We start from the raw sequence: 69,769 nt of genomic DNA, 5'->3' as shown, positions 1-69,769 counted from the left end.
ATGGTGGTGACAAGAAATAACTATAATCGTAGGACATGTCGTTTGGACTTCTTTTGTTTCTTGAGCTTAAGGTTGATATTAGTTTATTTATTTATTTTATTTTTTTTTATGACTCTAGTATTAGAATAATTTGGCATGGTTTGTAACCGTACATTATTTAAGTTATTTTGGACTATTTATTATTACTTTAATGTTGGAGGTATTGGTTAGTTATGAAATTATGGTTGATGGTTTGGTTGGCGTTTAGTTTTTTTGTTTCACCCCTAGGATTTGGATGATGGAATATTAATTGGGGTTTAGTCCTAATGCAATATTTAATTGTCCGAATTTTGGGGCGTGACAAGATCCCTCCCATAGTCTTGGCTACCCTACTATTACCTGAGAGAGCCCCAGTTGTCACTTCTTCAGTGGTTGCTGGTACTTCCAAGGATGACACTGGTGGCTCACCAAATTCTTTCCCACCATTCAGCTCTAGTCTCTATTCTCTTGACTTAATGGTGGCCAGGACAATAGACACTGTTGGGGAATCCTTAACTGTTTCTCCTATCCCCAAGTTTCCATCTTTTCCTTCAACCAGTGACTCCTTTGTACTGCTAATGTCAGAGGAAGAGATAGATATCTTTGAGGCTCAACTGGCTAGCTTATTTGGCATATCTTCACCAGTTCGAGCACCAAGCAGTGAGACTGAGCCATTGGTCCTTGTTGACTCCCTCTTGGAGATTATTGAGAGCTCTTTTACTATTACTGAAGCCTCTCTACCTCAGGTGGACTTGGGAACCTACTTGGATCTGCTGCAATCATTCTCAAGAATTTCATTTAAAGCCTTACAAAAGCCTATCATTAAAAATAGTTTCCTTAAGCGCTGCAAAGTTTTCAAGTAATCCAACATGGCCTTCTCAAGCCACTTATCCCAAGCAACAATCACTATAGATTTCTATATCAATAACTACCACATGGCTAAAGCTGCAAAAGAGGGGCTGCTGAAGGACACAGAGTTTGTCTCTTATATACATACTGAGGTGTTTGAATTAAAGAGACAACATTCTTATGCCTCTCAGTTTCAAACCCAACTCTTGGAAAAGAAAGCCTAACTGGAAGAGAAGTTAGTAGCAGTCAACCTAACCTTGGATCGAAATGCTAAAAAATTGCAAATTACTAACCAAGGGCTAGTTGACAGAAGACAGGACATGGCTACAACCATTCAGTTGTTCCCATCCCTGAGGAGTAAAGAATCAATTGTAAGGGGACAACTGAAACATTGTACTGATTTTTGGGCTAATTTATGGCTACATGTACTCAAATCTATATGAAGTGAAAACTCTTGCTATCTATCCAAGTGTTTTATGCTCTTTTTACTATTTTGACTTAGCATTTCTTACACTTCTTGTGTTTCCCACACAGTTGGATAATAAGACTTAAATTATTTGCCATTAATTTTCTTGGAATGCACATAACCATTTAGATTTCTCAGATGGTAGGCTCCCCCAGGCAGGACTCTATGAACTTGATATGGTTCTTCCCAATTAGGTGACCATTTGCCAAATTTATGGCTCTTAATGCCTACTAGAAGTATTGTCTTCCATACCAAGTCACCTTCATCAAAGCTAATGTGCTTGACTCTTTTTATTATAACTCTTGGATGCCTTCTTCTTTTGGAAGATGATATTATTTAATGCCAAAATTCTCGCCTCATCTACATCCTTTAATTCCAAGAACATGTATCAATGGTATTGCTCAGTAGTTAACTGGTCTTGGCATTTTACCCTCAATGACTTAATTTTTACATACAACATGGCATCATATCCATATACTAAGGTATAAGGAGTGATCCATGTACTTGACCTTAGAGAAGTCCTATAAGCCCATAGCACATCTAACAAGAAGTTATGTCAATCCTTGAGATTGTCTTCCATAACTCTTTGTATTCCTTTTTCAAGGATTTGTTAGATGATTCAGCTTGACCATTTGCTTGTGCATAATAGATGGTGGAATTGATAAGACTAATCTCAAATTCTGTTGCAAAAAACTTCACCATCTTTCCATCAAACACAGTCCCATTATCTACAGTTATGGTCTGTGAGATGCCCAACCTATAGATTAACTCTTTGATAAACCTAATAACTTCAGTATAATCCGTAGCCTTATAAGGCTTAGCTTCGACCCATTTGGTGAAGTAATCTGTGACCACTAAAATAAAGCAATGACACTTCGAAGAGGGTGGATATATTTTTCTTATCATATCCATTACCCATCCTCTAAATAGCCATGGCTTTATCACTACGTGCAAATAAGTTATTGGCACATGTCTTATTACGCCATGCTTTTGGCATGTTTGACATCCCTTTGTATACTCTATGCAATCCTTAAGGATGGTTGGCCAATAATATGAATGCTTTCGAAGTACCTATCTCATCATCACACCAGGCTGATAGGCACCACAAATACCTTCATGCACCTCAGCCATAGCAGTCAATGCCTCTTTTGGCCCTAAACATTCCAACAACAATCTATATGCTCTCTTTTTATAAAGAGCATTGTCAAATACTATATATTGTATGGACTGTAATTTAATCTTTCTGCTGGCCTTCGAAAAAGGGCCAATCAAATATTGAATAATTGGATGTCTCCAATCATGTTCTTCTAAGTTATTCTGGTTAATTTCTACCATGATACCCCTTTTGGCCAAAGGTGGTATTAACTTTTGATATGTTGCTTGACTTATGTCCACTTGGGTGTCATTATTTCTTCTGAAATTTGAGACTTTCTGAGCTACATCATTGACCTTGTGATTCATGAATCTTGGGATATAAGTCGCATTGGCTATCTAAAACTGAGAAAGCAAATGCAATACAACAACATAATATGGTAACATGCTTGTATTTTGACATTTGAAAATTCCTTTTATTTGGTTGATTACCAATTGGGAATCCCCAAATATATCAACTGCATGAGCCTATAATCCAATCAGTATCTCAAGTCCCATTACTAAAGTTTCATATTCAGCTTGATTATTGGAACAAGTAGTTTTATCAACTCTAAAACCATGCGTGGTTTCTATCCCCTGTGGTGACTTAATCACAACACCAATTCCAATTAGACCATTGGCTTTTGATCTATTGAACCACATTTGCCATGGCTCAACGTTGACCATACCAAGATCCATTATCTCTTGGCTTTTTGTTTGACATGGATGATCTGCTAAAAAATTAGCCAAAACCTGCCATTTTACTACTTTTTGGATAACATATTCTAGATGAAACTCTGATAGAGCTAATACCCATTTGCAAATTCTTCCTCTTAGCATAGGTCTAGATAACATATATTTGACCAAATCTATGGTTACAATTACCAAGACAACAGTAGGCAAAAGATAATATCTTAATTTCATTGCAGCAAAGTACAATGCTAGGCACAGCTTTTCTACAGCTAAGTATTTACATTCACAATAATTTAAAAATCTACTAAGGTAATAAACTGCTTGTTCCTTACCTTCTTCATTGTCCTGAGCCAAAAAAACTCCTAATGAATCTTCTGCTGCAGCAATGTATAACTTCAAGGGTTTATCCCTCCGTGATGGTATCAACACTGGAGGCTAGGCCAAGTAGGCTTTAATTCCTTCGAAAGCAGCTTGATGCTTAGCTGTCCACACAAACTCTTCTTCATTTTTTAGCTTTAGTAAGGAAGAAAATACTTTAGTTTTTCCTACAGTGTTAGAAATAAATCTTCGAAAGAAATTAACTTGACCAAGGAATTTTTGTAATTCTTTTTTACTTAATAGAGGTTTGGCCTCAATGATGGCTTTGGCTTTATTCTGATCAATCTGTATTTCCTTCTTATGTACTACATACCCCAAGAAGTTTCCAACTAATACACCAAAAACACATTTGAAATAGTTGAGTTTCAACTTGAACTCTCTCATCCTGTTGAAGGCTGTTGTCAAATGAACCAAGTGCTCCTTTATAGACTGAGATTTCACAACAATATCATCAATGTAACACCTAAGTACCCTCCAATGAGATCATGGAAGATAGTGTTCATTGCCCTCTGATATGTTGCTCCAGTATTCTTCAACCCAAATGGTATCTTGACCCATTCAAAGGTGTTAATGTTTCCAGGACACCTGAAAGCTGTCTTGTAGACATCTTCCTTTGCTATACAGATTTGGTTATAGCCAGAATGCCCATCCATCATGGACAGAATCTTGTGTCCTGCTGAGCTATCCACCAACAAGTCAACTATAAGCATAGGGTACTCATCTTTTGGAGTTGTCAAATTTAGGTTTCTGAAATCGATGCATACCCTCATTTTGCCATTCTTTTTACTATAGGCACAATATTAGACAACCACTCAACATACCTGGTTGTTCTAATGAAGCCTGCTTTAAGGAGCCTAACAATCTCCTCTTTCACCTTTTGAACCACCTCAGGATTTATCCGTCTTGGCTTTTGCTTATGTGGCCTAAAATTAGGCTTCATTGGGAGCTTATGTTCCACCAATGATCTGTCCAATCCAGGTAGTTCATTATAGGATCAAGCAAAGCAATCTTTATATTATTTCAGGATAACCAATAACTGGTCCCTATCTTTAGGATCTAACGAAGCACTGATATAGGTAGGTTATTGTGTTGAATCTTCACCTAGGTTGACTTTTTCTAAGGGGTCTTGCACTTGGGTACTCACTGATGCTTTTTCTATCTTCAAAGCAACCTCTTCGTTTGGTTCTACCTTTCTCCTTTCTAGTTCCATATCTTTACTCTTTTCTTTGTAGACAAAATCTATCCACAAAGCCTCTTCTTTCTGTATCTCTTGGACTTTTGTTTCAATATCCAATGCACAGTACTTACCAATAGTAAAAAATTTGGCCTTTTGTTGCTCCTGATTACAGTTAATCACCATGGCTGCGCTCTCTTATTCCTGTACTTTCTAGACTATTGATTTTACGTCCAATGCTGAAAAATTGATTAAAGCCAAGGGTCTGGCTTCTTGATCTTGATTTACTTGCCTACGACTTGGCATCATTGTCATATTTGGTGATGAACTCTTCATCAACACTCTCCTGCACTAAGTGTTTCAGGTGTGCTACTTCCTCATTAGCCGTCACTTCAGCTGTTCCATCAGGCTTCCTCAATACACTGAGTGGTACAACCCCTTCAGTGTATAGCTTGGCCTCAACAAAATCAGCACAAGCAATAAAATACTGTGGATCCGCATTGATTTCCTTTGTTTTCCCATTGCATAGAGCTATCATCATCTTCTGATGTAGAGAGGAAGGCAAACACTTGTTGGTGTGGATCCAATCTCTACTAAGCAAAGCATTATACTTGGCATTACTGTCTATAACAAAGAATGCTGCCATGTAATCTCTAGTTCCTACACTCAAGTTGATGGGTAGAATACCCTGAGCCATTTGCTTGTCCCTACCAAAACCATCAATAGTTGTGTTGGTTGGGATCAACCTAGGGTTTTTTTTCCCAACTTCTTCAAAGAGGACCTTGGAAACAGGTTTACTGCTGCCCCATTGTCTACTAACACCCTGTTCATTTGCATCCTATCAAAGTAAGACTTGATATACAGAGGCTTAACATGTTGTGTCATAGATATTGCAGGGTACTCGAAGGGGCACCAGAGCTAGCCTATGAATTATCACTGGACACTAGAATAGGGTCATCTTCTAGACCTTCTTAGTTTCCCTCTTCAGCTTGGAATTCATATGGCAGCATATATACCATATTTACTCGCACCGGAGGGGATGAGCCAAACTGTACCATTGGCTGCGATTGTTCTCCTTCCATATGAGTCTGTTATGAAACTTGAGAGGCATCCTCCATACTGCACTCTGGTACCTTAGTGCTGGTGGTTTCCTTCGAAATAACTCGTTTGTGATCTGCTCCATTGGCTTTTCGACCAAGAAGGTCTATTCAGCTATGAAGGCTTCAAACATTTCATCTTCAGCCAATTCCTTCTCTTGGCCTAGTTCAGCTTCTCTTTCTGTCTCATGATCACTTTCCATCAAGACCTTTTCAAGACCTGCTAGGCTGAATCTTTTATTGACTTTCAGTTAAATATGCACATTAGCCAACTGCTTTCTACTGGCACCCTATTTGATTTTAGGAGCAGGCCTTGAACCTTCTCCTTATTTTATTTACCCATTTGACTGTGCTAAAGAAGTACTCTCTCCACTTTCTTTCAAGTCCCTTTGATATTTAGTGTACCTTCACTGGATCTTTCTTCTTTGGGACCTGGAAATCACTGGAACCATGTCTGGCTCCCTTGTTTTTGGATTTTTGAGCAGAACCTAATTATTTGGAGCCACCAAAGGAGGCTTGATCATCATTCCCTTTTCTTTGAAAGTCTTGCTTTGTGCCGGTATGACTTTAGGTTTGCTCTGCATGACAAACCAATCTAGAATCCCAGAAACCCATAAGCCCACTGCTCTAACTGCTAAGCCACTACTCTTGTTTTTGTAACTGTCTTCGAAGCAGTTCTTGGAGGCCAATCACTAGGCCTGGTTCGCTGTCTTGAGCCAAATTTAGGCCTCCCTTCCGGCTGATTGCCCGCTTTGTAATAGTTAGGTGGCCTGGTTTCATACATGGGCCTCTTTTCCTTTGACTGCATCCTGGTGTCTGGTAAACCAACCAAAGATGAATGCTGTCTAGGACTAGTTGGATGCTGTCATGGCCCTTTCAGGTCCCTTGTTGTAGGTGTTGGCTGGATTTCGATCCCTCTACACATTTTATAATACTGTTTCCCATCAACTGGGAGCCCCTTCTGTCACGACCCAAACCCGGCCCTATGAATTTAGCACCGTAACCGGCCAGTAATCCGAGATTACCGAAGGCCTGCTTAACAGTAGTACAGTAAAACAGAGTACAGGGCCTGGCGGAAGCCAATACAGTAATTAAACAATGCCCAATGAGCTGTGACAGTCTGTATGCAAAAAGACTTTCCATACATATACATATATACGTAAACAGTACAGAACAGTATGCACAATATTTACAATCATTCAGACTAGGGACTCAATCCCTGTATAACAGTACAGTAAACATTCAGTCTATACAGAACAGTAAGACAGTACAGAAGGGGGAAATCTAAAACACCCCTAAGCCTTGGCAAAAAAGGCTTGGAATCTCGCAGTGAGACACATAGGCTGGCTTGACAAAACTGGAGTAACCCTAACGCCTCTAGCCGCGGTCTGGTGCCTGTACACCTACATATATATATGAGCAGTAAGCTAAAGCCTAGTAAATAACATAATGCGTAAAGAGGTTAAGAATGAATGTCCTTACAGTATGAAAACAGTTCATTTAAACAGTATTTCAGTCGTTCAGTCAGTACAGTCATATGTGGTACATCCATTAGCATAACAGTACAGTAAACAGTAGGTCTTAAAAGATCGAGCAGTAATTGATGATGGCCATCAGTCAGTAACAGTAGTGGTTCCAACAAGGGAACCGACAGAGATCTCTGTAACAGTAACAGTAAACAGTAGGTGCTAAGGATGCCACAATACAGTTCAGAATATAGGACATACATTCATTCAATTAATAGTAATCAGTTCAGAAATCAGTACAGTTCAGTTGTTCAGAAGATAATCATTTGTGAACATATCTTTACACAATCGTTACTCACAGAGTTCTGGGCTACAGTATGCTAGAGCGTGCCTCCCCAGTCGCCAACCCTACACAGTTAACAGATTGAACACACACTAAGCTACATAGTTGGGAAAGATAATAACTTAATCCCTAATTTGCCTAGGTGTGTTCTACATCTAAGCCCTCAATGAGATGCCTTAAACTAGGCCTAAGAATGCCTAGGATGGGATGAGGATGCAAAGATGTACTCGAAAAGCAGTTTCAGAAGTTTCAGAAAGACAGAGTCCCGCTCGAGCGGACATGCAACAAAGGTACACGCTCGAGCGTCAAATCTCCCGCTCGAGCGTACTGTAAAAGTACTGGATGGGTGAAATCTCCGCTCAACGGACGCTCGACTCCCGCTCGAGCTTGAGACACATGACTCCGCTCGAGCGCCCAATCCTCCGCTCGAGCGGACTGTAAAACAGTGCAGAGATACTGGATGCTCGGATTCCACGCTCGAGCGGCACTTTCCCCGCTCGAGCGGAAGTGCAAAATCTGGGAATTCCATATTGCACCTCCAAGCCAAAACCAGGTTCAAATGCATCAAAACCAATCCTCTTGGGCCCATTTTTCTGGAAAACCTTTATAAACACATAGAATAACATGGTTCAAAGCTCAATTTTGAGAAATCAAAGCCCAAGGGTGTTTAATTCAAACCCAATTTCAAACCAATTTCATGAACAATATGAACATGCAAACATGCATGAATTCAAATCAATTCAAAGCTTCAATTTGATGCTCTAAGGAGCCAATTGATCCAAAAACAAGTTGAAAACATGGACTATTACAAAATTATGGACATGCATGTACCATTTTACCATGAAATCAACTCACAACTCAACAATTCAAACATGCAAGCATGAATTATGCTCTATATCAACATGTATGAACTAAAACATGGCTTAGCTCTACAATTTAACATGGACCATGCAAGAATTAGTTCAAACACAAGAATGAGAAGATGAAATCCTTACCTAGGTTCCTTGAATGCAAGTCTAGAGGTTCAAATATGCAATCTATACTTCAATCCAAGCAAGATCAAGCAAAAGAGATGAAGACACTCTCACTCCCCAATCTCTCTCTCTCTAGTCGGTGGTGTGCTCAAAATGAGCTGAAGAAACGTGTATGTATGAGTGTGTACAAGGCTTAACATGTGTATAGATAGTGGCCACAAGTGGTCTAATCGTAATTAAATCAAACTTGCAATCCATCAATATTTAACCAAATTTAATCATACCTAATCAGTTTTCAGATAAATATACTACAAAATCACATTAATTATGAGGGTCGTGGAACATCAATCAATTCCCGGTTCGGCCGCCGATAAGGCCTTCAATTAGCAGTTTAAACATAAAACACGAACAGATCAAATAGTCAATCAAACAGATAGAATACAAATTAACATACACACTCAGTCAATTCAGTTCCAGTTTTCAGTCAATCAGTTCAGTACTTTAATCAGTTCAATTATCGGTCATAATCAGTTCAGTTCTCAGTCATGATCAGTTCAGTTTAACGGTAATCAGTGTTTATCGGTAAGCAGTGGTGAGGGTTATTACACCTTCAGCCATTTATAATTCATCTTGCATCTAGGACTCATTCTCTGCACTACAACTGCTTCAAAGGAGTCATCATCTAGTATCTCTTCACTAGACCCACTCTTTTGGTCTACAGAGTTTTGTCCACTGACTGGTGAACTGTTGGTGTCCTTTTTGAAGGCAGCCTGGCTAGCCACATACATCTACATAATGGCTTCCTCCAATTTCTTCAAGGATAGGCTTTAGAAATCTGGCATGCCAACATTGGCTGTAGCCTCCTCAATCTCTGGAAACTGGTTGGTGTTAATTCTTATGGCTTTCTCAGTCTTGGTTGGAAACTTTAGCCTCCCTTTCCAAATCTGTTCTTGGATCCTATCTTAGAAAACAATACAGTTTTTAGTTAAATGAGACCAATAATTGTGCCATTTATAGTACAGTTTTCCTTTAAGTTCTTCAAGGGTAGGGATCTTAACTCCCTTTGGTAATGTTAGAAAATTACTTCAAATGAGTCATCATCTAGTATCTCTTCACTAGACCCACTCTTTTGGCCTACAGAGTTTTGTCCACTAATTGGTGAACTTCTGGTGTCCTTCTTAAAGGTAGCCTAGCTAGCCACATACATCTACATAATGACTCCCTCCAATTTCTTCAAGGATAGGCTTTGGAAATCTGGCATGCCAACATTGGCTACAGCCTCCTCAATCTCTGGAAACGGGTTAGTGTTAATTCTCATGGCTTTCTCAGTCTTGGTTGGAAACTTTAGCCTTCCTTTCCAAATCTGTTCTTGGATCCTATCTCAGAAAACAATACAGTTTTTAGTTAAATGAGCCAATAATTGTGCCATTTATAATACAGTTTTCCTTTAAGTTCTTCAAGGGTAGGGATCTTAACTCCCTTTGGTAACTTTAGAAAATTTGTTGCAAGCAAATGATCAAAAATGTCATCTGCTTTTGTTAAATCAAAAGAATACTTCCTACGAAGGTCTTTCTTTTTAAACTACTGGTCTGTTGTACTGTCTTTCTAAATTAATGCCTCATAGGTCATAGGTTTTTTTTCTACGATCTCTGCTGCATCAATTTTATAGTTAGGGTCCCTAAAGTAGGTCTTATATGATGCATTACTTCGATCTTGTTCTTCTTCAAGTAAAGTTTCATATCTAAACACTTTATAGGTTAATTCTACTGAGTCTCGAAACTCAGTTGAATCAAACTTCTTTTAAAACCTAAACTCCAACTTATTTTGAGTCAATCTTACAAATTCAGGCTCGAGTAGCATAACCTTACATTTATTTCGTGTCCTTTTAAATCTGGTAATAAACTAAGCAACCTTCTCATCAGGCCTTTGGCTTAATTTTGCCAAGTTTGCCATGGAAACCTCAAGTTTTGTTTGGAAAAATTGGGCATGAAAAACGTCCTCCATTTGCTACCAAGTTTGGATAGAGCTATGTGTAAGTTTTATATACCATATAAAGACTACTTCAGTTGAAGAGTTTGGAAAGAGTCTCAGTTTCATGTAATCATTATTGGCGAACTCACCACACTGGCCTATAAACCTAGCAACGTGTTCTATTATTGACTGGTTTTAATTCCCATAAAAGAGGGCAAAATCTGGTATTCTAAACCCCCTTAGATATTCATGTACCCTATCCACCCACTCTAGGTAAGGTTTTCTGTACACCGGAGTCTGGACCCCCCGAGCCATAGGTCCACACATTTCTCTAACAACATCAGCAATTTGGTCCCTTTGAACCATATTTTGTGTTGGTTGAACCACTACTAGAGAAACAAACACAGGGTTTGGAGGAACTCCATGTGCTTGAGGGTCTCTTGGTCCATATATCAGTACATTCAAGACTGGTTGTCCTTGTTGTACTGGTTGTTGTTGAAGGTATGGCTGACCTCTCGGAATCTGTCTTGGGAAAGGTTCTACGAAATGTGCTACAGGAAGAGGAACATGTTTTGTTTCTCTTCCAACTGCAAGAAATCCTGCCAACCTCCCCGGTGTAAATTCAAACACAGGATTAATGAAACCCCGCGTGCTAGGTATGACTTCGAACATAGGATTTGAAAACATCCTTATACCATTCCCTCATGCTGGCCCAGATCCACCAATTTGTATGGTTTCACTGGTGAGCAATGGTACATTTTGGTTTGCTAGTGGTCTCGAAGGAGCTTCGTACCATGATTGAGGCACAGGTGACATTCTCTCATGGTTTTGGTTACTAGTCTGACCATTAGTTTGTCCATTATTTTGCATAGGCTGTTTGTCTCGAGCCAATTTATACTGAAGGGAATTCTCATTTTCTTCAGCTTGCCTTGCAACAGTTGGTTGATGAGAGTTCCTTCGATCTAAAAATCCAAAAAGGATGTTGCCCATCTTTCCATTGTAGACATTAGTTCCTACCCCATAGCATCTACTAACCTTCCCATGGATTTATTGGATTGATAGAAGGGAGAGTTTCAGGTCCAGTTTCATGGCCCTTTCTAGTATGTTGGACATGTGTTGTATATTCTGAAGTGCTAGTCTGCTCGACCATTTGCAGAGGATCTGATGGGATAAGTGCATCCATTACATTATCCTATGGGTTAGGTATTTCTACCTCTCCTTCCACACCCTCTTCCAAGCATTCATTTTCTCCTCTTGCTCTATGTCTAGCCATTTTTAACAGTCCCACTGGGCGTGCCAAAAATATATATTGACTTTTTTGGCTTTCGAGGGTTAATAGTGTAAATTTAAGCGTGCCAACAAGGATCAATCAGTCCTTACAGAATTTTAATTGTCAACCAATTATCAGATGATTATATTTGAAGTTCTCTCAGCCTCAATGAAGAGGACTTTTACTAGTGGCTTGTTTTAGAAGAAAGTGATAAGAAATAACAAGTACAGGACAATTCAGAAGCTGAATTTCATTAAGTAAATAGGAACTTACAATGAAATGACTCAGCCTTGAAAATGTTTATATTACTTGAAACTATTCCTAAGAAATGAAGTGCAGTACAGGAGTTGAAGTGCTGGAAATGTAAAGAATTGAAAATATAAAACTAGAAAGAAATATGAAGTAAATAAACTGGTTTATAGATCTGAGTCTGGGTCCTTCATCTTGGGGCATCCTCTTCTATTTATACTTCCTAAAGGTAATCGTCGAAGTGGGCTTCCAACCGTCGAAATGTACTTCTACCATATAGCGATCCCAGTTGTCCCTTTACTGTTCTGTTGTATTCCGGACTTGGTTCCGTGGAGTTGGTAGTTGTATCTATCTTGTTGTCATCCTTTAATTCCATTTGTGTGAGTTTTAGGATGTGTTGGGCATGTTTCGAATAGGTGGGTTGAACCTTGGTCTAAAATCTTGTTGCTAGGTTTTTGGTCGTTCCGCTCGAGCAGGCCTTGTTGCGCTCAAGCGGAGATTGCACACTCCCAGTATTTCGTGTCCCTGCAAAACTTCTGCAGGTGTGATTTTTATGCTCGAGCGGGTTTCTTTATGCTCGAACGGTCGCGCTCGAGCGGGTACTCTGGCACTCGAGCGGGTAGTACTTTTTTGTATAAGTTCTGGGAAGGGGAAATCCACGCTCGAGCAGACTGGTTTTCGCGCTCTAGCGGATGTACTTTATTCTTGTGTCTTGGTGCTCGAGCGGGCTTTCTTGCGCTCGAGCGTACCTAGTTTTTTGTTCTTGACGCTCGAGCGTTGTGTTCTCCGCTCGAGCGGGAATGTCGTATATCAGTTGGCAGCTGAACATTTTAAAATCACTTTTTACATTCTCTCTCTCTTACTTTCTAAAAAGATATTTTGAGAGCTCCTCTCTCTAGAAACTCCATTCTCTCTAGGGTTTGATCTAGTTAGAGTGTCTTACTATCCTCCGGCCTTTGTAAAAAGTGTGTTGATCGTCAAGGGCTTCGTTTTGATCCGAGAATCGTGGTGTTTGGAGCATTTTCACTTTCTTCTCCTTCTCCGTTAGAGCTCTAACTTCGAGGTAGGGATACCCTACTCCTCTTTATGAGCTTTGTCTTTGAATTTTAGCATTTTGATATGTTGGGGGTTGCTGGGTAATTTTGAGAAAGTTTTGGTCTTTGTGTAATTTTACAAAAGATGGGATTTCATTTATAATTAAACCTATATGCATGTTTGGCATAGAGAAATGATATAGATGATGAACTATGGATGAAAGTGGAACCTTAGGGTTGTTATCTTAATTATGGGAAAATGTCCTAATTAGTTGGATAAATTAATTTGTATAATTAATTTTGAGAAATGAAGAATTGAATTGATAGTATTCAAATTGAAAAGATTATGAGATTAACGGGTGTGGTTGGATTCATTTAATCGCTCACCCAGGTTGAATGTTGATGATATATCCATTTGGTGCATTTATTTTCAGTTTAGAAATAATTGCTTTGGGCTATCGGTGGAGGATAGTCTTGATTGTTGTAGACAATGCATGATGATTAGGCAAACTAAAACTAATCAATTAAGTAAGCCATTGAATATGGTGGTCAGTACAATACAGCACTAAAATGTGTATTGATAGATTGAATTTGTATATGATAATTGTTTATATACATTGTATTGTGTGGGAGGAGAAAGGGGTTGTACTCCACGGTTTATTGGAAGAAAGGGGCTGGACCTCTAAACCGAATTTTGTGTGATAGTGATACAGCACTACAATGTGTATCAGGCTGCGAATTAGAAGTATTTTTGTTTCATTAATACAACACTACAATGTGTATTATTTGAGACTTATGGAAGTGTTTGTTTTGATTTGATATAGCACTAAAATGTATATAATTATCATTCTTGAAATATGGAATTGTTTGTTTGATTTGATATAGCACCAAAATGTATATCGTTGAGAAATATGGAAATGTTTTGTTTGACTTAGATATGACACTAACATGTATATCCATCAGGAATTTTGAAAGTGTTCTAGTAGGGAATTATGATCTCATCAAATGATTTGGCCAGGGCACTGAGCCTTGTTTTCAAACTCTAAGTTGAATAAGTAATGGAAAGTGAATTGTAACACGGACACGAATGTCATGGAACAGTAATGTGAGGTAAACGGGTATACAAGTGTTGACCATCTATCAACTGCTAATCTTTTAGTCATTGTTCATAGCTAGTTTAGCGTATTTCTGCTGGGCTGTGGCTCACCCTTTATGGGACATCATTTTCAGGTACAGGTAGCATGCCACCTCCAAGGACATAACTTGGGAGGCTAGAGGCAGACAGACTGCTTTTGTTGTTTGCTTTCCTTTTGATGTATTACATGTAAATTCAAGCCAAGGGCTTAATATGTATTGAGTTAGTACTCTTTTTTATAACCAAGTGTTAACTTGGAAAGCTGTAAGCCCGTAGGGCACTTGCTTTTGTTATTAACATGTAATACTTTTGTAAAAACTACTCTGATTAATGGAAAGATGGTTGATTTCTTTTATATCAATGCATGTCTAAAGTGATGGGATTAATGTTATTATTTTGAGGGCGTTACACACCATCTCTGGTTATGGCCTTGAACAATATGTTCCCACAACGCCTTCTTTGCAGTTGGGCTTCCCTATTAAATTTGAATTTGAATTTGAATTTGAATTTGAATTTGAATTGTGAGCAATCGTTGGGTCACATTACTTGCACGCCTTCTAAATGCTTCTATGCGACGCAGGCCCACCATTACCAATATGAGTTGCTACGTGTCCGTCGTTGGTTGGAGACTTGCATTAGCTCTCTAAATTATCATTTACGTGTCATGTGTTAAGCTGCGATTGACCTATACGAAATATATATCCAACAATAATAGAAGATACTTGTTGTAAATATTAAAAATATAATATTTTGGAAGGGAAAAAAAAAAAATTGATGTCAAACAAGCTAATTATAATTGAATTTGCTCAACCATTATAATAAATAACATAAATTAATATGATCTAGCATTGCTTTTTATACCTATACATGTATTTACGTGCACGCTTGTGTGTGCATTTGTCCATTTATGACACTGCATGCTTGTGTATGCATGTGTCTATTTATGACATATCAACATTTGTTTTAACTATATTATTGCTATAAAAAAAAAAAAAAAAAGTGAAACATCTCTCTAATTTTATGTAGTAGGAGAAATTAATTTTTTTTTTTTATTAGTTAAGGTCTTTTAGCGAAATTTTTCTATGCCGGGTCCGAAATTGTTTTGAGTTGAATTTTTTCTGTAAAAATTTTGAAAGACCTTAACTATTATAAAAATATTGTATATTTTTCTTATAAAATCTTAATATTAAAAATTAAAAAAAAAAATTCCCAAAAAAAACTGAATATACATTTGAGCAAATTTAGAGTTGAATGGTTTGGGATTAAAATTTGAGATGTTGTAGGCTGAGACAAATATGCAAAGTTTAAAAATTATATAATTTGTTAGTTGTAAACCTAAAACACTACCCCTTCCCCCAACCAACCAAAAGAAAAATTAAAAAATGAAGGTGGTAAGGGCACAATTGCACGATAAAAAATATTAAAAAAATGTATATGCTGGATCCACTCCAACGAAAAATAATGAGAATACTTTTTAATGTTAAAATCCCTTCAAAAAGGATTTGGGGTCACTGCTGTGGCTAATGCACAGCAGTGACTGTTGTGTTACATTTTGTAATGTATTATGAGATTATTTTTATGATCTGAACCGTTCATTTTGTAGGGTTTGTTGAGTACTTCAAGCCTACCAAAAATCATATTAATCAGATACCAATAACTATATGATTGATAACCAAAAAAACAAACAAGAAGTTTTTCTTTTGAAAAATAGTGTAAAAATATGCAATTTGATCATATAGTTGTTGATATCCGATTGATATGATTTTCGGTAGGCTTGAAGTACTCAACAAATCCTACAAAATGAACGTTTCAGATTATAAAAATAAACCCATAATACATCACAAAATATAACACAACAGTTACTACCGTGCATTAGCCACAGCAGGACCCCAAATCCCTTCAAAAAGCATCGTACCTATATTGTGGGTGTTTAGTGGGGCCATGGAAGTTGTTTATAATTTATTTTAGAATTAATTATTTAAAAATTTTATTTATAAATATTATGGTAATTCAAATCTTATTTAAGATTTTTTGAACTAATAAGTTCTATTTAATAAAATTGATTTCAGTTTTTCCTAATTCATAAAATTAAGTACATTATCAATTTTGCATAATAATGTTTCAGATAATTATTTCACTAACTGATGAAAATAAGAGTATGAAATTAAATATTTTTGTCTTTCTACTTATTAATTTGATTCAATTATCAAATAAAATCGAAAATATTATCAGTTTTTTGCAGTTTTCAAACTGTGAATATTATAAATTTTTTCATTTCTATTTTTTTTTCCAGTTTTGCACATTAATATTCCATCATCATACTCTCTTATAAACACAAAAATTTTAGTTTTGCACAAATTTTTTTTTTTAATTTTTTCAAAAAAAATATTATTTTTTTTAGTTTGTTCAATTTGAAAGTTGTTGTTTAAAGTTTTGAAAATCAAAATAAATGTCAAATCATTCTTTTATAGATAATCATAAATGATGAACAATCATTGTTTGAAGGATAATTCAAATTATTAAAAATTGAATGAGACTCAAAGGTTTAAAAAATCTTAATCAAGATTAATGGAGTATAAGTTCATAAATTAGAATTTGTGTGTAAATGCCCTTTATTTTAATATGAAACTTTGTTTCAAAGTATTTAGTATAAGCTTTTGCTTATAATTTATTAATCATAAATAGTTTAAATAAGCTATATTTTCAGAGAGTAGTGATAGAGGCCTCGAATTTGGCTCGACTGCTTTGTTTTTTTTTTTTTTTTTTTGGGGGGTGTGGTGCTGTGTTAGTTTTTTTTTTTTTTTGTAAGTCTAATATAAAATATTATATATTTCCCACCAACTCATCATATAAAATTATATGAAATTAACAAAATTTAACCAACAGTTTAACTAATCAGTCAATTTTATCACTTAATCAATCCAATTTAATTGACTGATCAGTTAGACTGTTGGTTAAAATTCGTTAGTTCTATATAATTTTGTACGATGAGTTAGAATAGGATGTATAGTTTTTTGGCACACCCCTACATATAACCACTTTTTTTAAAAAAAAAAAAAAAAAAAACCAACACAACCTAACAAATAAAATAAAATAAAATTAAATTAAAAAAAAAATTGATCAGTCAATTTTATTACCCAACCAGTCCAACTCAACTCACTTACAAAATGTCTAATTTTTTAGTACACCCTTATACATAATCACCCCTATAAAGAAAAGAGAGAAAAAAAAATTAAAAAAAAAAAACAAACTAAAACAGCTTTGGAAGAAAAGAAAAGAAAAGAAAAAAAAAATTGATTTCGAGGCAAATTCGAGCCTCAAATTCGAGGCCTGAATCATTTTTGATTTTCAGAAACAGAAAAGATTGGTAGCTTGAATACCGTGGCTCGAAAATGGCCTGACCTTCTACACACACGCACATATCTTTGTACACCTTTGATTGAGAGAGAAAGACCAAAAATAGAGGCAATTCCTCCTTCCCCCTCTCTCTTCCTTTGCAAATCAAATGATATGAATTTGCACGATTCGGACAGCATCGGCGAGCTCGCAAACAAATGATTGGTGGCTGGATCGCTCCCGGCAGTCAACCATCCACCGCCGCCTCCTCTTGTGGAGATTCCCTATATACGCTTTAAGTAGAGGACAAGGGGATTTGAACTGAATGAGAAGGTGGTGGCTGTGATGGTGATGTTTGAGAGTGGTGGGTTTTCATACAAATTTATTTCTGGGTTTGATTTTAGTGCTCTCTTTTTATGAGTTCAAGATCTGTGGGGTTTGTAATTGATGAATAAAACAAGAACAACAAAAATGGGTGATTTTGGTGCTCTCTCTCAGAAAAAGTGCAGCTCTTTTTGGTTTGATTATGGTGCTCTCTCTTTATGAATTCAAGATCTGTGGGGTTTGTAATTGATAAATAAAATAAGAATAAGAAAAATGGGTGATTTTGGTGCTCTCTCTCAGAAAAAGTGCAGCTCTTTCTGGTTTGATTATGGTGCTCTCTCTTTATGAATTCAAGATCTGTGGGGTTTGTAATTGATGAATAAAATAAGAATAAGAAAAATGGGTGATTTTGGTGTTCTCTCTCTCAGAAAAAGTGCAACTCTTTCTGGGTTTATAATTGATTTTGGTGCTCTTTGTGGGGTTTGTAATTGATGAATAAAACAAGAACAAGAAAAATGGGTGATTTTGGTGCTCTCTCTCTTAGAAAAACTGTAGCTTTTTATGGGTTTGATTTTGGTGCTCTCTCTCTCAGTCACTCACACACACACTCTCTCTCTAGAAAGGTGAGAGAGAGCTGATAGAAAAAAAAGAAAAAGAGAGGTAATTTGATGTTGATGAAGATGTTGTTGTTGTTGATGAGATGCTATGTTGATGAAAGAGGTTGTTGTTGATGATGACCAGCTTCTTCTTCTTCCTTCTTCTTCTTCTTCAGATCTTCAGAAAACGAGAAAAGAAAAAAATAAAATAAATAAATAAAATCAAAATGACATCATTTTGATTTTCGGGGCGATCGAGCCACGCGGATTTCGAGCTACATAGCTGAATTATTTCAGAAATAAAGTGATACTTTCTCCACCAAGCACCCCCATTATGTCCAATTATTTTTTAAAAAATACACATGATTAATTATGTACTAGATTGTTATTCACCTTTCATTATTTTTTTATCATATTTTCTCAAGACAAACTATTTTGAGAACCACTTAAAATAGTTTTTTTAAAAAAAAACCACTACAAAAAAAAATAATTCTTCTATTTATTTTTTAAAAAAAAATTAAAAAATCAACTAAAATAGTCATTTTCAAAAACAATTAACATGAAATACAATGTAAATAATAATTCCCTTAATTATTATGCCAAGCATACACTAATAATTCCCATTATTTATTTATTTTTTTGAGAGCTTGAATTACATTAACTTTCCTAAGGTTTAAAAAATACAATTAGTCCTACATTTTTTTACATAATCAAACTTGACTTCTCTTTTAGTAAAGGCTAAATCAATTGAAACCATTGCATGTGATGGATAAATACTGAAATAATTAAAGATAAATATACATTTTATTATAAATGTGACAACCCTCACCTCTGATTACTGCTAAACTGTGACCGGATATGATAAGTAACTGATTAGGAGGAAATCCTAAACTGATTGCATGAGTGTATTGTCTGTAAATGCATTTCTATTTGTTTGACTACTAAATGATATGTTCATGTTTTAACTTTGAATTGCGAATTGAAGGCCTTATCAGCGGTCGAATCTGAAATTAATTGGTGTTTTATATTAATTAGAATTTATGTGATTTTATAGTAGATTTAATTTAAATTCGATTTGGAATGATTAAATTAGATTGTACAATGTTAAATTACATCAACTTGAGTTATTACCCTTTTGCCACCTAGTGGGCCACTTTACAAATCTTGTTTAGAGCTTAGTCTTGCATCATTTCTTCATTTATCTTCTTGCCCCAAAATCGTAGGAGAGAGAGAGGTAGGAGAAAATAGAATTCACCAAAGAATTGACTTGAATTTTAGTAGAATTGAAGAGCATTTGCAAAATTGAGCTTCCTTACTTGGAATTCAAGACCTAAGGTAGAGATTTCATCCTCTCATTTGTACATTTGAGTTGATCTTGCATGGTTCGTGGGATTATTGGAGGTTAGAGTCAAATTATGGTTTAAAGTGTTGAATTGAGGCTTAATCCATGCATGCATGTACATATTCTTGAATTTTGAGGTTGTTCTTCATGAATTTCCACATGCATGTCCACATTTTTGTCATAGTCCATGAATTCATCATGTTCTTGAGCTAAAACTTGCATTTGGTCATGTGTTAGTAGCTTTAAATTCAATTGAACACATGCATGTTAAATGTACATCTTGTTCTTGAAGTTTATTTGAAATTGGTGTTCAATTGGTTTACCTTTGGGCTTGATTTTACAAAATTGATCTTTAAAACATGTTGTATTATGAGTTTTTAAGTGTTTTTCAGAAAATTAGCCCAAAAGGATCGAGTTTAAGGCTTAAATGCTTGAGTTTTGTGCTTGGGGATGAATATGAAAATTCCAGATTTTGGACCCACGCTCGAGCGTAGGACTTCACGCTCGAGCGTACCCTCTGTGTTGTGCACTTCCGCTGGAGCGTGGAAAGTTGCGCTGGAGCGTGAAATGCATGTACCCAGAAGTTTTTGTGTTTTACAGTCCGCTCGAGTGAGAGAGTTTACGCTCGAGCGAGAGAGTTTACGCTCGAGCGAGGACCTAAGTCTCACGCTCGAGCGAAGGCCGAGCGTCCGTCGAGTGTGAATTGCATGCATCCAGTACTTTTCATGAACTTTATAGTCCGCTCGAGCGAAAGAAGTCACGCTCGAGCGGAGATCCTTTGTCTGCATGTCCGCTCGAGCGTAGAAAGCCACGCTCGAGCGAGACCCCTGTTTTCTGAAAATTTTGAAAAGTGTTTTAAAGTGCATCTTTGCATCATCTTTCTATCCTAGGCATTCCTAGGCCATGTTTAAGGCATCTTAATGAGGATATTGATGTAGAACCACACCGAGTCAAGATAGGGACTAAGTTGTTGATTTCCGCGTGTGTAACTTAGTGTGTGTTCGTTCTGTAACTGTGTAAGGCTGGCATCCGAGGACGCTCATTAGCTGCTTATAGCCCAGTGCTCTGTGAGTAACAATGTTGTAAAGATATGTTCAATTATGAATATTTTCTGAGTGATCAACTGTTCTGTTTACTGAAACGTTATTGTTTAATGAACGAATGTTTGTCCTATTTGTAAACTGTATTTGTGGCATCCTTAGCAACTTACTATTACTGTACTATTACTGCTACTGTTACAGAGATCTCTGTCGGTTCCCAAGTTTGGAACCACTACTGTTACTGTTATGATGGCTATCAACTGACTATTCGGTTTGTTAAGACCTACTGTACTGTTTTGCTATGGGATGTACCACATATGACTGCTATGGTTTCTAAACGACTGATATGACTGTTTAATTACTAAAATGACATTCATTCTTAACCTCTTTACATAATTGTTATTCACTGGGTTTTAACTCATTGTTTATATATATATATATATATATGTAGGTGTCCAGGCACCGGACCGATGCTAGGAGCGTCAGGCTAAGCTCCCGTTTTGTCAAAGCCAACCTTTGTGCCTCATTTCGAGGTTCCGAGTGCGTCTAAGCCAAGGCTGGTTTGGAGTGTTTTAGATTTCCCCTTTTGCCTCTGTTCTGTAATAAATGTTGAGACTTGCACTATACTGTTATGTTAGGGATTTGGTCCCTAACCTGAATGTCTGTATATGATGTATGTATATACTGTTTTGGTTTTGAATGTGAATATGTTCAAGAAAGTCTTTTTGCATTCAGAATGTCACAGCTCATTGGACACCTTTTATTTACTGTTTTGGCTTCCGCCAGCCCCTTACTCTGTATTACTGTCTCTACTGTTAAGCAGGCCTTTGGTAATCACGGAGTACTGGCCGGTTACGGTGTTAAACCCATAGGGACGGATTTGGGTCGTGACAATAAAATAGATGTCAACATAATTTTTTCATTTATATAACAAATAAATTATTGATGAAAAATGGCCTGACAGTCATGTGAATTAAAATTTCAAGATAGATTAATATAATCATATTAAAAGTATAAGATTAATTGCATTTCTCTCAAATCTAAAAGTAGTAGTGTTATTTATTTTCTTTTTTTTTTAACAGTAAATTACACTCGCTTTTTATGAGGTTTAGAAAAAATACAGTTAATCATACACTCTTAACATAATTATATTAGTCTCTCTTGAAGTTTTAATCCATATAACAATTGGGTCATTTTTAAAAAATAATTCTTTAGTCGTATAAATGAAAAAATAATATTGTTATATATTTTTTACTAAAGTATATATTTATTTATTTTTGATATTTTAGTATACTCCGTTAGAATAATTTTTTGTGTAAAATAAATAAATTGAAACAAATCAAACAAATAAAATAAATTACTTACCGAATTTATTTTACCGAAATGTAAAAGTATAAAAAAATCAAGTCGAGTGTATAACACTTCATCCTTCAGACAGATTCGCCTCGCTGCGGTACTTACGAATAAAAAGCGTCTATCTCCCAAGATACAATAATCTTCACAAATTGTAGTAGCACTCCAAACAATTTGTACGGTGAATAAAACCTGTATTCTATACTCTCTAAATTTTTCCTAAAATTATATGAAAAATATATATGCAACAGAGCAAAACCTGGACAACAAAAATGAATTTTTTCCAGTATCAAAGACTGTTGGAAATGACTGTATTTATAGACAAACCAAGGCTGTCCAAACAAGTTCAATTTGAACCGAGCAGATACAGATTTGAATTAACAGATACAACTTGAATTCAAACAGATTTTTGTAGATTCAAATAGATAACTGCACGGCAGTTTCAATCTGTTTGGGCAGTAGAAATGGACTGGAAAAAGGGATTGTTTGGACTACAAAAAATTTTAATTTTGTTTAGAAATTCAAATGATTTTCTCGCAAGAATTGAAAAAAAATTCAAATAAATTTTGTCACAAAAATTAATATTAGAATCGACTCGACCCATAACCCTCACCCGCACCCGGCTCAACCGGCCGGTCGGACGAACGGTGGCACGCGTGTGCGTGTGTGGTAGTTCGAGCTAAGGTTCACTTTGTCCATAACTCCTCACTTCTACAAACTTGGGGTGTCCCTTGGAGACCAACCCAAGTGTTACCACCTAGAACTTATATATACACATAAGTTCTCTTAAGTTTCCAATATGGGACAAGCCTTATAAGGAAACCCACATTTTATTCTTTTATTTGTCCATTCCATGAACTCGAAAACAACGTCAACTTCCCATTCACTCATAAATGATTTTGACGAACCGGCTTCACCGTATGTCTTGCCATACAGCAAGGAACATGTCACCTCTTTGAACCCACTCCAAAAGATGTTTGGGACCCACTCAAATTTGGCCCAAAATAAGCCTATAAAAACCAATTTTCCAATAATCTCCGCATGAATGGAATTTGACGGAGAGAAAATACAATAACATGATCTAATTACAGAGTGTACAAATATTGGAAATATTTTGCAAGGGATAGGTAGCTTTTGGCTTTGAACCTTCCATTGTGCGACACTATCGGATTTACTAGCTAACCAGTGAACATGATGTCATGAACTGTTTAGCCATTTGTGTAAATCAAGATAATAGAACTTAACAGTATATTACTAGATACAGTTTAGTTCTCACTATTGTGTTCATTTTGGCCCTGAACAAACTGGTGTTTCGTGAGTGTTCTAAAGACTTGTAGCCTTTCATAAATCTCATAGAACCGGCCCAGTTCACACTCATATAGGTGATTCTTATGAAGAGTATCCTGCCATACTCCACTAGATATACCTAGATATAAGAATCATTAAAAGTATTACTTAACCTAAAACGCTGCAGACATCACTATTTCATTACAGAAACGGGTATGAGTTTGACTCCCCAGTGATCCTTATGAGTCATACACAACTCGGTTGTCCCTTTGAACCTAGATATTGGGATCTCTAGTCAACTAGGTTGGTTGCCGTTGTGGTAACTCTTATTTAATAAGCTTAAGTCTTATTCCCTTCAATGAATTCTCAACTAGCTCTCTTATTAACCCTTTGGTCAGTGGATCCACTATGTCGTCTTTAGACTTCACATATTCAATAGAAATAATTCCATTAGAGAGTAGTTGTCTTACATTATTATGTCGACAAGGAATGTGTCGCGACTTACCGTTATACATATGACTCTATGCTCTACGTATTGCTGATTGACTATCACAATGCATGTATATAGCATGCACTGGTTTTGGACACATTGGAATATCTTCAAAAAAGTGGCGAAGCCATTCTGCTTCTTCCCCAGCTTTATCTAAAACTATAAATTCAGATTCCATAGTAGACCTAGCAATGCAATTATGTTTGGAAGATTTCTAAGATACAGTTGCACTACCAAGTATAAAGACATACCCACCGGTGGATTTCAAGTCTCTAGTATCCGATATCTAGCTTGCATCACAGTATCATTCAAGTACTGCTGGATATCTAGTATAATTAAGCATAATGTTACGAGTAAATAGGAGATATCTTAGAACTCTTATAATTGCTTTCCAGTGTTCCACTCCTGGGTTACTCGTATATCTACTTAATTTACTTTCTGCATAAGCTATATCCGGGCGAGTGCAGTTCATCACGTACATTAAACTTCCAATAATTTGGGCATACTCTAATTGAGAAATACTTTCCTATACATTCTTAGAAAGAAACAAATTAACATCCACAGGTGTTCGAGCAAGATAATCATCATCTTTGCTAAATTTGTCAAGTATTTTCTCAATGTAATGTGATTGTGACAAGGCATAACCTTATGATATTTTGGTAACTTTTATACCAAGAATTACATCAGCAATCCCCATGTTCTTCATGTCAAAATGTTTATTCTACATTTTCTTGGTAGTTTTAATCAAGTCATTATTGCTACCTATGATGAGCATATCATCCGCATAAATACATACCATAACATAGCCGTTGTTTGTGTTTTTAACATAAACACATTTGTCACATTCATTAATTTTGAATTCATTTGACATCATTGTTTTGTCAAATTTCTCATGCCATTACTTTGGCGCTTGTTTTAAACCATATAATGATTTAACCAATTTACACACTTTCTTTTCTTTTCCTGAAACATAAAATCTGTCTGGTTGTTCCATGTGAATTTATTCATCTAACTCACCATTTAAGAAAGCAGTTTTCACATCCATTTGATGAGTTTCTAGATTGTACAACGATGCAATAGCAATTAGCATTCTAATGGACGTTATTCTAGTAACCGGTGAGTATGTATCAAAGTAATCAAAACTTTCTTTTTGTCTAAAGCCTTTGACCACAAGTCTTGTCTTGTATTTATCAATTGATCCATCCGCTTTCATTTTTCTTTTGAAAATCCACTTGTACCCAAGAGGTTTACAACCTGGTGGCAAATCCACCAATTCCTATGTGTGATTTTGCAGGATGGATTCAACTTCGCTGTTTACAGCTTCATTCCATAAAAGAGCTTCAGGACTGGACATAACCTCTTTAAAAGTTAAAGGGTCATTTTCTAACAAAAATGTTAGAAAATCTAGACCAAAAGATTTTGAGGTTCTAGTACGTTTACTACACCTAGGTTCCTATTCCTCATTTTGATCTATTTTTTGCTCTTGTTCCTGATCTTGTTCTTGATTATGACTAGTAATAGCATCATAAGATGTTTTATTAGTATTAGTCTCTTGTCTAGTTTTATATGGAAATACATATTCAAAGAATGATGCATTCTGAAATTCAATAATAGTATTTGCATGCATTTCGGTATGTTCTGATTTATGAATCAAAAACCGATATGCACTACTATTCTTGGCATAACCAATGAAAATGCAATCAATGGTTTTAGGACCTATCTTAGTCTTTTTAGGATTAGGAATAGCCACTTTAGCCAAACACCCCTCAGTTTTAAATATTTGTAAGATGGTACTCTCCTATGCCACAATTCATAAGGTGTTTAATTCACTTTCTTTCGAGGTACTTTATTTAAAATATAATTAGGAGAAAGTATTGCTTCTCCCCACAAGTTCTGAGGTAATTCAGAACTTATTAACATCGCATTCATCATTTCTTTTAAAGTCCTATTTTTCCTTTCAGCAATTCCATTTTGCTGAGGTAAGTAAGGAGCGGTGGTTTGATTAATTATTCCATATTCTTTACAAAACTCACCAAAAGGTGATTCATATTCACTACCTTTATCACTTCTAAATTTTTTAATTTTCTTACCAAGTTGATTTTCAACTTCATTCTTGTATTGAATGAAAAATTTCAAAGCTTCATCATTGGTCCAAATTAAATAAATATAACTATATCTAGTATAGTCATCTATAAAAGTGATAAAATATTTTTTCCCACCTCTAGTTTGAATTGTTTTAAAATCACAAATGAATTAATTCAAGTGGTTCTGCACTTCTTTCAATTGTATGAAAATGAGATTTGAATAATTTTGCCTTAACACAAATTTCACATTTATGATTTAAATCAATATCAAATTTAAGTAAACATTCCAAATTAATTAATCTACGCAAATATCCATAATTAACATGTCCAAGTCTACCATGTCATAAATTTGAAGACTCAAGCAAGTAAGAACAAGATGTATTTTTATTAATAATAGAGGGTACAATAGTCATTACATTCATTTTGAAACGGCCATCAGACATTTAACAATTTCCTACATGTATCCCATTTTAGGTAAGTACAAACTTGTCACTTTTGAAAACTAGCCTAAACCCATTTTTACTCAACAAAGATTCGGAAATAAGGTTAATGCGAATGTCTAGTACATGCAACACGTTGCTGAAAATGAGTTCCTTTTTAGATGTCATCTTCAGGATAATCTTTTCTTGTCCTTCAACTTTACAAGACGAGGAGTTACCCATAAAAAATTGTTCACTGTTGTCCACTATAGAATAAGATGTGAACATCTTTTTGTTGGCACAGATATGGCGAGTAACACCAGTGTCCACCCACCATTCTTTAGGATTTTCGACAAGGTTTGCCTCGAAAACAACTGCAGAAAGATTTATGTTATCAACACTGTACGGGGAGCAAATATCCTGGCAAGCCCGTACTCCTTTCTTCCAAGCTCCGTTTATGTCTGATCACTTGCGAGCAAATAACGGTGAGCTACCCGGCGGTGTGTGGCCGAAAAAACCCTCTGACGATCAAGTTAGCACACACCTTAGGATAGAGAGAGAGAGGAGTGTTTGAGTGTAAGAATTCCTTACAAAGTGTTCGTCTCTCGCGTATGGGGGGCGCAGACATGCTTATATACCCTCTGCGCCCCATATCCACTCCCAGTCATCTTCTGACACGTGGCTCTGCTATCCCATCTGTCAGCATAAACCTTGCTGAACATCACCTAATCTCAACTGCCTGCCTTCTCAGCTAGAGCTCGGCAGCCGAGCTTCTCTATCCACGGCCGTGCTGTGTTTCATACTCAAGCACTTCTCTAGCCAAGCCCAAGGAGGACCGGGCTAGGCGGCATCTCGGCAGAGCCTAGCCCGGGGCACCTCCTGTGGTCGGTCTTCCTGCCGATCAAACGATTACCTCAGCTGACCATGCCTTTCCAGGCGCCGGTCACTCAGCTTGACTGGCTTCACCATCGCCTGATCAAGCAGCTCGTTCCAACCGAGCACTGCCTTGCCGAGTAGCTTCTTTACGGTCTGGGGCGGCATATACTTGGCCCAACTCCTGCCCGGCCCAACTCCTGGCAGACCATCTCCGGGCGGATCGCCGGTCATCTCGGCCCCATGCACCATTAGGCTCTCAACTTGCTCGGCCGTTACCTCGGCCCAATTCCAGATCATAAATCTCCCTCTCAAACACCATTGGAAATTTTATCCACTCCGGTCATATTGGCTTGAACAGGCTTCTTGCTTGTTTTTCTTTTGCTTTTGCCTTTATTATGACAATCTTTGGCCCGATGTCCATTTTTATCACAAATATAACACTTGTCATTAAACTTGTACTTCTTAGTTTCTTCTCTTTTAGAGCCTTGTGTGGAACTTTCTTCAGAATACCTCCGTTTCTTGGCTTTTTTAGCATGTTCCACCACATTTGACTTTGACTCCATTAGATGCGTATCAGCCCGCTTCTCTAAATTGCGATTGTCCTTCCCAATTCTCAAACGCACAATTAATTCCTCAAAAGTCATTTCTGTGCACGTGTGTTTGAGATAGTTCTTGAATTCCTTCCAACCTTGTGGTAATTTTTCAATTAAGGTAGCAACTTCGAAGGATTCACTAAGAGACATGCCTTTTGCATGAATGTCATGCAGAATGAGTTAGAGATCTTGAACTTGGCTGATCACAGTCTTAGAATCAACCATCACAAAGTTCAGGAATTTGCCAGTCACAAATTCTTTTGAACCAGCATCTTCTATTTTATACTTTTTCTTCAAAGACTCCCAAAGTTCTTTTGCTATTTTGATATGGCTGTAGACGTTGTATAATGTGTTGTCAAGTCTACTCAAGATGTATTTTCAGCAAAAGAAATCAGCATGTTTCTAGGCATCGACCGCAGCAATCACTTGCCGGTCAGTTTCATCATCTTTCAAAGTAGGAACATTCTCATGGAGGAAACGTGTCAGGTTTAGAGTAATAAGATAGAACAATATTTTCTGTTGCCATCTTTTAAAATCAGTTCTTGAGAATTTCTTTGGTTTTTCACCGTGATTAACTAGCACAGTTACAATAGGAGGAGAGGTAGGCGTAATTGCAGTCATCATACTAGTACGTGTTTGAACATTAGTTTGACTAGTTTCAGTAGCCATGAATTCGAATTTATAAAACAAAATTATAATTCAAATTTTATACTACATAGAAAATTTAAACCAAAACCACATAATTAAATTCCGTAAAAAATAAAAGAAACAAGAATTGTAACTTTTATTTTCAATTAATTTGAAAATAAAATAAAATTTTATTTAAATAAATTAATTCCACATAGAAAAATATTTCTGTAACATTTTAAAAATTAAAATACTGAAAACATAAATTTAATTAATGAACACTCAGAAATTATTTCTGAAAACCAAAATTAATTTCTGACAAACTTCACAAATAAATATTCTGAATTGTTAATGACACCAGTATATTACTACTAGCTGTCAAAGAAAATAGACAGTATATTACTACTATCTGTCAAACAGTATATTACTACTATTTATTTTTCCAACTAGAACATTATTTTTTAAAACCACATAAAATAATTTTTGTAAAAAGAAGTAAGAGAAAAGGAAACAACCGAAAAGTTCTATATAAACATAATTATTTGAATCTGTCTTAAGATTGTTGGAACAATCTTCTATGTAAAATAAATAAATTGAAACAAATCAAATAAATAAAATAAATTACTTATTGAATTTATTTTACCAAAATGTAAAAGTACAAAAAGATCAAGTCGAGTCTGTGACACTCTGTCCTTAAGACAGATTCGCCCCGCTATGGTGCTTACGGATAAAAGACGTCTATCTCCCAAGATACAATGATCTTCACAAATTGTAGTAGCACTCCAAACAATTTGTACAACAAACAAAACCTATGTTCTATATTCTCTAAATTTTTTCTAAAATTATATGAAGAATATATATGCAACAGGGCAAAATCTGGACAACAAAAATGAATTTTTTCTAGTATCAAAGACTTCTGGAAATGGCTGTATTTATAGACAAACCAAGGCTGTCCGAACAAGTTCAATTTGAACCGAACAGGTGCAAATTTGAATGAACAAATACAGTTTGAATTCAAACAGATTTGGTGGCAGATTCAAACAGATAACTGCACGACAGTTTTAATCTGTCTGGGCAGTTATAAAACTGTTGGAAATGGACTGGAAAAACGAATTGTTTGGATTGCAAAAAAAAAAATAATTTTGTTTAGAAATTCAAATGATTTTCCCACAAGAATTTGAAAAAATTCAAATAACCGACTTGACCCACACCTGCGCCCGGCTCGGTCGACTGGTCAAACGGCGGCGGCGACGGTTTGGACTAAGATTCACTTTGCCCATAACTTTTCATTTCTACAAACTTGGGGTGCCCCTTGGAGACCAACCCAAGTGTTGCCACCTAGAACTTATATACACACATTAGTTCTCTTAAGTTTCTAATGTGAGACAAGCCTTACAAGGAAACCAATATTTTATTCTTTTATTTGTCTTTTCACGAACTCGAAAATGACATTAACTTTCCATTCACTCATAAATGGTTTTGACGAACCGTCTTTACCGTGTGTCTTGTTATGTGGTAAGGAACACGTCACCTCTTCGGGCCCACCCCAAAAGATGTTTGGGACCTAATCAAATTTGGGCTCAAAGTTGGCATAAAATAAGCCTATAAAAACTAATTTTCCAACATATTCTTATTATCTGCATTACTTTTGGTTGTTTTAATATTACTAAAAGTCATTATAATTATGTCAAATGTGTAAAATTGAATGTATTTTTCTCACACATCTCAAGGGAGGTGAGTGTAAATGCTCCAGTGTGCAATGCACATCATATGTAATTTTACATAAAATTACGTAAATTTTTACAAAGTTACATAAGTGATTTCATAAAAATGTATAAGTTCAACACAAATTCGTATAAGTTGATAAAAACTTACGTGATTATATAAATTTATATTAAATTTACGCATTTTTATGAATTCGCTTATGTAAGTTTAAAAAAAAAAGTATCTAATTACATACCGGATAATTTTTTTTTCCTTCTTATATTTCAAGCTTTTTTCTTTCTAATATATTATTGTGTCCCTTGTTATGATCAAACTTACATAGACCATACATTCTCATAAGTCAACATCAAATGGGCCAACTGTCATAAATTAAAGGTGTGATGAGTGATGACAACTTACCCAAGTTGCATATTATTCGGTCAAAATCCTTTTACATAATTTTTTAATGATAAAAATATAATTTTAATGTATAAAGTCATTTAAAACAAATTTTCCATGCAACAAATATACAAAATTAACTTTTGAAATATGTTTCATATGATATTTTTATATTTCATAATCAATGCATGTGAAAAATCCATATTAAGAAATTTATTTTTTAAATCTTATATAATTAAAGTAAGTTCTAAACTTTATAATAACGTGATAATTATATTTTATTGATTTTGAATTATAATGACGTGTTTTAACTTTATCAGATAAAATATGTTATAAAATAAAAATGATCAAAATCTATAAATAAATAAAAAATACATATCTCCTACCTTTGTTTAATCCTACAATTTTTTCCCCATTCTCAAACTGTCTTTTAATAGTTAAACATTTTACAATTTTTTAACATTAAACCCTTGATTTCAAATTCACTTGTTTATACTTTTAATTTTTTTGTAATGCTTGATTTATTAATATAAAATAATTATTTCATTTATAATATATTTTTCATCAACTTTTGAGTAACCTAATCATGAGAATATTTTCCATTCAACTACATTTTAGTGAACATTGGAAGCTTATAGCAAATAAATAAATTTATCAAGTAATAACAAAGTGTTTGAGAAAGTGAAGACTTTTTTCAAACTGGGCAACCACACAGCAACACTCACGTCTAGTTCTAAGGCTTCATTTGGGATATACATTTGGGTTAAGATAGTTTTATAGGACAAAATAGGTTATTTTAGTTAAATAAAATAAAATGTCATATTCAATTCATAATTATTTTATTTTTTCTCTCACAAAAATTAAAAAATTTATCTCGAACAAAATTTTTTAATTCCAAGTTAAAGTAACCGAAAAATTAATCCACATCCCAAACGAACTATAGGAGCAACTGCTATATCTCATTTATTTTTCTCCCAAACTCTCAATGATTGTGGTAAATTATTTTGAAAAAAGAGAGAAGAAGAATTTAGAAAGAGTTGATTGATTTGTATTATTTGTCACATCATTAACGGATGAGGGTGGGAGGAGGGGAAGAAATTGGTGGATGAAACATTATTTTTGTTTTCCCCAATTTTTTCTTAAATTAAAACAATAAAAAAAATTAAAAACACACTTTTTTTTTGTAAGAAATATATTTAAAAATAATTTTGTTTGATATTTTTAAAAAATAAATTATTTTAAAAAATATATCTTAATTACAAAAAATGCACTACCACGACATTATAATCAAGTTTTTATTTTTATTTTCATTTCTTTGTTAGACAAATTATAATCACCTCCCTTGAGTTTTTGACAGTTATACTATAATTTAGAAAGTGTTTGGCATAATCTATATAAGTGTACTTATTTAGATCATATAATTTCTTTATTTTTCTGCATATCTTTTCATAAAAAGTCAAAAAGTATACTTGTTTAAATCATTTAAAATACCCCCTTAGTAACATTATAATCAATACTTGACATCATAAAATTCAGTTGTCTTAAAAAAATTGCAAATTACATCAACGGTCCTTATAATTTGAGATTTGTGTTACTTTGGTCTCTCGCATTTCAATTGTGATACATTTAACTCTAAATTTTAAATCTCATTTCAAATAAGGACAATTAGATACACCATTGCTCTATTTCAAGAGTAAAGTTGTCAATTTGATAAAATATAAACTAGTTTTACAAAAATAAATGTCAAAATTATTTTTGAATTTTTAAAAATTATTTATACCCACCAAAGATAAAATTATATAAAATGACAATTTTTTTTTACATTTTTATTTATTTTTATTTTTTTACTGAATTAACTTTTAGTATATGTTTGGATGATAATCATGTAATGGGTGATTGTTTTGTTGATTTTTTCATAGTTATCATGTAATAGATGGCTGTATTTGTTGTTAACAGATATTTTTGGATGATTATCATGTAATGGATAGTTATTAGATTTTTAATGTGTAATCAACATGTTTAATATATAAGGGGTAAATTACATTTACACCCCTGAGATTTGGGTTTAATACATATCACTCCTTGATGTTTCGAAAATTACACTAACCTCTGTCATTGTAATTATTTGAACAGAATGAAAATATTGAACTCATACACTCTCTCTTTTCTTACTTTGCTTTACTTCTTCTTCTTTTTCCCTTTTTTTTCCCCTTTCCTTTCCTTTCCTTTATTTACTTTTTCAATATAATTTTTTTATTAGGAGTTGTTACCTTTTATATAAGTAGGAGATTTGTAAAATGAGACTATTAATTACAATAGTGGAAATATAATTTCCAGAACATCAGGAGGTGAGATGTAATCAGACCAAACCTCAGGGGGTGTCAATGTAATTTACCCATATATAAAATAGCTTTAGTTTTAAGTTTTTTGATTTAATGGATTGGTTTAATAATAATATCAAAACTGTCGCTATATTTGACTTTTGAAAAAATAGAAACTAATTTAATGAAAATAAATATATAAAAAAATATTTTAACTAAGAAAGTTTCAACATTATTCATTAAAAAAAAATTACATTTTAAATAACATACAAGTTAACAAATACAAAATAAGTTGTATGACAACTTTGCCCTTAAAATGGACTGTTTGTAAAGAAAACATTTTTAATTATTCTTATTTGGAACAATATTCAAAATTTAATGTCAAATGTATCATAATTAAAAGTTAGGGACTAAAGTGACGTAAGTTTTTATATTTCTCATTTCGTTTCAATAATTGATATAATTTGTTTATCCAAAAAATAATTAATTAATATATTTTATTTTTAATTTACAAATAGTTATACAAACCAAACTAGAATCCCTTGCGTGCTAATCTAAGAGTATTTCCAACTCACTATGCATATAATATTTGTTAGTTAAAATGTCTAACATAATCACTATTTTAAACACCAATGTACTAGTCATATGATTACACATTTTAACTTAACTTATATTCACTAGTTATATGTATTTAGCTTTCAAGGGTTAGGCAAAATATATTTAATTTTTAGGATCATTTATCTCTATTTTTGTTCCAGATGTAGCATTCTATAAAATTAATAGTATTTGAATAAATAACTAAAATAAAGAATGATTGAAATAAAAATATGAAAAAGTTGATAGGTAAAATAAAATGTATATTTTATAGTAATATTTGGATATGTAAAACGCCTATTAACATTGGAGATGCTCTATGGCCTCGTTTGAAGACTAAACATTTTAGTAAAAAAATTAAAAAGTCACTATAAATTGTTATATTACTTTCTCTCTTTTGCACATCTTTTCATAAAAATTTATAAAATTACTAAAATAACATGTTGACAAAATAAATAAATAAATAAATAACAAACATAACCCTTAGTACAATTTTTATTTGGGTACACTCTTGAAATTTGCTTAAAGTATAAATTGCCTCATGTAGCTTAGAAAATTACAAATACTCCATTGCTATAATTTTTTATTTAACAAAATTAACTAAAAAAATAAAATTCATAATTTATTCTCCTATACAATAATAAAATTACCTAAATTATCAATTGAAATATATTTCTAATATCATTAAAAATTATTAATTGACTTAATGATGTATTAATAAAAGTAGTGATTTGTTATGAGTGAAACATAATTTCTAGAATCGCAAGAGTGATTCGTATTTTAATCAAATCTGAAAAGATATGTTTATAATTTACCATTTTTTATTTTAATAAAAATTACTAGGTAAAGAAGAATTAAAATGAGACATTAGGGCGTGGTGCAATAATCTAATAAGTATTAGTGAATGAAAAGTTAAGGCTCCGTTTGGTAAGCGTTTTGAATTATAATTCCACCCATTGATTTGAGTGTGTTGTTTGTTTTGAGTTTTCAAATCATAATTCTACACCTATTTCTCAAAACTCAATTCAAAACATAATCATTACTTTTCAAAACTCATAACCAAACACATAATTCAAAACTTTTTCCAAAACTCAATTCAAATCAATATTTTAATTTTTTAAATATTTTAAAAATATTTTAATTTTGTTAAGATTTTAAATATTTTAATATTTAAATATGTTACGATTTTTTTAATTTTTTAATTTTTTGAATATTTTTAAATATTTTAATTTCAAAATATTACGATTTTAATTTTTTAAATTTTAAAATATTTTATAAAAATAAATTCAAACTCTATTTTATAAAAATATTTTTAAATATTTTAATTTTGTTAAGATTTTAAATATTTTAATATTTAAATATGTTATGATTTTTTAATTTTTTAATTTTTTGAATATTTTTAAATATTTTAATTTCAATATATTACGATTTTAATTTTTTAAATTTTAAAATATTTTATAAATATAAATTCAAACTCTATTTTATAAAAATATTTTTAAATATTTTAATTTTTTTTGTTATGTATTTGGTTGCGATTTGAGTGTAGAATTGTGAAAGTAGTATGGAGTTTCGAATTATGTGTTTGGTTATGAGTTTTAAAAATAATTTCTTAATTGAGTTTTGTTTTATGTGTTTATTTACGATTTGAGCGTAGAGTTGTTTTTAAATTTAAAATATTAACATTTTAAATTATTTAAAATTTTTGAATATTTAAATTATTTAAATTTTTATGATTTAAATTTTTTGAATATTTATTTTAATTTTTTACTTATTAAATTTTTTAGATTATTTAAATTATTTAAATATTTATGATTTAAATTTTTTGAATATTTATTTTGAAAAAAAATTATTCCCTTTGTAGTATTTTCAATTAAAAAATTGATTACTGTTATTTTCTGTTAATAATAAATTTTTTTAATTAAATTTTAAAAATAGTTTGGTTATGAGCGTTGATCAGAATTTTCAATAATGTGAAAGTAGTGTGTTTTGTTATGAGTTATAACAATTTAAATTAAGTTTTGAAATTTTTTTTCAAAACTCATAACCAAACAAATTTTTTTACTTCACATGTCAAATCAAATTTTCAAAACTTAATTCTACACTCAATTCAAAATTCAATTCAACACTCTATTCAAAAATCATAGCCAAACAAATTTTCTACACTCAAATCTAATTTTATACCTCGCAAACTCAAAATACAACTCATACTCCCAAATTATATTTACAAAACTCTAGCAAACGTAACCTAAATATTCAAATGGATGAACAGCGACCGATCATTTAATTATAATATAATCATATCAACATATTAACACTATCTTAAAAAAATAAAAATAATAAAAATCAAAATGAGTCGGAGAACAGTCCTAATTTCGGTAAACCTATTAAAACCCACGATTTACTCTTTGTCTCTCTTTCTCTCTCGTCTTCTCCTTCGTCTCTCTCGCCGTCCCTCTCTCTCTCTCTCTCTCTCTCTCTCTCTCTCTCTCCTCTGATCCAAAGCTCCCAAAGCATCAAACCACCAGCTCCAGCTGTGCGCTCCACCAACCCTCTCTCTCTCTCTCTCTCTCTGCAGCACCCAACAGATCTTCAAATCTCTCTCTCTCTCTCTCTCTCTCTCTCTCTCTCTACACATACACATGATTCAGTGGTTACATCGATTGCTGAGTTGAACATGAGAGTGACACAGTAGTGAAATGACCTCTGAGAACTAGGGCTTCTTCTTTTTTTATCCAGTAGTTATGGCGACCACTCACAGCTGGAGGGACTCCTACAAGGGCATGTCCTCCGACAATATTAAGGGCTTGGTCTTGGCCTTGTCTTCTAGCGTCTTCATCGGTGCGAGCTTCATTGTTAAGAAAAAGGGCCTCAAGAAGGCCGGTGCTTCTGGGATTAGGGCAGGTACTTGGACTTCTTTTGACTTTCAATTTTTTTTTGTTTTTTGGAATTTAGATTAATACGTAATTCATTTATTTTGATCAAATATAGAATTGCCCTAGTATTTGGGTTTGTTTTCGTAGTTCAATGAACTAATCTTGCGGATTTGGATGTTTAAGTTTGCTTTGAATCCGCAGTGTCGTTGTAAATTGTTGGAATTTTGGGTTGCTGAATCCATTGTGTTGTGTTTGTTTAATTGTTGTTATTTTATTTGCAATCAAGATGTGTTCCAGCACAGATCAAGTGATTATGGGAAAATTATTGAACTTTGCAGCGCGAGGGTGTACAACATATGGGAATTTGGATATGTATGGGTTGATAAATGATTATGCTTTGATTGAGTAAATTGGGAAATTGACCTGATCTGATTCTGAACTGATCCACTTTCTGGAAATTTGGGCACCAATGGTCAATTCAATGACCAATCCAATTATGCTCGTGAGAATTTTGATGCAAACGGCTCATTGAATTTAAATATTTGTTTCCAAGAATTTTATATTCATAATGCCGCCCCTATTTGCTTTCTCTGGCGTGCTCTCATGTTTGAGGATTTGGATTTTGAAACTCTCAACTCCAGGAATTAAGTTTGCAATCATTTTGTGGCCTTTTTTAAGTTGCTTTGTATTTCCCATGTAGAAATGGTTTATATGTTTGTTGCATTTACTACAGATATTATGTACCTTCCATTTATGTTTCCCCTACTTCCCAGCTATTTTTGTGGGCATCTTAATGCATCGGCAAAATGCAACTAAAAGGTACCCCCAAGTTAGTCCCCATTTGATGGGGGGCAGGGTCTATGTGGGCCAGTCGATTGGATAAAGACCCAACTCTTGACAATATATACACAAATTCGCTGTGCAAAGCAACTGTAAAAAAAAAAATTCCAAATTTGAATGTGTATATATTGAGCAGTGGATGAAAGAAGAGGTGCATTTGTATCTACACAAATGCGGAATTTACTGTCCCTCACATGCGTGCTTAGCTGATTAATGTAATGAACGACATTCACTTGCATATTTTTTGTCCCTTTGTATGCACAGTATTTTGTACATGTGTTGGCTTACCCTTTCCAGAACTTTCGTGCATCATGCATTTGGCGTATGCAACCATGATTGTTTTTTTGCATACCTTTGTATGATTTGTTATAGGCGAGTAATCTTCTCATTAAAACATATTGACTATTTTGACAGGTGTTGGAGGTTTCTCATACCTATATGAGCCGCTATGGTGGGTGGGCATGATAACAAGTGAGTTTTATCTAATTATGTTTAATTTCTATTTGTTATCAATTTCAGATTTTTTTTATGGAAGTTTTGTTTCCATGACTTTTCTCCATAATGGACTGTAAAAATGGTGTTTATGATTGGTTTTATTTTTCTTTTTACAAATAAGTGTATGACTTCATGTGTATTTTTTAATTGATCACAGTTTAGATATATTATGAGACATAGCAGAAGTAAGTTCATAGCCGACCCCATTTGATGGGACTTAAGGCTTGGCTTGGTTTGGTTTGATTTGGTTTGGTTTGGTTTAGTAGAAGTTCATATGTCTGCATTGCAAAACATGAAATAATCACGTCAATTTTTTTTTTTGAAATAATCACTTCACTTGATGGATTAGAATTACTACTGATGATTGATGATGAAGATATATGAAAAATTGCACAGTAACCATGCATGCCTACATTAGAAGTAAGTTCATATGTCTGCATTGCAGAACATGAAATAATCACGTCACTTGCTGGATTAGAATTATGTCTGATTGATGATGATGATATATGAAATATTGCACATTAACATGCATGTTTGTTAACAACTCCTCATGAAAGGGAATGTGCGATGAATATAAGAAGTTCAAGGAAGAGTAAATTCAAATAAGTGGCGATGTTTGAAAATTGGCGCGATTTCAAAGAAAAAAGTGATAGGAACCATTCATAATCATGTTTCTAGTATTATTAGAGTCTTATTTTATTATTAGTTTATATTTTCTAACATTTTTATGTCACGGGTATTTTGGTAAATTTCATATTTGCTGATATGGGTTCTAGGAGTCGCCTTATGGGTCAAGTTATTTAATTTAGTTTTATTTATATTTCTTATTTAGTTTTAAATTGGTTTTAGAAGTCAAAGATATTTTAGTAGTTTTCTTTTTTGGTTATAGTTGGTTTAGGAAGTCTCAAGTCTATATGAAGTCATCTAATGCTTCTAATTCAATAAAGTTGATAACCAAACCAAACGAAGCCTTAAGTCCCATCAAATGGGGTCGGCTACATGAATCCTTCTTCTCCACGCGGCCCTATCAAAGGCCATTTCATTAGTCAAATTAAGTAGATTCATATCACTATTTATAACGCTAGTCAACGTTAATCTAGGCCTACCCCGTCCCCTAACACTTCCATCTACCGTTACAGCATCGCATCTCTTCACTACTGCCTCTGTTGGTCTCCGTTGAATATAACCAAACCATCTCAAACGATTCTCTCTCAACTTATCTTCTATCGGTGCTACTCCTACCCATTCCCGAATACACTCATTCCTAATCCTGTCCTGTCTAGTCTTACCACACATCCACCTTAGCATCCTCATCTCAGCCACACTCATCTTATCTACATGTTGTTTCTTAGTTGCCCAACACTCCGTCCCATACAACATAGCTGGTCTAATAGCCGTTCTATAAAACTTACCTTTTAGTCTAGTGGGTATTCGTTTATCGCACAATACCCCAGACGCACTTCTCCACTTACACCATCCCGCCTTAATTCAATAAAGTTGATATTTTATAAAAATTTGAGACCTTTGAAACTTCTTTATGGATTATGTGATGCAATCAAATCTTAGGTGATGCTTACGGAATCTATGTGCGATGCCTAGACCTCTCTTCTTCTCCTCCTTTCCCTCTTTTTGTTTTCTGCACTTTTAAGTTTTAACAGCCCAAAATACTGTTTACCATACTGTTCACAGTCTTTTAAAAGTGCACTTTTCAACCTCAAAATCCTATCCAATCATCCCCAAAGCAAGCCTAATCCCTTCCCCTACCTATATGCCTTTAATTTATCCCGTAAAACCCTAAAGTACACACTGTTTAGGCCGTCAAATAGCCTCTGTTTCGCAAATCCACTAATTGTCAATGTGGTTTGCTGTATGCCAAGTCTATTAAAAACCCTCTCATGGAAAGAAAAAGAAAATTTAGTGACAAAGTTGGAGAACTGTGGAATTCAATGGAGTGAGAGCCAAATGGCCTCTGATAAGATATCTCCATACTATCTTAATAGGATGATTTAAGATCCAATTCTTTGGTGACCTTCCTTTATTAATTTTGAATTTCAAAGAAGTTATATATAAATCTCTTTAGAAGAGGCATTGTAATTGTAACAAAGCCCAATTGAAAGAGACATGGAAGTTAATTATAGACTAGAGTCATATGAGTCCAAAGCTGTCAACTTGCTAAGCTGATTGTTTGAGAATGTTGAAGTATTTAATTTGAATGTATATTGAAGTACATAGTTTAGGATGTTATTTGGTGGCTATTTGGCACTCCCATTTGTTCCCAAACTAGAGATGATCAAACTGGGCATTTCAAGATATCAGGCTAACCTCATTGTTTATTATGATTTCAACTAGTTATAGTTAGTCATTTTATACTCCATAACCTTCCTTTCTTCCAAGCAGCTTGAAATTTGGCAAGCATGGTGTGAAAGGGAAAATGTAACCCAGAAGTAGGATTGCCTGAATGTGGGTCCCAACAAAATTATTTAGGAGATGTAAGAATAAAAAATTCAGACTTGGTGTACATCGATGATAGCTAGTTTAGTTTGAGTGCATTTTATTTGAAGCTTTGTGGGTTACTATTTGTTGACAGAATTATCTGTTTTTCTAGATTCTTACATCTGTAGAAAAGGAAAAATCTTGTTAAAATCATCAAATGAATAGAGTAGGCAAATATTGTATAAAGGTTAAAGGAATAGTTACTCTTCTCTTCAAATTTTAAAAGTTCGGCAGAACTGTAATAATTGTTTATTTCCTTAAACTTCTAATACTAAATATTGCACCTTGAACATGTCGTTCATTATTTCATAAATCCAATTGTGTCTGGTCTGCCATTGGATATTAGAACTTCTAATGTAATTTGAAGCTCCTTTTATATTACCTTTCATAGACTTATCCAACTCCCAAGAGGAACTGACAAGTTATTTTTTTCTCTCTTCATTTTCCCTTTTTCAATTCTTCCACTTGATAATAAGGAGAAGGAAATGATACAAACCTCTGGCTCCGTCACGAGTTCTAAAAATGTGATTTTTTCATAAAAAAAATTTAGTCCTTATTGTTGAATAGCTTGATATACATCGTTGGACCCATTCTAACAACTTAAGCTTTTGGAATTAGTGGTGATCTAATCTGACATAGTATCAGAGCTTAGGTCGGGGGAGGTATTGGGTACAAGTCTCTTCATTTTCATTTGTTCGCCATTTGCATTCTTTTGTATCTCCTTTGCATTCTTTTTTCTTTCCATGTATGGGTGTTTGCATTCTGTACATGCATGATGGGGCTGCATGTGAGGGAGGTTGTTAAATAGCTTAATATACATTTTTATGCCTATTTCCTAACAACATAAGCTTTTGAGACTTGTGGTGATCTCACACTTACTACCCTGCCACGCAAGTTGCATGTAGTGCATAGCTTTTACTAAAAATGTGAGTTAACATATGCTCATTTTTGTAACAGTGATTGTTGGAGAAATTGCTAATTTTGCAGCTTACGCATTTGCACCAGCTATTCTGGTTACTCCTCTTGGTGCGCTCAGCATTATTATCAGGCATGACAGCATGTTGCGCAACATTTTTAACTTTGATTCTTTGGTTTGACTGCTAAAGACCTTGTTGTATTGCAGTGCGGTACTTGCTCATATCATTTTAAAGGAGAAGTTACATATTTTTGGGATTCTTGGTTGTGCTCTCTGTGTCGTGGGTTCTATCACAATTGTCCTACATGCTCCTCCAGAACGTGGGATTGAATCTGTGAAGGAAGTGTGGGATCTTGCTACTGAGCCAGGTCAATTTTTGCTCTTAGTACTGGGTTTTTGCTAATCTATAACATTTGTCTATCTCTTTACCTGTTTCTATTGTTTTCATGCTTACTCTTGTGTTTAATTTTTAAAATTAATAACAAGCTGGATTTAAATTCCACTTTTCTTCTTATTAGGTTTTCTCCTTTATGCGGCTCTGGTGGTAACAGCTGTCTTTGTACTTATATTTCACTATATCCCACAATATGGTCAGACACATATAATGGTCTACATTGGAGTTTGTTCTCTAGTTGGTTCTTTGTCGGTATGTAATGGCATTTTGTAGTTGGAGTCTCCTTCGTTCTCTATTTCTTGTTTTAGTTCCCTATATATTAATTATTCTAAAGGATATTGTGTGACAGGTCATGAGTGTCAAAGCACTAGGAATTGCCTTGAAGCTAACATTATCAGGAACGAACCAACTCATATATCCCCAAACATGGGCTTTCACTATTGTAGTCATTACTTGTATACTTACCCAAATGAATTATTTAAATAAGGTAATGAGTTTTTCTATTGTGTTTTCTATCGTTGACATTTTCAGTCATTCTCTGCATAGTTGCTGTTTATACTTGCTTTCTGATTTACTGTGTTATGGTTATTAGCAGATACTGTATTTCAAGATAAATTAATTCATATTTTGCAATTCCTTCTCTGCTAATTAGCCATTTGTCAAGCTTCTAAAACTGACTGTTCGTTTCGTTTTGTTATTTAAGTCTATGAGACGAGTCGATTCAGGTTTTCAGTATTTCTTGAGCTGCAATGATACCAACAATCAACTATAGGTGGACTGCAGTAGATCCAATCCCTCATAAGCATCTGTGGAAATGGCATGCTCTCACAGAAAATAATCTAGGATTGCCTCTTTCGCTGTTAATGGAACAGTTTCCTTATTGTGGGAAATTTATGTTTTTTTACCTGATTGGTTTGTCCTATATAAATGACTTGCAGCTGGTGAACCAACTGTTTTTGCAGTTCAATAATCAAACATTATTTAACCACGTGCTCATGTCATTAGTTGGGGATACTTCATTTAGTGGTTATATATTTGCTTATTCATAGGTTTTACTGGTATTACTGTTTAGATGTGTGTTCAATTATCTCAGAAATGTGTTAACTGCAAAATACTGAAATTAAGAGTGGAAACTCCATGTATGTTTTTACCACTTTATTTTCTACTACATGGATTGGATTACTGAAGGAGATTTGTTGCAATGATATGTGGGGAGATATGACCCATTTTCATTTTCTGCATCTTTGGACTTGTGTTCTCTTTTGAATACACCTAAATTTTTTGCCCGAATTAATTAAAATAGTAACTCAATGAACTGAATGAGAATGCCTGCCTCAGTTGCTTTGACACAGGTAGCAAGTTTAGAAAGTGATCAGATTCAATAAATTTTCACTGTCATGATAGATAGCAGGATTATTATTATTATTATTTTTTTGGATAAATAGCAGGATTATTATTATTATTATTTTGAATATTTGCTATTATTTGTTAGCTCCCTTGTTTACCCCTTTACGAATTGTTTCCGTTTATTGCTTTACTTTGAGTGCAGGCCCTTGACACGTTCAACACAGCTGTTGTATCTCCAATATACTATGTTATGTTTACATCTCTAACCATTTTGGCTAGTGTGATCATGTTTAAGGTAATTCTTTTGAAGATGAAAATAGTTAAAAACATTCTTCCTTGAGAATATGTATCATATAAGAACTGTAATATACTTTTCTGCAAACAACTTCCCTGCTTCTCTCTCCCTCTCCCTCTCATTAGTAATCCATGAGAGCCTTGTTGGTTGTTGTCATATATAATCTATGTTCATATTGATTGACTCCCTGATCTCCGATTTATCATATGATATGAACGACCCTACTGTTCTCTGAAGAAGTTGAGAAGAGAAATTTGTTTGACTTACATAAATGTGAAAACAAAAATTTAAGGTCTTGTGCACCCATGTAATTGGTAAGAAAACATTCTATCAAAAAAGCTTATGTGAAGAATATTATTCATCATAGGGGAAAACTATTTGAATTTTTGGTACATGCCTCCTATTGAATTGTGGACCATTGGCTAACTAACTTTAAAAAATAGAAAATATGAAAGGGGTAAGGTGCTCGTAGAAACTACAGGTTTTAGATTTTGCACACATCTCCATGATTTGTTAAGAGTTAATCTTGTGTAAGATTTCCAAAAGCAAGGATGTATTTAATTAAAATTTTCTTAGAATGAGATTGGCTATGTACTTTGATACTGATTCATATTAGATCACATGGACTAAATTGTAATGGGTCGAGGACACCCTAACATAGTAAAAGAAGATGGAAATAAAGAGCATAAAGGAAACAAAATGGAGTGAGGCTGTTATATATACATGTATCTATATATTTTGTGGAAGTAATTCTTGATCATCAACTTGATCTATTTTCCATTCGATTTATGTTGAGGTCAAAGTTGGTAACACGCATTTTGATAGTGTTGCTCATGATATAAAGATTGATTGTGTTGTGTATATAGGATTGGGATAGGCAGAATCCAGCCCAGATTGTAACGGAAATGTGTGGGTTTGTGACAATCCTGTCAGGGACCTTTCTTCTTCACAAAACGAAGGACATGGTTGATGGTAATGGTAAGGATCGTTTACCTTATCTTTTATGTTCTTTATATAATTTTGTTATGTTGACACCCACCGAAGACCAATGGGTGCCTGAGAGACTGGTGTCACCAGTTTTCAATTATATTTTGCGACTAAAATTTAAATTTTCTATGATTTCCTGCACACTGGATGATACCCATTGTCAAATCGTATGCAGGTTTGTGCACATCTTCATCCATGCGACTTCCCAAGCACATGGATGAGGAGGATGGTTACGAACAGGAAGGCATTCCTCTCAAGCATCAGGACTCATTGAGATTGCCGTAACACATTCTCACTCTTCCCTCAAACTCATAAGCTTCTTTGGGAAGGGGATCTCTTGGTATGTCAACTTGTATTTTATAAGCATTCGATCCAACCTATGTGTTCATTGTGGGATACAGTAGGAGAAGAAGAAAGGGGAGAGGTTTTTAATTTGTTTTTGCTTTTCCCATTTTGGACCCCTTCCCTTCGAATACAAGAGACAGAAATTACAAATGTAATATTGGGCCTGTTGGTTAAATGTAAAATGAATTTTTCCCTTCATTTTTGCAGAGAATTATCAGAGACACCTGAGTACATCATTAATTTGCCATCCTTTTCACAATGCAAAATAAAGTTTTAACTGAAAATGAAGTCTCTACCATGACTTTCCCAGAGATGTACAGTATATTCAACTTCTAAGTACACAAGAATTGCAAATTGCTTATTAGCATGCCATTATCATATGTGCGGAATTAGGCAAAATAATTATCCTGTTGTCAATGAACATCTAAATTTTAGGTCAATCATAAAAAGTTCAAAATGTAAGTGGTTTCCAATTCATTTGAACTCAGAAAGATGTAAATCATCAGTCCCAAGTGCAAAAGAATACACTGTTGATGTGAATCATCAATTGTATTAAGGGGTTGTTTGGGATGTCTTAAATAAGTGTACTTTTTGACTTTTTATGAAATATAGATTGAGTATGGGATGGGTTTGAAGTGATATGATAGAGAGGTGATGTGACTTAAATAAGATGATGTGATTTAAATAGAATAGTGATTTTTTGACTTTTTGAATTTTTTTGAAGATACCAAACTTGACCTAAAAGAACAATATGAAGGCGATATTTTCAAAGATGTTCCATAAAATAAACAAATAATATAGACAAATTGAGGGGATGTTCAATTTACACTACTCTCTTGTCTCCTAACACTAATTTTTTTAATTACATCACCCTTCCAAATTTAAAATTATCATTATATCTCATCACATCCTCTATAATCCCAAATGTACTCTTACCCCCTTGACCTCTGCCACTACGACCCAACCTCTTCCTACTGCTATTGAGAGAGAGAGATAAATAGATCTAGTGTTTAGAGAAGAAGAATAAGAGAAGGGGAGCAAGGGGGTCGTGGCGGGGATTGAGAGCAGTGGTGGTGGACTGGTGGAGGGTGGAAAGGGAGGGGGGAGGGGGGGGGGGGGGGGTAGCAGAACTGATGCATGGAGAGAGAATTAAGGTTTTAGGCTTTTAGGGTTTGGGTAGTTTTTGGTACTTTTAAATAGGGATAAAATTGTAATAAAAAATTGAAAAAAAATGAGGTATGTAATGAGGTATTTTTGCAGAGTAAATTGAAGCACCCCCAATAGAGGCAAAACTTTCATGATTACATTTTATGACCTTCAGTCTCTCTCAAAAGCTTCCAGCAGCTAACAAGTAGAAATCAAACGGAATCTAATATATATGTGTTATCATAAAGTCATAATATTTTCTTTCATTTGTATTTCTATAAAAAGATCCTTTGAAAGGTACACCTGATTTTATCCCCTGTTCTAGTGTCTTATTACAACATACGGTGGAGGCAGACCGAACTTCTTACCACCGCCATGATAGAATTCTGATAACTTGCAAAATTCACTTCTGATAACAACCATTTTCTCGCTCGTTCTCTCTTGGGGTTAGCTTCTCAGTACTCCAAAAGAAAACCAGAAAACAAAAGGACAGAACCATAACAGTCCATCTTCAGGCAAAATATGGTTAGAATTTTGACTCTTACTTGGGCTTTTGATTTAGAAGGCCAGATACAGAAGCACAATGTGTTGACTTGTAACTACATTTCTCACAGCAAGACTGAAGCAATTCAATGACGTTAAGGCACCTACACAATTTGAAGTTTAACTTAAAACCAAAGCACAGAAGATAACGAATCATTAGGTTCAATAAAATTACAATAAATAGAGAGATTAATCACTCGGGTAAAGAACAAACTATTAACAACTAAACAGAGTTAAGCTCACTGCTTACTGCAGACAAAGTAGAACATATTGAAACCCTCGCCCATATATATAGTGAGAAACAGATCAATCAATGGTGAACAAACTGACCTCACAACATTCCCACATTTCAGAACATAGGTTCTACATACTATCATCAATTATGGGGTAGCTATTTAGTATATATGTCAGATATCAAGAAAAACCCATAGCCATGATATCATGTCTGGCGAATAGAAGAAAATAACATGGCAAATTACCACACAAAAAAACATGGTTTTACCCCAGTATACTAATAACTAAAACCTTGAGTTTTTAATTTCTCCAATTTAAACCGTGGTCCTTTAAATTGGTCCTAGTTCACGCCATCCGTCCATCTCTGTTTAAAGGCACCAACATAAATTATTTTTGCAACATACAAGCCATCATCTTATTCACCCTTTTAACTTGATGTCAATCCCAACTTCACCTTAACTACTCCAAATCACAACCACCATCGTAACCACCATCTCAATCATACCATATACCTAAGTACCTAAGTACCTAACTACACCATTCTCCTCAAGAAAATTGAAATCCTCATTGTCATTGGCCTTGTTCAATGATGAGTTGTTAGGAGGAGCCACAGAGCAAAAGGTGTTGGAGAGAGAGAGAAAGAGAGAGAGAGAGAAGAGCCCAGGTGGCCATGGTTAATGGTGATTACTGACAGTGTAAGGAGAGAGACACTAGAAAACCAGAGAATGGGTTTGATGGTGACAACAGAATGGAAGCAGGTGGTGAGAATGGCGGGAAAGGGTGGACTGGCGGGAGTAGTGGAGCATGGTGCCAGGAAAGGAAGTGGCAGTTGTGGTAGTGGTGGCAAAAAGGGTGGTGTGATGGCACCTGTGGTTGTCTAAGGTGATCACTACATATGTCAATTATATGATATATTAACAAAAACTCTTGCTTTTCGTCATTTGTGGACTGTTGGGGTGGGCAAGCTGATTATTGATGTAAGCATTAAGACAAGGAAAGACCCTTGGAGATGAGTTAGGCCAACTAGGTAACAGCAGATGTGGTTTTGCAATGAGGGATGAAAAAAACTAGCCTGTAGGAGGAGATGTCCGACATTCACAAAGTCCGGAGACGAAGATAGAGATCTTCTATTTATAGAAGGGTGGCCAACTAACATGGTCATTTGTCCAATAGAAGACAAATGAATAAAAACCTTCCTTTACTTGGCTCAACAACCAAGAGGTAACAATCACTATTAGTTGTAGCATCAGAATTTTCAAAGGCCACAGTTATTGCGACGGTAGCCAAACGTGCTTCTTGGGTATGGGGAAAGTATGAGTAATGCCATGTGTCTTTGTCATGTCATTAGACTGTCTTTATGTGGACTTCTCTCTTAGACACGACAAGGTGCAAGTCCCTCCAAGGGAAATGGGATGAGATAGCTTGACAAATCTCAACTCTAGCCACCAGCTCACAAAATCTTGTTGATCCCGTATGAGGGTTTGTGGGGCCGCTCAAGCACTCAATGATCACAATTCCTAGACATTGCTCTTAACTAGGCTTGTGTGGGCAAATTAGGATGCCTTCGGAGAACTAAGTGTGAGACACAAGAGTAGTGCGCTTGAATGAAGAATTGTTTGGCCGACAGTCACAATGCGATGATCCACTTGTAGACAATTTGAAGACTCTTGCCCAAAGAGCATGGAAAGAGTGCCACTTCACTACCATCAGAGAGTGCAGTTGAGAGAGTTGACCCTTGGCGGAGGACAATTGAGATGAATTGCTCAGAGTAGCTTGAGTTTGCTCAAAGGAGCATTGGCAGAGGCCATTTGAGATGTGGGATGTATTATCAGCAAGCTCGGAGGAGCAATGGCAAAGGGAATTTGAGATTGGACAATTATCAAAGACGGGCTATTATCTAAGTTGCTCAGAGGAAGTTTTGAGTTATGAGGGCTGCAATTGTTGAATGAACAAAACAACCAAAAGGACATGCTTGGCCAGATGAGAGACATTGGATATCCAAGTTGCTCAGAGGAGCTTTTCAGTTATGCAGGCTGCAAATGTTGAATGAGTAAAACAAAAACAAAAAAAGGATATGCTTGGCCAGATGAGAGACATTGGATGTTGGAGGTAGGCTATAGCCGGGTATATGCAATGCAACATTAGCTTTGTGCTACTACCTTAACGAGGATGTTGATGGTTTGAGTGGAGGAGAATGTTAGGGATTACCCATTCAAGGCCAATACCGTGACACCAATCCAAGGGAGGGTCGAGTGCATGTATTGCAAGTGGAGGTAGGCATGCTTGGGTGGAGGACAAGCAACATAGTGGTTGATATGCTAGTGTGCTGGGGCTTCCTAGTAGGGATGGCAATTTAAACCCGGCCCGACGGGGACCCGATCCCCCGACCCCGAAATAAATGGCTTTTTCCCGAAAAATATCCCCGCGGGGACGGGGATGGTATTAAAAAATCACTCCCCGATCAATTTCGGGCCGGGGACGGGGATAACTGTCCAAGCCCCATACCCGCCCCGCCCCTCGCCCCAGTTTGTTCCCCGAATTAAAATTACAATTTCACCCCTATATATATATAAAACCTAGACCTAAAACATTACCCTCACTCATTCAAACTCACTCATATGCTGCTGCTCTCTCCTCTCTCTAACTGAGGACGCTCTGCTCTCTCCTCTTTCTCACCGACGAGGCTCTGCTGCTCTCTCCTCTCTCTCACCGACGATGCTCCTCCCTCACCGCTGCTGTGCTCCCTCACCGCCGATCCTCCCACTCTCTCTCACACATACGACGGTGACGGCTCATCCTCTCTCACCGGCATCGCGGCGGAAATTCCTCTCCCTCTCACGGAATCTCCTCTCCTCTCCTCTCCTCTCTCTCACGGTATCTCCTCTTCAATCGTGACTCTCTCTCTCTCTCTCTCTCTTTGATTTTTGCTTTTGCTCTACAGATCTAGTTCTTCAGATCTGAAAAATAATGAAGCAGATCTGTTTTTTTTTTTTTGATAAATAAACTTAGATTTGTTGGTGATCTAATATGTAAGACGAGATGAGTTATTTTTGTTGTTGTTGTAATATGTAAGATGATCCAAATGATGAAGATGATGTTGTTGTTGTTGTTGTCGATGATGTTGATGTTGTGGTTGATGAGATGAGTTATTTTTTTTTTTGGCCGGGGAGTCTTTGGGGTCGGGAAAATCCGATCCCCATTAGGGGCGGGGGGCGGGGGCGGTGATTGGTACCCCGTCGGGGATTGGGGCCGGGAACGGAGAAATTTCCACCATCGGGGATCAGGGACAGGGAGGGTGATCCCCGGCCCGCTCCGCCCCGTTGCCATTCCTACTTCCTAGAGATTGTCCCCAATTGGCTTGACTTGATGCTAAGGCATACAACACAAGCCAACTCTTAATAGAGAAGAAACACACAATGAGGACCTAGTTAATCCACGCGTCACCTCACGAGACACCCTATGGGATCAAAGCACATTGAGAATGTGATATGGCATGTACACCTCTCTTTAGTTGACCACATGAGGTGAATTATGAGCCTGTACTATTGTGTCGGGTGAGAAACAACCACTTCATCAAAACACTAACTATCACTCTTATCAACGGAATAGCACGAGTTCACCATGATATGGTGAGATGCTTCTCTCAAATGAAATATTTCGTAGTAGAATTAGGGGGAAAAAAAAAAGTGATTGAAAAGAATCATAAGAACAAAGAAGAATAGATACACAATTCAACTTTGGAATAAAATCCAGTTAGACGCTGCACATGAGCAGGGTTTTATATTAAATCATGTACTCTCTTTTTTGGCTCAGATTTCATAGCGTATTTAATAACCTAAAATAGGTATATCATGGAGGAAAGAGGATTAGCAATACAAAACAGACACAATAAATAAATAATCAAGCGTCGTCGCAAATCTATGAAATCAAATTACCAAATCATCTAAAACATTATAAACTGTAAACCCTAATCACTTAAATCATCAAAATTAATCAACCGACCAGTGAAAATTAAAAATTAAAGAAAAAAACACACACACACACACACACACACACACACACACACACATAAACGAAGACAAATGAAGAAGTTCAAATTTCTTCATTTTTACAGCGATTTCTCAAAATATTTTGGTGAAAATAAGACGAAGAAACGTACTTTCGAGAGTCGAAGTTGTTCTTGGATAGACAAGCTTGAATGTCACACGCATATTTCTTACACGGCTCTTTGATCTGCTGTGCCATCTCTTTTCTCTCTCTCTAAATTGGAATTGGGAAGTTGATCATTCACTGCGCAGGAATGGCGGCCAAACGGGTCATCGTCAGTTGCTTAAAAAATGCGGGAACTCCACGCTTCCTACTATGCCACGTAATAAATAAAGTTTTATTTACTTATTTATTACACGTAATAAGTAGAAAAAATTACTAATAATCCATAGGATTTACATTCCAACATTTTGTTGTAAATTTTATCATTCGTGTTTAGGGCTAGACAACGGTTTATTCGATCCGTAAAAACTACTCAATCCGTTCAACCAGTATATATGGACGATTTTGCAATCACAATACGAGCGGATGTGATTTGAAATATGGCATGTTTGCGGGTTGCAGGTTTAACCCGTAAAAACCCGCCTGCACTTTTTTTCTTTTTTCTTTTTTTTCTTCCATTGATTTCATTCTTACATTCTACCTAAATATTTTTGCCCAAAACAAAATACTCTTTATTATTTGAACTTACTCTAACATTACATTTGCTAATAGTATTATATCAATTGAAACTGAATAAATATTGATCATATATTATTGTTACATAACTGAATTTGTCCCGGATGAAGTATGATTTTAAATTTTAAATTCTTTAATGAATATGAATTTCTAATTTAGGATTTTGAAATATGTGCTTGTGTTAATTTATGATTTGATTTAAGATTTTGAATGATTTGTTTGTATTACAAATTGATTTTGTTGTGTTTTTAATTTTATAAGTTTTAATTAATTAATTATTAATGTTGGAGCATTTTAGAAAATGGGGAGAGAATGACCCAAAATAAATATTTACAGAATAGGAAAAAAATAAGGTTCAAAAATAAATTTTTGAAGAAAAAAGTTCAATCCGTAAACCGTCCGTACATCTGCGAATCCTATCCGCACAAATCGCGAACCGCACTGCCGGCGGTTGCAGGTTGTCTTTTTCCCAAACCGCATAGATGCGGGCATGTCCGAATCGATCCACAAACCATCCAGACCCAAACTGTGAACACTATTCGTATTAGATTTTAATAGATATTATATCTAACAAAATTAATTAAAAATTTTAATTGTATAACAAATAATGCAAAATAAACATATAGTTGAGATTATATATTTTTCATATCCATTATAAAACAAATGTGGAAAAAGATAAAAAAAATTATTACACTAATCAAATTGGATAATCAATTCTACACTAATGTGATAGATTATTAATCCTCTCACTATTACTCCTGTTAATTAAATATGTCCAAGAAGTATTTCAATTTTGGTCCTAACTTAAATTTGTCTCATTTTCCTGTTTAAATTAAGGCATTATTAGAAAGATTAATAGTTTGAGGATTAACCAATTATAAGATTAATATAAAATTAGTTATTCAGTTGGATTTATGAGATAAATAATTCTTGCATGTTTATGATTTTAATTATATGTTTATTTTTCATTATTAGCTGTACGATAAAAAAACTGCCAATTTTATTAAATAAAATATTTATTGAAATATAATTTAAATGACAAAAATTAAAATTAAATAATAAAATGTAAATCTTATGAATTAATTAGGGGAATTAACTGTTTAGTGTATATTTGTAAAAAAATTTAAATTAAACTTTAAAAATTTTAGTTTTTTTATTATTTATTGATAAATTACAAATATACCAGTTAAATTTGTTCAAAATATGATTTATCTCTTGCAATTTTGAAAATTATATCACCCTCATTGAAATTTTTAATTTCATAACAAATTACTTATTTTATTAATAAATTATCAAGCTAATTAACAATTTTTAATGATATGAGAAATTTATTTTAATCAATAATTCAAATAATTTTATCATTACATAAAAAAGTGGTTAAAAATTTTAATTTTTCTAGTAATTATATTAAATAATTTTTTAACAAAGAAATATTTATAATTTTTCATATTATGAGAACAATCCGCATCTCTTGTGTTTGTAATTTACCCTTTATTTATTCAACAATGCTAGGTATCATGAAAAATCTTTCATGAAAATAATCATGAAAGCTTTGTGACCCTTGGATTACATTTAGAATAAAGCATTACACACTAATCAAGGTAATCTAAGGATCATAAATTTTTCATGATCATTTTCATGAAATTTTTTTCATGATCCCTAACTTTTCCCTTATTTATTTGTTGGAAATCATGTTTGAGGTTGATTAGCATTTTTCATTCGCAGCCAAACAAGCTACCAAAAATATATAAAAAGATTATGGATATTAGTTTCTTCCAAGGCTAAGCTACCAAAAGCTTATTGGATATTATGAGTTGGTTTTTTAATTTTTTAATTATTTTAATTTGAAATTAAAAAATTTTATTTAAAAAAAAATTATTTTAATTATTTTAACTTTTTAAGAGTAAAAAAATATAATAATTATAAGTGAAGTATGATATTTTATTTTATTAAATTAAAAAATCAATTTTATTTTTTTATGATTAAAATAGTCCCAAACCCAACTTAACCCGATCCATTTTTCCAAACGTAGCCAAAGTTCTGATGAAAAAAAAAAACAAAAAAAACGAAGCCAAAGTTCAATTAGTTGGTTTGTTGATCCAAGTCTCTCTCTCTCCAAGATGGGAAGTAGAGGGCAGTTAATGGAAGTTTGGAGACCAAAACTAAAGCAGGCATCACTACTCTGGTTCCATGGTTTCACAGAAGCTCTCTCTCTCCACAGAGTCGTCATCTACTGCCTCAGGTTCTCTCTCTCTCTCTCTCTCTCTCTCTCTGTGAATATATATATGTTATTGCTTCAGAGACACGCTCAATTTTTGACATTTTTCCATGTCTTATCTTCGTCAACTGAAGGTCGAGAGAGCTTGCGATCCGAACAGGGCAGTGTTTTATCTTAAACGGCTTGATTTTCTTAGGAAGGTTTCTCTCTCATCCTTCGTCTCTCTCTGATCACCCTATGGTTATATGTATGTATTTATATGCGTATGTATGTGTGATTTGTCCAAACGAATATATTTGCATTGTTTTTGAGGGTTTCGGATTCCAATTTGTGCTAGAATGTGTTTTGTTTGTATACAAGTTTTAATTTTTGTTAATTGTGGACGCTCACGATACCTTTTCAGTAGAATTGAATTAGCTTAAATGTGTTTGTGTTTGTTAATTTGTGAATCTGCATATTTACACTATTATTGGTTTTTATTCAAGTAACTCTCTCTCTCTCTCTCTCTATGTAGTTTATTAGTAATCAAAATTGATACTAGTGTATTTGAATTCTATAACATGATTTCTTAATTGGGTGATGCTGCAGTTTTAGGCTTTAAAAGTTTTTGCTGGACAGAGCTAGGGTTCTGGCCCTTTTGGTATTGTTTTCATTTTTTTTATGGGTTTTGTTTTTCTTGTTTTTGTCACAAAAATTGGGTTGGGGGGGGGGGGGGGGGGAATTGTTTGAAAAATTATCTTTTGTACCATTTTCAGTTTTTTAAATGTGTTTATGATTTTGTTTTGTTTTGTTTTGTTTTATTTATTTTTTCTAGAACTTCGAACACAATTTAAAATTGTTTTATGAAATTGGCCTATATATATATATTTTTAGGAAACATATTTCTAAAACAGTTCCATCAAATGCATTTTTGGCATCGGTTTATTTTTATTTTTATTTTTTGTATTCAAGAATAGAAGGCAATTTTTTGAATGATACCAAATGCACCCACTTTTATTGAAATTATTGTGTCTCAAAATTTTCTTATATTTTTCTCTTGAAGTCAACTAAACCCACATAAAATTACTTAATCATGCTTATTAAAATCCCCTGAGCTCAAATTGTCTCCATAGCAAGTGCAAAAAGACCCAAAAAATGCACATAAATTCCCAAGAAAAACTATTATTGATTTTATATAACCAATTGGCACTCTCTAAAATATAAGAAGAGTACCATCAACAACTTAAATCTTTTTCTAGTATCAAGCTAATGCAAAATATTACGAAATCTCTCAGCCTTATTGACTTGAATGATCAAAAGATTCATAAAAAATGAGTGAAGCAACAAACAACAATAGAAAATCTACTGCAGTTGGCTTATTTTGAGATTACTTCTGATAGATGGACATAAAACTCTTTTTATTTTATTTTTGATAAGTAAACCAATTTGTTACTGCAAGGCATCAAAATAGGTCCTTACACAAACAAATTTTTTTGAACCCATACATCAGCCGAAAAACCAAAAATCGATATGAAAATTAAAAAATGATCGAAGAGAAGGATATACCCCACATGTCACTTCACTTAAAAGGATGCTCGAAAAATGCTCTTAAATCTGTGAATTGGTTCTTTGAGACTAAAAGCCTGCCAATTTCTCAAAACAAACAGCGACGTCCTCTTGCAATTGTTCTTCTTGCAATTGTTCTTCCTTCTTTAACTCATTGTGATGCCCTTCCACTTGTTCTAAGTCTTCTTGATACTGGAACACTTAAGATAGACCAAACAACACCAGTAGGAGGGACCAAAATTCTCTAGTCACCCTTTTATAAATTAGAAGATGATCTATTGGCTCTCCATCTTCCTTTCACAAATGGCATCAATTTGAGAACACTTCCCTCTAGAATTGGCATTTTCCATGGGCACAAAGATCCCCTCCACAAAATGAATCTTAGAGTCCAAATTATATAAGAGATGGTCACAAATAAAATATGAAGGATTGAAAATTTGGGGAAGCTTGAAAAATGTGTATTAAACATAAAATTTATAGCTAATAGTGTAAGATTTTTGAATAACGTGTAATTGTGTTTGTAATACAAGAATACATCTGATTATACAGCAATCCTAACTCTAAGACTAAAAAAGAAAGAGAAGATTTACACAATCCCCCATAATCTCTCATAATATATACAAAATATATACTACCATATGTATAGATAATACACAAAATTATCACCAAGAATAGGTTCTACGTCATGTATTACCATATTATATACTTACCTTTGCTTTTATAAGTAATGTACACACTTTATCTGAATTTAGGATACACTAATATTCTTACAAATAGATTTGGTTATATATTCAAGTGGAAACAAATTGCTTTTCATACTCAAATTTTACTCCTATACCCCAAGAGAGCAACTTCGTTTAGTCCTTGCATAGGCTTGTTTCTTTTGTTGTCATCACATTTACAGATTTCTTTTATATCTGTCATTTAGTTGGTAAAAATTTATATTCATTATTCTTGTTAGTAAGGGTAGCCCTTGGTCCTTGACAAAGAAAAATGGCAAAAGAAGATTCATTTAGCTAACCTTACCTGATTAGGACACAAGACTTGGTTTGGTATTCTTGTCAGTATCGGTGATAGTTAGCTTTTGCTTTATATTATTGAGATTTATGTGCTAAGAGTTAATATTAATTTTTTTTTAATGTATCATTGTATCCTTTTGTTGGATTTTTGAATTGTGAATTTCAAACCATTTGTAGCGCTATCTGATATTTTTCATTACTTAATCTCTATCTCTTGCAGTATCTTTGTTCTAAAGTCTGTTATTATTCCAACACTACAATGGATATTACCTGATCAGTGCCCACAGACTGTTTCTCAAGAACCATGCTCATTTGATGGTATTTTAGAACTTTATTCTTCCTTGCGTCTTGGACTCCTACAACTCGTCTATGTGAGTACACACTTGACATATATCTTTCCATGGACTCTCTTATGTAGTTTTTATACTGTTATAAATGAGAAAATGTTTTGTACTAATTTTACCGACTGCCATTTAACTTATATTTTTGCTGGAAAATTTGCATTGGATGTGATAAATTTTCGTCTGTGTTATGAAAATCTTACTAGTTAGTTAAACGTACAAGGCTCGTTATATTGGAATATTCTTAATATCCAGTATTATTATTGTAATTTATGAGATTTGGAAGTTCCCCTTAGGTTACATGTGGATTTGAATAAATGTAATCATTTTACAGGCTGTAGCTGATTTATATGATGGATTTCTTGCATAAAACGTTATAGGCAATTACTTTCTACTAAGGAAACTAATTACGAAATCATGTAATCAACTTTAAATGGAGCAATTGTCAATATATCTATACTTTATATATCATCTCCTTGTGTGTTTTACTTTCTTCTAGTTTTCTTGAAGTATTCTATCCGATTCCTTTTATTGGGTAATGTTTCCTCATTTCTGTATAATATCTGTTTTTCTTTTCTCTGAAGGAATTTATGTTTTAGCTATAAAGTCCACTTTGCCTGGTTCTGATTAGTTCATTTGATTATTCTTTCAGGTATTATGGTTTTATCCATTGTACATATTCAGCTTTATTATAAGCAGCATGTGGTATGCCTCTTTCATTTTGATTTTCCTTTGTCGTTAAATTTACTTCATGTAGTTTATTTCCATGTAGTTTAGTGACTTAGGTCTACGCTAAAGCAAAGACAAGATGGGATGGTTACTGCATCTGTATTGGTGTTTTTACCACGGGGTTCCAATGTCATATTGATTTGTTTATTTGAGCATGATGGCCTTTGGTACTAATTGAATATTTTTCTTTTTGCCAGCTAACCTGTCACGAATTGTTCTTTACTCGACCATACCCATTCACATTAGATCAACAATCGAAGTAGTTGAATTTTATTTATAGGCTAGGTTACATCCATCAAGACAACTAAACTACTTTTCTCATACACGTTATCTGGTGCAAGATGCTTTCTTGGTGACTTCTAACATTGCATACATCAACCGCTTTATCCTTACATGCATAAAAGAGAATTAAGTAATGGAAGACAAGTGCGAAGAATGCTGTCCTACAATAGATCTAGAAATTAATGTCAATAGCAGGCTTTGTGATGTGAAGAGTTGGCTATGTTTTGAAGGGAGTGAACACTGGAAATTCAGGAAAATTCCTGCTGGACTTTTGGGACTGCAGTTGGGTATTTAAAATTAGGCAGATCGGGAATAAAGTAGGAATTTTGTGGCTGTTTGGGTAATGTGTACCATACATGTGGACAGTAGCTAGGCTGAGTTTTTAGTTTTTTGGGTATTAGGTTAAGAGGTCTGAGGAGCATAGGATTTAGGCTTGTCAAATAGTATTTTAAGTGTAGGAGAAGGTTAACAATGTCTAATTTTAAGTTCAGAAAGACCTGATATTGTATAAATTAAAAGAAAAATGAAGAGAAGAAGAAGAAGAAGCTAGGCATCGCTTTCAAATTCCCTAAGGCATCAAGCCTGGGGATCAAACTACAGCACACATTTAGAATCTTTAGAATCACAAATAGGATTTGAAGAAGTTCATAGCTATGTAAGAAGTTTAGTCCTTCCATGCTTTTGGATCCCTTGACTTCTTACTTGACATCATGGAGTGATGGAGACTATGTCCTCAATTTGCAGAATGTTGGAATACTATACGATTTAATATTGTTTCATCCAGATCTACAATTTTGCAAGTATGTCTTAATCCAGGTACAATGACATTGCTAAGTATGGTTTTCTTGCGAATGCAAAATCTGGAAATACTGTTACTGAGCTATCGAGCTCGCCGAAAGCAACTCAGACGGATAAACCTACTGACCTTGGGGGGTAAGTTTCCAAATTAGACTCTTTTGATGGTTTATAAACACAGACATAACTACTAATCAGGTGTTACATTTAAATATAAGAACTATGTTTGGGTTATTTGTGACATTCAACTCCTGAAAAATTTATTTTCCTCAGAGTTATGATTGGAATAGCTGAACAGGTCTATTCAGTCCTCCTCTTGAATGTATTCTTCCTAGAGGTGAAACAGATCTTTGTATATTATTTCTTTATCAGTTTGATTATTTATTGTTTTTCCATCTTGGGACATTTTATTTGAACTTATTGCCATTTAGTTACAATTTAAAGATACCTAAAATTCTTTTAATATTGTGTGCAGGTTTTTGTTACAGGATATATACCTTATATTGGGAAGGTGCTGAATTTCTTACTTCTTTCTTGGATGTATGCTTACTACTGCTTTGAGTATGTGGTGGATTTGTCTGACGTTTTCTTTTTAATTTTTCTATATATATTTTTTATTATTTATAATGTTGCACCTGGTATTAGCTAGATAATAGCTTATTGACTCTATATAACTTCTAGGTACAAATGGAACTTCTCTGGACTGAGTTTGGACAAAAGACTTGATTTCTTTGAATCCAACTGGGCATTCTTTGCTGGTTTTGGTAAATTTTCTTTTTCATATGAGTTGACTGCAATCTGGTTAGTTTCTGTTGACCTCTCTCTGTTGGCTGTGCAGCTACTTCAAACAAAAAACAACATACATGATTGTTGTTTTTATGTAGCAATCCACTTTCGATTATTCATTTCTTTGTACTGTTACATAGTAAAACTGATAACCGGCAATGTTCTCACTCACATATTGAATATTGAACTCAAGTAGTTCAGATGAGGTTATCATGAGATTTTGAAGTAGTTGGCATCATTCTCTAGAAGTTGGACTTTGATAAGGTTAAATCACGTATCACATTTATATCTATTTCAACTCTTTGTTGTTGGCTACATAGTATGTGAAAAAACAGGGGTGTAACAATAATGATTTGAAATCAAAACCATATTTTTATCTACTGACAGCAATTTCATAAAATGAGCAGCCAAAGCTTGACATTGTTTTTTTGGTTGTATGATACAAATAATATTAGGAACTCTGTTGCAGCAGTGTCTCAGTTTGAACTTTGGAATACCTGGAAATTTCTGGAAACAAAAAAAGAACAACAATTTGTATTTAGATATAAATCTAAAAAATGTTAACAGTGTTTTAGAGGTCAATATTCTTCTTGTTACTAAAACAAGAAGCCTTGTGGAAGATGGTAAGTTGGAGTCAAACTTCTTTTTTGAAATTATGTTTAATATAATGAGATAAGAACATATATGCATCCATATATGAAAATGCATATAGACTTCATAGACTTCCAAATCCTTTCTTTGTAAGATTGGAGTAAAATATCATAATGACACATTAAAATAAAGACACAACTAGAGATTGTAGGTTGTTTTTGAAGTCACGCTATGGAGTGATCTAGGCATGTAGGACTTGAATCTTGATTTTAAACAAGAAGATAATTAGTAAAATCTGGGCTAGTCAGTGTTAAAATATAAAATAAGCTGGAAGTAGTCGGAACTTCAAAATTTCGTTGGAAAATGCTGGAATAAATCATTCTTGGGAACTACTTATACTTTGATTCACATGTGCAGGACAAAAATCTGTCTTTAAACATTCCTATGATTATTGTTGTTAAGTCACCAATTTTTTTCCAAAAGCCTAAGCTATTAGGAAATGGGCCCAATAATGTATTTCAAGCTATTCAACACCCTCCCCGACATGCAACCCCGTCTTGCACGTGGAGAGAAACAAAGAACCAAACAGAAGGAGAAGCAAACAACCAAACAAAGAAGAAAAAATCAAATGGGGACCAAATACCAAATGCCAATATGATCTCTCTCAACCTGAGCTCTAATGCCATGTTAAGTCACCAATTTTCCCAAAAGCCTATGCTATTAGAAAATGGGCCCAACAATGTATATCAAGCTACTCAACAGTCACTTCCTAAAGTTATGTTTATAATTGAATTACATAATTTTGATAGATCGAGCATGTTTTGCATAAGGCGAATTGGAGACAATGGATCCATGTTGTCCATCCCAAGTGGTTGAGATTAAATTAAAGACTAGTTGAGTTGGGATTTATTTATTTTGTTTTGTTAGATTTATTGAGTTTTTTGAAAATCAAGCTTAAGGAGTGGAGTATTGATGTTTTGCCATATTCTTTTAATAGCTATTAGATTAGTTTTAAATAAAAAAGAAAGTAGTGATTTCTTGCAAGCATGGTGGATTTTGTATTTGTTCACAAAATTAATAGTCATAATCTTAATCTTCTTGAGCCCCTCCCTTATTCAACCCTTTGGAATCAAGGTTCTTGATCATTTATTCCCTGGTGGTTTTCTAAGCTTCTAATCTTAGTAGTAGGAAACTCCTATGGGGCCTCACTCCTCGCTCTGGAACCTTGCTCTTGCTCTGGCTCCAACCTTAAGCTCTTCTATAAGGCCCTTGCTACCCCACCCCCACTCCCGCCTCTGCCCCCATCTCTGCTCTCGCTTTGTGTAACTATGCTTCTGATATCTACAAATACAAACAACACTCTTAGTGGTGCCTCAAAACTAACATATTTGCCTTCATCATGCTGTGTTCTTTATGAAGTGAATATTTGCTGAGTATCACAAACCAAATTCTCTTAAATGAATTTATGATGGGGAAATTATCATTAATACATGCATCCTTCATGTGCATTTGCCTGTTCACTTTATTCAGGGTGTTGTGGTTGTATGTTGAACTGAATTATGTCCTTTTCTAACTTCTCAGGAAATCCATGTATTCTGGCTATTTTCTTTTTCTCTCCTCTTGTGAGCTATGGGGTCATGGCTATACTCTTTCCACTGGTATATTTTAACTCTCTCTATCTCTCTCTTCTCTTTGTGTTTAGCATTGCTGCTTGTTCACATTCTTTCTTAATATCATTAGTTGTTTTTTCTGTGCTTTCTGTTCTTGCACCTAATCATTCCATAAATACACATCATCTATAGTTTGATTTTATACTTTTAATCATAGTGTATTGCTGCTTGGTATGACATGATGGAATGCATCATCATTATATAGTTCTGGAAGATAAATTTGATTAGTTTAATAATTTAGTTACTTTTGAGGTTGGCAAAACCCTATTTATATCAAACTAGGATTTATAAATATGGAACAATTTTTTGGTTATAGACATGTAGTGGAGAATGTTAGCTGCAGTAGCCAGTTATGGTGGCAAGGATTTAATTTTATCAAGTGTGATGTTACTCTTATACTGGCATGTGTTGATCATTTCGTTTTATTCATTTTTTCTTTTCAGCTCAATTTTCTAATATATATGGAGGAGGTCAATGCCACCATAGATAATCAACTCAATTTATTGATTTGGAGGAAGATTTATGTGATATTAAAATATGTGTATTCATTAAATTCTAAAATAGACAACAAAGGAAAGAGAAGAAACTATGTTCCTTGTACAAAATCTTTCCTTTAAAAATGAGGTTGCACATGAACTCTGTTCTTGTATTTATCGATTATTCTGATGCTATTCTGGAGATAAAGAAACTACAGTTGGGAATCAGGCATGCTTGTGGAAGAATATTGATCTCAAAAATGAAAAACTTCGCTCCAGTAAAGAGATTACCAAGTCTGGCTCCAGGCAATTGAGTGTGTTGATAGAGCAGGTTGGATGTAGGCCTAAACTTTGCGTTATTTCCAGATAGTGACTACCCTTGGACTCGACCTGCATTTTCATGCTTGGCAGGTTGGCAGTATTGCACCAAGTGAAGCCCCTTTCCCAATATATATCTATATAGGATCCTGCTAAAACCACGCATGAATTTTATGGTGCCATGCACATTTTCACGTATTTCCCATATTGCCCTTTATTGTTTTGTTTTATCAACTGATGGTTGTAGTTCCGATGGCGCCAATTCTTTCAAATTTAATCCAAACCCTCTCTCCTTTCCTGTTTTCAATGGTTGTTCATCTTCTTCACAATTGTACAAGCGTAATACAAAATCTAAATCCTATAGATATAAGTATTTATCAAAAAAAAAAAAAAATCCTATAGATATAAGCATCAGATCTCAACAATAGATTCTCAAATTAAGAGCTGCATGATGCTCTTGATGATACAAATCAGAACTCTTAATCCACAATGTTAAGACCTAATTAAAAACAACCATTGGAACTTCGAAGAGAATCTTGAAGGAAAGAGAAATGATCAATTAGCGGTGTACGACCAGGATTGGAACTGAGTCGAACCAAGAACACAAGACGAAGAAACTGTGGAACGGCCGTGAGAGGGAACAAGGGGTTTGTATTTGAAGAGAAATGAAGAGGGAAAGTTCTGCATTACTGTGTAAAATATGGATCTGGATCTTTTCTGTTGAAACCATATGATCTCCAGTCATATGCCTATCCCCATCATTGGTGAGAGAGAAAAATTGGGCTCTCTAAGAGGTGGCTTTTCTTTTCAAGGGTGGGAGAGTGTTTACTAGTGTGAGAAAAAGTAAAAAACAGAAGTGACTGGAAGAATGACAAGTCCTGGTTTGGAGAGAAGTAGAGGAGAGGATAAAATATAAAAAATAAAGAAAGCAAGTGGAGTAGAGAGAGTGCCGGAATGGTTGGGGGTTAAAATGTTACAGCATACTAATTTGTGCGGAAGCATACAAATAATGCATGTCATTAATGGTTTCCATATATATATATATATATATATATATATTCCTGATAATTTTCTGAAGAAAGAGAATTTGTTTTATAGTAAAAGAATTCAGGATACCTAGACTTGCTTCCTGGTTGACTTTCACCAGTTTTTCGGTACACACTCTACAGTCGTGAGTGGTCTATATCTGTTTAGTAGCTATCTTTTGAACTATATGTTTGCTATCTTTGAATCTTTATCTATTTTATTCTTTAGCTACAACTACTTTCTAAGCTTAAAGAAAGTTGTTTGCAGTCTTGTGGGATACCATTTTCTCTACAATTAGTATCCTCCCTAGAAGGGAAATAATATACTTTTATATGCTTTTGCATCAATACTAGTGGTAACAGTTGTTCTTTGTAGTTTGTTCTGACAGCGTCAGGCTCAGATGCTGACAAGCTCATTACTTCTCAAAGAAGAAAATGGGACGGTGCAGGTTTGCGAAGGCTTCCAATATTTTCTGTCGCAGATTATTTGTCGTAAGCTACAGTTTCAATGCTAATCCCTTGTCCTAAAATATTTAACTGTAGGAGCTTTTTAATATATTTAATCATGTAAGTCTGTAGAAATCTTAGATTTCATTTTTCATCTTGGCTATATTTATCTGGTAAAGTTTTTCAGGACGTCGATTGGATCGCTTGGTGAATATTTTTCTTTTTAAGTAGTGAAGGTGTCTCAGCAGAAACAGTTTTATGGTGTTCTGTTCTTGGAAGAAAAAAAAAATGTTAAAGAAAACTGACATCCCTACCCTTATATTGTTTACTCCAAAGTGCATAATTTTGTTGTTCAGAGGAAAGCGAATTGGGAAAAATAGGTCATATCTTCGGTTATTTTTAATAACATGTTTGTTTGCTTACGTGGAGATACACAATGACATTCCCATACCGAGGCTAGTTTTTCACTGAACCTAAGTGCACTTGTCGATAGTGAAATTCTGTATCTGTCACAAGAATGAACGGATGCGGTGCCTTTAAAAATCGTGTCGCTGTAAACATTGTCTCTGTAGCAATTGATAATTATTGACGGCAAAATTCTATACTAGTTTGAAAATGAAGGGATGGGTCACTACTCTATCTCAGTTTTGGGTGGGATAGGGATGCATGTTTCATTTCGTTTATTTACTCGCTCTGATGGTGTGGAATAAACAGGTTAAATGAATTTAAGGCTTCGGCTACCATCCAGATTTTATTCCAAATTTTACAGAGTACTACATGATTGTCCAGTTAGGCTTTTGGTAGTCTCTGACTGCTGGCCGGTCATTAGTCTATCTCAGTTTGGAATGGGATGAGGTCGTGACTGATGGTGGTGTTCTTAATTATTGAAATCGCTTGATTCGGCTTCTTTGTTCTGTAGGATGCGAGTCTTGTCTTTCTTCCCCTTGGAACCTCGAGAACAAATTCAAGACAAGGCACTCTGAGAAGTGACTCCATGTGGCACACAAATTAGTATGTTGAATGTGAACATATATTATATATGTATATATTGTGTTATAATTTTTTATTTTGAAAACCGCTTCGCTCTTGGTTTACTGCCTTAATTTTTAAAATCTGGCCGTGCATATTTTTTTATTTGTCTCTGTTTTGTGGAGCAGTTTACCTGTGGTTGCCAAATTGTTGCTTTGAGATGTTCTGCCTCTTGTTTACATAAAAGTGCAGCACCTCAAGGTAAAACGAAAATATTGTTCTGTATCTTTGTATATATTAATTATTCTTAATGTCCAACGTTATGGGATTAAGACAAATATTTATATTTCTTAACATATGGTCACATAAAAGCTTTTAACTGTGAGAGTTTTATGCATAATTATATAGAAACTGAATTGTTGGACAACTTGTTTGGTATATTTTATACATTTACCAAAGTATTAAGTGCTCGGTGCCGGTATTTTACACATTTAGGAAAGTCCATTTAATGTAGGTTACATATGAAAAATTATTCAATAATTTCGAAGTATTACGTGTCTGTACTCTCTAACTAATTATCATTCAATATGTCCCTTTATGTTTTCTAATTACTCAACACAATATTCCACCTACTTACCTTTTCTACCAATCATAATATTATGGAATATCACGTGTTTATACTTCGAGATTACTAAATAATTACCCATTTCATATATATCAGAAACAAGTGTGGTATAAATTTTGATAATAAATATAATTTGTATTATATAAAATTTTAAGCATCTTCTTACAAATAGGCTAAAATTTTAAAGTTTAAATATGTAGGGAAATTCTATTAAACCCATCCCTGCCATATGCATCTCTAAATTATGATCAATTTTTTTCTTTGGTTATGACTTATGAGATTTTTGGTTATGTCTTATGTGTTGTTTGGTTATGATTTTTTATTTTAGTTATAACTCAGAAATTATAAAATTATAAATCTTCATTCTTTAATTATAAGGTTCATATAATATTTTCCAAATATACTTATTATTTAATTTTAAATATTGAATGCTGATTTTTTACCCTATCTTCTTATTATATTCACTATGTTTGGTTCTATTTTCTTTGAATTATTTTTCAAAAAGTAATTTGAAAATTCTATTATGAAAAAGGATCTTTGTTTAGTTTTTAAAAAAATGTATTATTGCAAATTCAAGTTTTCCTTCAATTTAAGGAGACAATTTTGAAAAAAAAATGTCACATCAAAAAATACTCTCATGACAATTATATATATATATATATATATGTACATAATATATATGCATGAAAATATAGCATTCGTTTGGCATGTCAGGTTTTTTATTTTTTTGACTATTTTAGCTACAAAAAGACAATAAGCTTTTTAATCCAATAAGACAAAACGTCACATTTAACCTATAATTATTTCATTTTTTATTTCACAAAAATCAAAAAATCTTATTCCAAACGAGGCTTTTTAGTTCCATATTAAAATAACAAAAAAGTTAACCCACATCCCAAACGAACCCTATATAATTTGGTATGTAGCCATTTATGGGTACATATTCTAGCATTAAATGTGTGATTTTATCATAAAATTTTCACTCATTTCAACTACAAAAAATGTAAAAAAAAAATCCAAATTAGCACTAAAAAAATTCTTACATAGAATTAAATTTTCATAAATGTTATGCAGAAAATTTATTTTATCACAAAGTATTATGACATTAACACAAACATGTGTAACCTCGTCAGAAATTGGCATAAGAAAATGTCTAAATTTTTTGTATTTGATGTTACAAAAGTTTGTAAATTAGTTACGATTTTTTTTAATGCCAATTTGTTAAAAAAATTACGTTTTCTGTAGTTGAAATGAGTGAAAATTTTATAATAAAGTCACACATTTAATGGTTAGATATGTACTCATAAATGAATACATACCAAATTATGTTATCATACATATATAGCGTATACAATATATATATATATATATAAAACAAATATGAGATTATTTTTTGATATGACAATTTTTTTTTTTAATTGTCTCTCCCTTTAAATTAGAGGGAAACTTGAATTTGAAAAGTGTGTTTAATTTTATGAATAATCAAACTAGTATTCTAAAATTTTTAAAAAACTGAATTTGAAAAATGAGAGGGAGATTTGCACTGAATAATGGGTCGAGTTACGGCAGCACGGGATATGGTGTTGGGCCTTGCGAGGGCCAAAGACCATGTACCTGACCGAACTAAACCAACGCGGCTCTCCGGTCCATTACGTTGGGCCGAGCAAAGCATCGACTAGAATATTGAGGCGTGCAGGTGCTTAACTGAGCTATTATTCAGCGAAATCCGATGTTTGGTTAGATCCCGCACTGATGCGTCAGGCCGAACTACGGATAGTCCGATCTGACGTAGGGCCGAGATGTCCTGCGAGATAGCAGGGCGAGGCCGAGATGCCGAACTGCACACCCTGCGATCGGTCAATTCGGATGGACCGATGTATTATAGCTCGGCCATCCCAGTCTGTTGTGATGTCTGCTTCTTCCAAGTGATAACTCGGTTGTGCAAGCCACCTGGACCAATGGTGAAAAGGGGAAACTCCACTCCTGGTATGCGTCAATACCGTTTGGCGGTTCGACAAACACTGTTTGGAAGTTTTGGTCTCTACACGTGTAAGGAAGGTAGAAGGGATCACAACCGCCTGCCCAGAGAAGGACAGTAAAGGTAGTGCGTCCATAATCTCTAAGGCTGCATGGCCAGCCTAGAAAAGGAGAAACGTGGAGACGTTAGAGGCAAGCAATCTGAAGGAATTCCCAATTCTCTCTCTCTAGATTGCTCTCTATTCTTCTTCTTCTCTAAGTGTGCTGACTTGATCATCAGGGGGTTTATCCGGCAACACACCGCCGGGCAGCTCACCATATTTTGGTTTTCAGGTTAAGCTACGTTACGTGAAGATTGGGTTCAAGAAGTATGGAGAACTGAAAGTATTTCACCCCCGTATAATTGGTGTCGTCTGTGGAAAAAACTTTGGCAGACAAATCTTGCTCTCTGAGCTTCTTCAGTCGTTTCCCATGGCAAACAACGATGAAACACCGCTGTTTGTTGTCGACGATATCACACCAGAGTCTGTCCGACGGAGAGATGGCCCTCCTACTATTCCGACCATGGTGGGCCTGGAGACCTCTTCCAAAGGTGAGCGAGACAAACGTGCAAGGAGCACTGAACATTCCAAGAGTCCAGAGGGTCGTCGATGATGAGGAGAGTCACATACTCAGCACCTGGAGCACAAACTTAGAGACCAGGACGCCTTCATTCGGAAGATGGCGGCTGAAATGGAGACGCTGAAGTGCCAAATCAAGGGGAAGGGTGTTGCTGGAGTGGGTAACCACAGTGAGTGCACCCCGCCCCATCACTTTGATAGTCGTCGCCAAGATGGGACGCCGTATCTCTCTATTACCAGAAGCTATGGAGTTGGAGACTCCGATCCACCAATGGAAAGATCTTACACTCGCGATAGCAGTTACCGTCCATCGCGTCCGTCGACGACGTCGAGATACTCTTACTTCGCCCGTTCGGGGGACCTAAGGGATGTGTTTGTAACGACCCCATTACATATAATAATTAGTACTTGATTAATTAAGAGGATTTGAAATTTAATTGCCGAGTATTATAATTTAATTTGGGATTTATGAGAATTCTAGGATCTGATTCATATATGATTCTATTAAAGAGTTATTTTGAAATTAGAAATTAAGGGTCCAAATGGCTTAAGGAAGTAAAATTGAGAAGTTGAATCAATTTAATTTTAATTACGGGCCCATTTGGGAGTTTAATTAAATATTCAATTCAGTTTAGTAAAATTGAGATTCGATTAATTAGGTCCTAATTGGAGTTGATTAAGTCATGAGGATTGAGAATTGTGGTTATTATAAATTAAATTTAATTATGATGTGTCCAATTTGAATATGTAATTTATTGATAAAAATTTGAGTCTGATCAGAAATTGAAGGCCTAAATGATTTGGGAAATCAAAATTGATAATGAAAATAAATTTAATTTAATATTTGGAGCCTTTTGGGAGTCTGACTAAAAATCTGATTCAGATTGATAAAATTAAATATAATTAATTGGGCCTTAATGGAAGTCAAACTAAACTTATTAAATTATGTGGGACTTATGATTTGTTATAATTAATGTAACTATTTGTTGATCAAGATTTATTAAGATTAAGTGTTAATTAAATTAACTCTACACATAAATTAATTTGTGGAAGAATCTAGAATTAAAGGGTGTAAATGAGCATGGGTGTATTCAGCAAATTAGTGGGTGTGTATATGTGTGTGCACGTGTAAGGCTGTGGTCAAAAGGTGAACTGTGCATGTGTGTGCTGGTGAGTTCAAGATGAGGGTAATTTCCTTGGGGCCAAAACACACATTCAGTGAAGTGAAGAGAAAGAGTTAAGGGAATTTAGAGAGAGAGAGAAACAGCCGAGAAAGAGGGAGAGTGTAAAAAAAAAATTCTTGGAACTCATTTGCTGGAAATTGAGTAGGAAAGCTAAGAGAAAAGCTAGGGAAAAGTGGAGAAGTGAAGAAAAGTTCAAGAATTGGCCAAGAAATTCATCAATTTGAAGACTTAAGGTAATAAATTGAGACTTAAATTTTGTAGATAATTTACTCACAAGCTGAAATTAAAGGGTAATTGGGTTTAATTTCATGACATAAGAAAGGAATGTAGAAGGTTTGAGTTAAGTTTGATAATTAAGAAATTGGTGTTGTGATTAAATATTTGAGTTTGATTTTCTTCATCCGTCACATATTTGAAGTTTATCATTACATGCATTGTAAATTTTCAAGATTTTAGAATTTAATTCATATTTTAAAGTTTATGAACTTGAGATTAAATTGTGATATAAATTAAGAAGTCAAATTATAAATTGAGCTTGATAATGGAAAAATTGGTTGGATTTGATAAATGTTTTATACATGCATCATGGATTTTGAGGAATTTAAGGTAAACAATTTCATGTTTTGAAGAGAAGAGGGAAGAAATTTTATAAGAAAAATTAAGGTAGCGTTTGGTAGAGTTTTGTAAATGTGATTTGAGAGTATGAGTTGTATTTTGAGTTTGTGTGTTGTGGAGTTATGATTTGAGTGTAGAAAATTTGTTTGGTAAAGAGTTTTGAAAATAGTTTTGGAAAAGAGGTTTGATTTGAGTGGGGAATTATTGATGTGACATTTGATATGTGATACAAAAATTTACAACTCATAACTAAACATACAATTCAAAATTA

The 69,769-nt window shown here is 34.3% G+C and overlaps 2 protein-coding genes across 7 annotated transcripts in view; both read left to right on the top strand.

Annotated features, from left to right (window-relative positions):
* Nucleotides 1-35,983: 35,983 nt before the first annotated feature.
* On the top strand, nucleotides 35,984-44,816 carry LOC114289392 (putative magnesium transporter NIPA4). The gene is made up of 9 exons (XM_028233116.2): nucleotides 35,984-36,534; nucleotides 37,761-37,817; nucleotides 41,292-41,382; nucleotides 41,458-41,618; nucleotides 41,769-41,896; nucleotides 41,994-42,131; nucleotides 43,194-43,286; nucleotides 44,153-44,264; nucleotides 44,449-44,816. The coding sequence occupies exons 1-9, from the start codon at nucleotides 36,375-36,377 to the stop codon at nucleotides 44,556-44,558; spliced, it is 1,050 nt and encodes a 349-aa protein (XP_028088917.1). The 5' UTR covers nucleotides 35,984-36,374; the 3' UTR covers nucleotides 44,559-44,816.
* An 8,432-nt stretch (nucleotides 44,817-53,248) lies between these two features.
* Nucleotides 53,249-69,769, top strand: part of LOC114289393 (etoposide-induced protein) — an 18,763-nt gene continuing 2,242 nt past the window's right edge. For 2 of the 6 annotated variants that reach the window (XR_014360967.1, XR_014360966.1), the window contains exons 1-12: nucleotides 53,283-53,508; nucleotides 53,619-53,684; nucleotides 56,269-56,419; nucleotides 57,042-57,094; nucleotides 58,217-58,333; nucleotides 58,469-58,532; nucleotides 58,671-58,756; nucleotides 58,877-58,959; nucleotides 61,154-61,230; nucleotides 63,438-63,553; nucleotides 64,428-64,519; nucleotides 64,666-64,738. Coding sequence is in view for 3 of the 6 variants with exons in the window: in XM_028233117.2 (XP_028088918.2) it covers nucleotides 53,387-53,508; nucleotides 53,619-53,684; nucleotides 56,269-56,419; nucleotides 57,042-57,094; nucleotides 58,217-58,333; nucleotides 58,469-58,532; nucleotides 58,671-58,756; nucleotides 58,877-58,959; nucleotides 61,154-61,230; nucleotides 63,438-63,553; nucleotides 64,428-64,491 (999 nt within the window). In the remaining 3 variants the exon portion in view is untranslated. Of the gene's footprint in view, nucleotides 53,509-53,618; nucleotides 53,685-56,268; nucleotides 56,420-57,041; nucleotides 57,095-58,216; nucleotides 58,334-58,468; nucleotides 58,533-58,670; nucleotides 58,757-58,876; nucleotides 58,960-61,153; nucleotides 61,231-63,437; nucleotides 63,554-64,427; nucleotides 64,816-69,769 lie in introns of those variants that run through there. The other 4 variants (XR_014360968.1, XM_028233119.2, XM_082914462.1 and 1 more) reach the window with 4 other exon arrangements.

Source organism: Camellia sinensis, chromosome 2 (genome assembly GCF_055761805.1).
Source record: "Camellia sinensis isolate YWXY chromosome 2, ASM5576180v1, whole genome shotgun sequence".
Taxonomy (NCBI): domain Eukaryota; kingdom Viridiplantae; phylum Streptophyta; class Magnoliopsida; order Ericales; family Theaceae; genus Camellia; species Camellia sinensis.
This window is presented reverse-complemented; position numbering and strand designations above follow the sequence as displayed.

Coding starts and splice junctions, on each gene's coding strand:
- LOC114289392 (XM_028233116.2), top strand. CDS start 36,375: ATGGCGACCACTCACAGCTGGAGGGACTCCTACAAGGGCATGTCCTCC. Junction 41,897..41,993: donor CTCTAGTTGGTTCTTTGTCG/GTATGTAATGGC, acceptor ATTGTGTGACAG/GTCATGAGTGTCAAAGCACT. Junction 42,132..43,193: donor AAATGAATTATTTAAATAAG/GTAATGAGTTTT, acceptor CTTTGAGTGCAG/GCCCTTGACACGTTCAACAC.